Consider the following 65,326-nt stretch of genomic DNA (forward strand, 5'->3'; position numbering starts at 1 on the left):
GATTTTGTTTAGTAACCAGCTATTTTTAAAAATTATGGTAGAATGAAGCAAAAAAATAGCAGTGATTACAGAAAACTTACATTCCATCGGAGTTTTGGGGTTATGTGGATAGCACTTGATAAGGATTAATGTGTTTAATACTCCCTGGGATGTATAACTTCAAGCATACTGAATATTTACAGCTTTGTTGTACATTCCTCTACAAGCAAACCAGTGAGGAATGAACCCAGCATACTACCCTTCCCATCTCCTGCTCCCAGGGCCCAGAGGAGCCACAAACCAGTTCGCGTGAAGGGTTTTACTTTTCCTGTATACCAACAGGCTCTTCCACCCTCCTGGCCGCCAGCTGTCAGCAGCTGGTCCTCCTTTCAGGAAGGGAAGGAGCTCAAGCATGTGACATCAGGGACTCCCTCTGCTGTGCAAAGCAATTGGAAAAGCCTGCTGTTTCACAGTCCCAAATCACCAAACTGCCCAAAGGGAGAAAGAAGCAGTAAGAAAAGTCCTTCTTCGCATCCCTTCTTCTCTGTGCTGACAGGGGAGGCTCGGGAAGGAAGGCTGAGGATGTAGCTCAATTGGTAGAGTGCCTGCTTAGCGTGCACAAAATACCTGGGTCCAATCCCTAGGTTTGTATAAATGAGACATGACGATACATGCCTGCAATCCCAATATTTAAGGGGAAGAGATAGGGAGATCAAGAAATCAAGATCATCTTCTGCAACACAGTGAATTCAGGGCCAACTTGGGCTATGTGAAAACCTATCTCAAAACTTAGTTAACTAATGAAAGAGCTTCATGGTTTCTCAGTCACACACTTGACTCTCCTCCATCACAGGCTTGGAGTTCCCCCCAACTGCCACCCACGTCTGTGCTTTTTTATTTGGAAAGGGGCAGGGATGATAGAAGGGTCTGGATCAGGGAGCAGCGAGAAGGGGAAAGACAGGGACAAAGCGAGTCTTTGACAGGACAGTGTGTTTGTTCTGTGAACGTCCCAGCACTGTGACAGGAAAAACCTGCCCTCTCTTTCTACTGAAGCTGAAGGACTAGCACAGATCAGAACTGGTTCATGTGATAGCAGTGGCTTCGTAAGCCCAAAATCTGACCCAGAAGGCTGATGGCCAGGAGCCTGATAATAAGCCATAAAGTGTCAAGGATGAAGTCGAAGGTTTCTCCTGCTCAGGATCACTGAGCAGGATTCAACAGATAGAAGGCAGCCCATCCATATTATAGAGGAAACTCTGCTAGAGTAGAAGACGACCACGTGGATTTCAATGTCAGTGCCATCCAAATACAGTATCTTGGACAACTATGTGGGCATTGTAGCCCAGATAAGTTAAACAGCAGAATCAGCCCCTATAGGTGTGCATTGGTTACTTTTCTCTGACTATGGTTAAATCCCATGACCAAAAGAAACTTAAGGAGGAAAAGGATTTATTTTATCCTACAGCTCCAGAGAGAGTCCCGCATAGCAGAGAAGGAATTGCAAAAATCAGGAAAAATGTAGATGAAGGAGCAGGAAGGTGGCTGTTCACATTATCATCCACATGAGAAAGAGACACACACACACACACACACACAGAGAGAGAGAGAGAGAGAGAGAGAGAGAGAGAGAGAGAGAGAGAGAGAGAGAGAGCTGGAAGTCAGGCAAAGTTATAAACTCAGAGCCCAATGACATACTTCCTCCAAGAGGACTCTCTACTCTCCTGAAGGTAACACAACCTCCCCAAGCACCACCAGCTGAGGACCACATGTTCAAATACCTGTGCCCATGGGGGACATTCCTCACTCATGTCACAACAAATGGCAAATGGCAACATACTCTAGAGAACAACATAACTTCTTCTCCTTCACACCCCTTATTCTTTTTTTTTTATCAATTAGATAATGCATTTTTTATTTATTTTATCTCTGAACTGGTATGGCTTAAAATATTTTATGAAGTCTATATTGTTCAAAGCATAAGAAAAGGGAACTGTAACATGAGGGCCGGCTTACAGACAATTCTCCCACATCAGGGAACAAAATTATTTGAACAGAAATGTTAAAACAAATCCTATATTAGATTGGAACTGATTTTGTTTCTAGTTTTGTTTACTAGCAGCTTTTCTTGTTTGGCTGTGATCAAAACAATTAAAGCATCAGATCTCATTGTGTATGTCTGCCTGGATTACAATTTCAAAACCATAGCATGATTTTTAGACAATATTGAAGAAGTTAGTTACTATTTTTTTTCTTTCTAAGACCTTTGCTCTCAGGCCAAGAAGAAATTATGAATACTGTGTCCTCACTTTGGCCTGGAAAAGGCAATTAATGTTATAGATATGAAAACAAGTAACGACCCTGAAAGTCACTTACATGTGGGGAACTCTGGTCTCTTGTGCAATGTGCACTGAAAGTAAGGATCAGGATTACACATCATTTTAGCTGTTTGGTCAGCAAGAGGATTTGCTGAAACTTTGTGCTGAATCCCACAGGCATGTGAAAGTATCTTTCTCTTCATGTTTTACTGTATTTGCAGTGATGTATTTAAGGTAAACCAGAGTTTACCTGGCTGCCTCTTGAGATCTTACTGATCAGAAAGATAAGTAACTTCATTTTGTCTGCACACACCCCTTATTCTTGAATGATGCATTCATTCATCCAACTCCCTTAGTTTTTTCATCTCTCTTGGATCCTCTAGCCATCAAATGTCTCTGCACTGTTGAGTGAGGACACTATCCAGAACACTTACTTGTAGGATCTTCTGTGTATGCTTGGGAACTGTCACCTGATGCTTTCTTGGCGATTCTCCTTTTCTCCCGTCGTTTTTTTTTTCCCTTTAGGCCCCTAGAACTGCTGACCTAGGCACCCTACAAACATGTTCTCATACTCAAGGCCACTTGTTTTGGGTTCAAAGAAGTCCCTCCTTCCATGGAGTCTGTCCCTTCGCAAGAAATGAAAAATAATGACAAGATAATTATGAACAAGGAATAGCAAAGATTCAATTTAATTTCTCCCTGACAGTTTCCTGTTTCAAATATTCCTGAATTCTATTTTCTTTTATTTGGCTTCCTTAGATACAAAATCATATCACCCTCTGTGTTCTGTTCCCTTTGTTCTTCCTCCTTTGGCCATGTCGGGGGAGTTTATTTCGCAAAGTTCTTTAGGCATTTTTTTTTTCTTAGCAGACATGAAGCAAACAGAGATTCTAAATATGCCATAAGCAACCCCTGACTGACTAGCTCACCAGAAAAAAGGATTTGGGCAAAGCAAAGCAATGTTTTCTTTAAAGGATTAAAACATCTGTGTGTTCAGATTATTCTAAAAGACAAATGTGATGGCTATATTTATAAGTCACAGAACCAGAAAAAGTCCATTTCTTAGAAACCCAGTATCAGAACCCTATACTACAGCCTGGGGAGGCTCTGTAAAGATAAACATGATGCAAGGAACACAGATGCACACATAGAATAGTGTAGTGATATTTCATTTGCACTTTGATACGTGAAGCATGCCTGAAGATCAGAGAGTTAAACAGCCCCACTGGCCAGCCTTACAGACCATGCAGTGGTGGCACACACCTTTAAGCCCAGTAGCCACACTAGTTTGCCATAGAAACCAGGCAGTAGTGGTGCACGCCTTTAATCCCAGCCCTAGAGAGGAATATAAGACGGGAGGAGACAGCTCTCAGACACAGTCTCATCCTGAGGATTTCTGGAGGCTGGATGGCCATTTTGGACTGAGGTAGAGGTAAGAGCCAGTGGCTGGCTGTTTTGCTTTTCTGACCTTCAAGTTGAACACCAATTTCTTCTCTGGATTTTTATTAATTGTGCTATAGAAGAGAGCTTGAGAAAATGTAGACAACACCTTTAACTACCAAACAGTGTGTAAATGGAAGAGAATAAAGGGTAGTAAGTGGTACTACTCATACACATTAAGAAAGGTAGAGGAGGCCTTTTATTCTCTTATTTAGTCCAAACCCTTGTTAGTGTTAAAGATTTCTCCAAACTGTGGATCAGTGTCAACTCTTCTTTCTCTGTACTCTTAATAAGAAGAGTGTTGTCCAATGGAGTACTACACAGCAGTGAAAAATAATGACATCCTGACAATTGCAGGAAAATAGATGGATCTAGAAAAAAATGTATTGAGTGAGGTAACCCAGATATAGAAAAAGCAAATATAATATGTATCCACTTTAAGTGGCTTTTAGACATAAAGCAAAAACAAAAAACAAAAAACAGTCTACAGGCCACAATCCCAGAGAAACTAGACAGCAAAGAAGACCCAAAGAGAGACATACATGGATCTACATAGAAAGGTGAAAAAGACAAGATCTCCTAAGTAAATTGGGAGTGTGAAAGTTATGGGAGAAGGTAGAAGGAGAGAGGGGAGGAAGGGAGCAGAGTGGAGAAAAAGGTATAGCTCAATAAAAACAACAAAAACAGAAGTGTGCTGTCATGAATAGCAATTGGCACTGGGTTATGGCATCCGACAAGCTACTAAAGTTTTGCTTCATGGTTCATTGTTTTATGCAAACTTGTATGTCTCATTTTTCTCAAATATTGCAAGATTTCTTGACTTTCTTCTCCATGTCCCTCAGAGCATTGCACATTGCTTACAATGGACACTCAACATCTATGCATTTATTTGTTAAGTGTGATCCTACTTTAGTCACACTATTAGGAAATAACCCCAAGGCATGCTCCTGGTCACCCAGAAAAAAATGTACTACCAATGGAGTCTGGGGCAAAGCGCTTTGTTGCATTAGTGTGAGGACCTGATTTTAGATCCCTGGAACCCCCATAAAATGTGGGCAAGATGGTGCATATCTGTAACCCCAGCACTGGGGATGAAATGTGGGGCAGTCAACAGAGGCAGGCAGAATCCTGGAGTTCGGTAGTCAGCCATTCTAGATGAATCAGTGAGCTTCACGTTTAGCGAGAGACTCTGTCTCAAAAAATAAAATGTAGAGAGGTTGAGGAAGACACTTGACATTTCCCATGACCCTCTACATGCCTGTGCACACATGCACATTCACAAAAGAAACTGATTGGCAACAGCAATCTTACAAGCAGTTGGACTGTGCTGGATGCTTAGTTTGTACCAAGATCTAAGCCCTTGTATTTCAACCTAGTCAAGAAGCAACGAATCTATGAGACGTTGCTCGCTCAGTTCCTCTACTTAGGTGGTAAAACCGAAGCACAAATGATCCAGTTTTACAACTGATAAATGATAGGGTCAGAGTTGGCCGAATTCTTGCCTAGCATGCTTGGTGCCCTCAGTTCAATCCCGGGCATAACACGAGCCAGTCATGGTGAAGCACACCTGTAATCTCAGGGGGAGACAGAAGCAGGGGGATCAGAAGCTCAAGGTCGTCCTGGCCTACATGACAAATTGAGACCTGGACTAGAGACCCTTTCACCATAAAATGAATATGAATGAATGAATGAATGAATGAATAATGAATGAATAAATAAAACCGTTCTGAAGTTAGCTCATGTACTACGTTTAGAAACGATATTTAAAAGCCTTCAAGCATTGGAAAGATACACTCAGGAGTCATTTAGAATTATTCCATGTCTGGCATCTATAACTATTTGGTTGATGGGCTCAATCTGATTAACTTAGATGGGTCCCTGTTCTGTACAGAGAGCATCTAAGTAATACCATTTTTCATTTAGAGAAGAATTTTACTTGCCTAGTCTAGAAAACAGCTAAGCCCCACTTCTGTTTCTGATGCTGGGCAGCTCACAGAACATTTCCCACAGTGTCCCCCTTAGGCAGCTTGGCTCAAATCCTCTCAGTTCTGGCATGTCCTTACCTCCCAAAACCGTTTGTCAAAAGTCAAACCACTGTTAAAGACACAGCTTAAATCAGCCCTCTCCAAGAGCTCGACTCTCTTCTGGCGCTTTCCTCACCCTCTCTCCCAAGAAGCAGTGTCTGTAGTAATGTCACCATTAATGACAGCGCTTGTAGTCATCGTTCTGACCTTTATGGGAAAGGCACAGAGTCAGAACCAGGGAGCTGTGTGTCACCACCCCTCCCGTTCACATCTCAAATGAAGTGAAACAATCAGTTCCTCTAGAGGAACGTGGTGGTTCTGGGCAGGTACAACAACAACAGCAAAAAAAAAAAAAAAAAAAACAGTAGAAAACTATAGCTTCACTGCTCATAAAGCTAGAAAAATTCCAAAGGCCTACTATAAAAGGTCATTTTGAATCCACCCATATTTATGTTTTTTTTAAAAGACAACTCATCCTTTTTATTATTAGTAACAGATTACTGATGACACATCTCACAACTACCTAGACCCATTAGGATGTGTGAACTGCCCCAGTGGAAAGCTGATGAGAAATCTCCTTCTGCCTGCAAGGCACTGGGAGACATACATTGCCTTATTCTCTTGAAGGTCCTAACCCTACATTTCACTCATCACAGGGCCTTATTATTAGCTGTGAACAACATCAACCAGAACTGAAGGAGGGTTTAGTCAGACCTCCTTCACGGGTGCAAGGAGCAGCAAACTGGAGAACTCAACACTTTCTGAACAAGCAATTCTACACATTCCCCTAGAGATCTCAAGTCCTGTGAGGAGATACAGGTGATTTGAGGTGGAAAAAAAAAAAAGCCCATCCAGAGCTGGTACAGTGGCTCAGTAGTTAAAGACACTGGCTTCCATGGTTGGAAATTTGAGTTCAGTCCCTAGAACTCTCATGATGGAAGATAATCAACTTCCATGGGTTGTCCTCCAGTCTCCACATATGTACCATGGTGTGCGTGTGCACATGCAGTCATGTGTGCTCACACGCAGATACATAAATTAAAACGTGTGTCCATACCCTGTTGAGAAGATATAAGGGAGACAAGAGGCACAAATATGTAATCAGCATAAATACACAGAAAATGACAGTCAATCAGACATTAAGAGATGGCAAGGTGGGAGAGAGGAGATACTGTAATGATTTCAGCCACATAAGGCTGATACTTCCTGGTTCTCGGGGGTCATGCAGGTGCAGACAAGCCCTCAGGCAGAAGTGCCTAATGGTCCCTGCGGAGGTTAAAGGGCTCTGCTTGTATGACTCAGCTAAACCCTTGTGCGTATGCTTGGGTTACATCATCCACGTATGACTCAGCTAAGCCCTTGCGCACATGCGTGAGTTCCGTCATCTGCATATGATGTAGCCACGTCAACCCCTGCGCACATGCGCTAGGCAGCTTCTAAAAACTGGATGCACCGTCTTTCTCTCTCTCTGCACACTGACTTCCCAGGCATGTGCACGCCCCCTCTAATAAACTCCTAAGTGGGTTTGTTGCGTGTTCCGTATTTCCTTCTCACTCGCGCCAAGTAATTTCAGATACAAGATCACTGCGGGCAAAGAGACTGGTTGCTACGTTTCTGTTTCTCCTAGTCATCAGTACCCAGAGCAAAAAGTAGTCTGTAGGTGCCTCATCTTTCAGGCACTTCACTGGTGGGAGGGGCCAGGATCGTCAGAGCCCTGCTTTTAATTATTTTTGTAGAATGTGTGCAATAGTCTATATAATTCAACATGCAAGAGTGACCAGTCCTCATTGGAAATCTATGTTACTTTCCACCAGGGTGGTAATTTTTTATTGTTCGAGATAAAGCCTCACAAAGTAGCTCCTGGAACTCACTCCATAGACCAGGTTGGCCTCAAATTCGGAGATCTGCCTGCGTCTTCCTCCCAAGTGCTGGGATTAAAGATGTGCACCTCCACACTATTGGGGACCAGCCTTGACAAAAATACCACTCGCCAGGGTAGGGGCGTTGGGATTTAGAAATATAGTAAAGAATATGAAGACGCACTTAAAAATAATACAACAGAAACACATAGAGTAGTATCAGGAGGGAGTTCCAGTGAGTACTGGAATTGCCTGCGTTTAATTTCCAACTGCTTAAAATACCCCTGACCCCACAAGGTAGGAGTAAGACAAAAACTGCATTAACATGATACAAGGAAATGAACAGACCAGTTGAAGGACATGGGCTACATCCACAGTTAAACATTCTGTTAGGAGAACAAAATATCACACTCACACCCTAGGACAAAACATTCTGTAGGCAACCACTCCTTGGGTGGAATCCAATGCTATCTCCTTAAGGATACCGGAATTTAGTTGGATCCATAGACTTTTGTTTGAGGTAGAAACATCTGCTTCTCTGTTCCGGAAATAAAAGGTCTGGCTATTGGCCACACCTGTTGACAATAACCTTGAGAGAGCAGAACTCTCTGATCTAAATCTAGGTGGGACCTTTGTTTGAGGTAGAAACAAAATAACCTTGAAGGAATAGAGGTAAGTTCCAACTCTCTGACCTTTGCTCAACGCGGAAACAGGCTCACATTTTTGGGCCTCCACACCACCTCCCATTGGTTGATTCTCTCAGGAACCGCCATGTGAAAGCATACACCTGAGAAGGGGGGGTGGCGGTTATCTGAGCTGTGAATGGCTGCCAACCCCTGCATCTTCGTGCTCTCTCCAGTCTAATGGAGACAGAATGATGTAAAATGCAGGGACTCGGCTGATCCTCTTCTGCTTCAGGAAAAGACATCACATCCCTCTCAAGACAGCATCGAGTGAGGAGGAAACATAGAGTTCCAGGCTGGCTTCCCTCCAAGTTAGTGATGAGGTGAAAACAAAGTCTTTCTGTTAGTAGGCTGGCTTCCTCATAATTATTTACCCTTGCAATCTATACATAAATCTCATAAAATGCCATTTTATAAAGAGAACTCTTATTATCATCCCTTTCGATACTATTGTAAGAGACTGGGTAGACCATGAGACCTTGTGACCATCTAGTAATTCTCAGAGGCTACAATGTAGCAGTATTTCAGTGTGGCCCCAAAGCTGAACTGGCTGTTCTTCTTTATTATAGTTATTTACAGTTTAAGACAAATATACGATGTATAATGATTATATTCACCTGCATTAGTTAATCTCATCCTCCTCCCTCTCCTTGTGAATCTATTTCTTCCCAACTAGCCCTCCTTCTATTTCCTCCCCCTTCTGCCCCATGGAGTTTAATTAGGATTGCTCATGTGAGCATAGGTAGAGTGTTATTTACTAGAACATGGGCAACTTACCAGTAGCTGCACCACTGAAGAAAAATGACACTGATTATGATAACCACTAACTTCCAAAACTGCCAATAGTTCCTCAGGAAAAGGTGGAGTCTCATGTCCACCGCCCCATCATTGATGGAACATTAAAGGGCCTCATCTCCTGTAGAGCTATGGTGTGTTCATGATTCGATGGCCATGTTTTCTCTAGACCCAGCATTGAATAGCACTCACCTCCACCCTCAAATTCTTACATTCTTTCCACCTCCTCTTCAGCAATGTTCTGTGGAGCATGGGTTAGGGAAACTGTCACTCAACTCAAACAAAGTGACAGTCTACAGAATGGGATAAAAATTTTTGCTGATGGACATCTGTCCTAAAGGAAGTAAGCCGGTCAACTTTGTAAATGGTCAATTCCCTATGTTCTGGGGAGGGAGGGTGGACTGAGAGGCTTGTAAAAAATATTGTATGTGTATTATATCTGGAAAATATGGATTGGCAGTTGTATAGCAATTTCATGAGCTAATTTCCTCTGTGGCATGTCTTTGTAAACTTACCTATCCAGCATCATGCTATCTCTACTTTTGTGGGCATCAAATTTATTACTATAATTCGATTCTTTTTCTTCAGTCAGGAAAAATGTAGTGAGGTAAGTATGTTTAGTTATTCTTCTTGTTGCTGTGACAACCTATTTGACAGGACCAACTTAGGACAGCCAGTATTTATTCTGCCTCCTGGCTCTCAATCCACCACAGCAAGAAGGCAAGGCAGCCAGTGCAGCTCACTCCATGGTGTAAGTTCATGGCTCAACTTACTCACATCTCAGCAGATCAAGACACATAGCACTCAGGCTAGAACTCGGTTTGGATATAATCTTTAAAGACCAGCCTCCCGAGACCCAATTTCTCCATCAAGGCTCCATCTCCCAGAGGTTCCATGATCGCCCCAAACAGCACCAGTGATTGGGGTTTACATACATGATCCCAGAAGATACATTCCACATTCAAATCACAACAATGAGAATATTTCAAATGTCCTGGATTTACTAATAACCGGAAACATAATAGCAGATCGGTCTCAGGGTATCACTTGCCTTTAGTTTCTCCCATTTCTAGAATGCAGAAAATAGTCCTCATACAGGGTTGTTGAAGGGAAGATGTGTGTGACTTTTATAAATGAGGCTAGATGCTGATTGGAGCACTGCTGGCTGTAGGTGTGCCCTCACTGGCTGGACTGGTTAGTGGTCACCTTGCCACAAAGGAGAGTCATGGGGGGGGGGGACTTCAGTTGAGGAATTGCCTCCATCAGGTGCGTCTATGGGGCACTGTCTTGATTAATGATAGCTGTGGTGGGGTTCAGCCCACTGCGGGCTGTGACTGAGCAGGTAGGATCAAGTTCTGTAAGAAAGCAGGCTGAGCAAGCCACGGGAAGCGAGCCGGTAAGCCACCGTCCTCCAGGGTCTGTGCTTCAGTTCCTACCTCCAGGCTCCTGTCCTGCTTGAGTTCCTGCCTTGAGTTCACTTCTCCCAGTGATGGACTTTGATCAGGAGCTGTAAGCCAAATGCAGTATTTATTTCCCAATTTTCATTTGGTCGTGGTGTTTATCACAGCAACGGAAAGCAAGCTAGGCCCTGGGACCATGGGGAGATGGCTGCAAAACATCCTAAGCCGTTAAAAGACTTCTCTTAGTGGAAACGTCATAGTGTAGCCTTTAAATATCTAACTTCAAACCTCAGATATAATTCATCCAAACTGAAAGGGGTTGAAAGACCCTTCACTGATGTACATGCTGTCTGTCTTTAGAAAGATATAAATAGATTTGAGTGTTTTCTTCGAAGCCACACTAACTATCCCTCCCTTAATTCTCTTTCAAAAATAAGAAGGAGTTTCCATCCATTTCTGGGTTTATCTTTCTCCCCTTGGGCATTACATGAGACTTGACATTTTTTCTTGGGATGAGCTCAGAGCAGTCTGATTCAGAAAGAGTAAGAACACTGTGCCAGAAAAGAGGAAAATAAAGCCGGAACGTTCCTGTCATCCATATGATGGAGGCAGCCTGCGTAATCTGCCTGGCTCTAATTTTATTTCACTCTTGAGCTAATGAATTACAGTCAGCTGCGCTTCTCTCAGAACAAAGACGGTGCAAGATAATTACAGAGAATCTGCAGGAGAGTTCAAGATTTGCGAGCTTATGTGGGTTCCGAGGAAACGGGTCACATCCGCGCCCTGGATTCGTAGTCTGGAGTGAATGTGGAAACTTCTGCTACTGAGCGACAGGAGGTGCTGCTGATGGTGGGGGCGGGGCACCACCAGGCTTGGATTTGCTTCTCCAACTCTTTTATTTAAAGATTTATCTGTTTAAATATTTTGTGCGTATGAGTGTATGAGCGTGTCTATGTGTGAGTGTCACGTGCATACGGTGCCCATCAAGGCCAGGAAAGCCCCTGGATTTGGAATTAGAGCCAGCTGTGAGTTGCTGGGAACTGACTTCAGGTCATCTGCGAGAATAAGTGCTCTTAACTACTGAGCTGTGTCTCTCCAGGTCCAATTCTCTAACTCTTGATCCTACCAAAAAAAAAAAAAAAAAAAAAAATGGAGGTCCAGTGACATTCCAGAGAGTATTTCTCAGGCTTCATCTCCACCCTTCTAGGAAATCTAGCTCCCTTTCACCCCTTCCAGAAGGATCTTGGAATCTCCAGATAGCATTTTCCAGAGTAGCCCCAGCAAGTCCTCCTGATTTCTATGAAGGGCTCAGAAGCCCTCCTGCAAGAGAAGAGATCGACTGAGAAATGCACACGAGTTTTATCAATGATGAGGAGCAATGCCAGTTAGGATACTGCTGTTCGTATCTGAACCCTTAGTGTGTACATATAATCAGTCCAATTGCAAACAGATCAGCCTCAGCAACCCCAAAGAGCTCCTTTCAATCTTAGATAAAAATGTTATATTAGCTACAATAGGACCTGTTAGACTGTGGCACATCCCCATTTGGGGAAGCCTGGCACAGAAAATCAAACCTTGGTGGCTGAACAGACCTAAAAGCAAATAGCCACAACCAGGCCTCGTCTGTTGCACTGAATTTTGTGCCAAGTCTGGTGTCACTTACAGACAGTTGCAATTTGGGATCCCAAAGAGTTTTATTTTACCAAATACTTGTATGTAATTTTTAACTGCTTAGCAAATCTCAACTCATTTAATTCTTGGTTAGGCCTGATAGGGGAGTTCAGCCAATCATATTCTGTTTTGGGGGCGTGCCGCCCTCAGGCAAAAGCCTGCCTATAAACCTAGCAAACGCGCTCCACTAGCTCTCTTTTCGCCTGGCTCCTGCATCGGGACGGATCGGTTGGATTCTGGTGTAAGCTGTTGTAAGTCTTACTTCTGTTTATTAAAGCTGTATATTTTGTACCAAGATAGTCTGGGGACTTTTCTTTACCAATCGCCCTGCAGCTTCATAGGCCCATGAAATAGATGCTGGGCCGTGGTTGAGGACATGAAGGCTCAGAGAGGTCGTCCTGTTTATTAGAAATCATGCTGCAGTCGTGTGTGTTCTGGCTACCAAATCCTTGTTAACTTCTGTCTTAGCTCATCCCGAATAATCAGTCAAGGAAGGGGTGTGTGTGTGTGTGTGTGTGTGTGTGTGTGTGTGTGTGTGTGTGTGATATGCCAGAGATCTCAACTGTCATTCTTCAAAGGACATTTACCATTGGTTGGTTGGTTGGGTTGGTTTTGATTTTAGCCTTCTTTGGTTTTGTTTTGAGACAAGGTCTCTTACTGGCCTGGAACCTAATTCAGTCAGGTGGGGGGTGGCAGGGCTCACCAGGAAACCCCAGAGTTCCACTTGTGTCTACTCCCCAAACCCAGGATTAGAAGGACACACCACCACATTCCACTTTCTTAGCTCAGGTCCTTATTCTAAGAAGACAAGCAGGTTAATGACTAAGCCATCTCCTCAGTCCACAAAGCAGTTTTTTGTTTGGTTGGGTTTGAATTATAAAGTAGTATTTTTTAAAAAGCAACTATCTGTAAAACTTCGTTATGAAAATTTCCAAGCACACAAAAGTAACAGGCCTTCACTGTCTTAGTCTGCTTTAGTTTTCTTACGCAATCGCAGAACTGGTGATGATAAATCCTTGTATCATGTACAAGGCTTTTATGGTACTGTTTTGCTCATCTTTTCAGACAGTTCACACAAGGCATTTAGCTTGTCTCACTGACTTTCCCAGCAAGCCTTTAAGGTAGGCAGTGAGCTTTAAAGTAGGCAGTGTCTGCAAATGGGCACATGAGCAGAAAAGATTTAAGGACTTTGCCAAAAGTTACACATGAGCTGAGGATATAGCTCTAAAGAGTTTGTCTACCATGTGCAAGGTCCTGAGTTCAATCCCCAGTACACCAAACACACACACACACACACACACACACACACACACACACACACATACACACACACACAGCAAAGACATGATGGAATATATGGAAATACCAAAGGATTCCTAAAATAACCTCAGTTGATTTATTCTGAGACATCAATAGATAGTTAGAAAATAGAGGATTTTCTCAGTAATATAATAGACTTCAGTATAAATCTTTACTCTTCCTCCTACGGACAATCTTGGGAAAATAACCCTCTAAGCCTCAGACACTTGATCCTTAAAATGATCAAAGAATACTTATCACAAGGGGTTGGAAAAATCCACACTTTAAATTATCATTTAATACAAAATATTATATATGTACATATGGTCTATATGAATGAAACCTATGCATATATAAATATAAGTATGTGTGTATAGAATATAATCCAATGTGATGACTGTTCCAGATGCCCATTAATATGAGTCCCTGCCTTCCCTTTCCGAAGTTGTATTAATGAGAGTCTATGGTTTACTCTTTTTTCACCAGCTATTTTCCCAATCTCCAAACTTGGTTGACATTAAGATAGTCACCAAAACCTGGCTTAGTGACCCAGACCTGTGGTCCCAAATACCAAGGAAGCTAAGGCAGGCAGATTGCAAGTTCAAGGCCTGGACTACAGAGTAACTTAGACGCTAGCCTAGACAATTTAATGAGGCTGTCTCAAAAATAAAAGGTAGAAGGTAGTCTGGTGTCGTGTCTCAGAGGTAGAGTTCCTGCCTCAGATGTATAAGGCTCTAAGTTCAATCCTTAGCACTACAAAAGTCAGAAAATATGTCCACCAAAGGTTCCTGAATACTTTTATACTTTCCCCAAATGATTTCCTTCTCCGGAGTTCAGTTGCTCAATTAAACTGAAAATGTTTCTGCCATATCAATTATGCTCTTCTTTTCTTTGGAAAACCTCAGCAAAATCTTATTTTGTCTGAACCCTGTTCTTCTTGAGGGGTGAGTTAGAAGTTACTCAACAGACTTTTAAAAACCAAGCATCACAAGCCAGGCAGTGGTGGCGCACGCCTTTAATCCCAGCATTCAGGAGGCAGAGGTAGGCAGATCTCTGTGAGTTCGAGGCCAGCCTGGTCTACAAAGTAAGTTTCAGGACAGGCTCCAAAGCTACAGAGAAACCCTGCCTCAAAAAAAAAACCAAATAAATAAATAAATACATCCTGAGCATCACTCAACCCTCATCAGAGAAACTGCTTCCTGTAGTAGATGGGAATTAACATAGAGACCCACACTTGGACAATGTGCAGAGCAGGAGAGACTTTGGTGCTCTCAGCCCTAAACAGAATGTCTTTTTCAAGATCCTCCCCTTAAGGCTCAGGGATCTATGTAGAAGAGGAGGGTGGAAAGATTGTGAGAGCCAAAGATGGCAGATGACTCCAAGGAAGCAGCATCTTCCAGACACAATGGAACCGGTGCACACATGAACTCACAGAGACTGTGCCACTATGCCCAAGAACTGTACCCATTCAAACCAAACAGAACCCCAGCACCGAGGAGGGGAAGTACACACAAAGTCACACACCTAACTGAGAAGCTATTTTTAGTCAACACCTACTGGGAGAAAGAAACTCAGTTTTCTCCAACAAAGGAGTGCCACTGGGTCTCTCTCTCTCTCTCTCTCTCTCTCTCTCTCTCTCTCTCTCTTTCTCTCTCTCTGGTAATTTTTTTGTCTTATTGGTTTTTATTTTTTAATATTTGCTTTGTTTTTTGGTGGTGTTTTATTTGTACATTTATTTTGTTGGGGTTTTTGAGAGAGGGAGAGATAGAGAAAGAGAGACCATGAACTTGGATGAGTAGGGAGGTGGGATAAACCTGGGAGGAGTTGGGAAAGGGAAACAATACAATTAAAATATTATTATATGAAATACAGTAACAAATAATTTGTGGTTCTGGGCTCAGTCATTAAAGTGTTTGTCATACAAGAACAAAGGTCCTTGGTACAAGAACAAAGGTCCTTGGTACCCATGTAAAGAGTCAGATATGGCCTCACACACCTGTAATCTCAGGGCTGGGGAGGCAGAGACAAGAGGATCTCTTCAGCGTCTAGGCCAGCCAGGATAACATAACTGGTGAGCTTTTGATTTAGTAAGGGACTAGCCTTTAGTCTCAAAGAGAAGGTGGAGAAGTATGGTGGTTTGATTGACAAACGTCTCCCTTGGTCTTTGACATTAGAATGCTTGATCTTCCATTGGTGGCCCTGTTTGGGGAGGCTTAGGAAGTGTGGCCTTACTGTAGGAGGTGGGAGATGAGCGTTTAAAAGCTTGCACCAATTCCAGTTTGCTCTCTCAGTTTGGAGCTTTGAGATGTGAGCTCTCAGCTTCCAGCTCTGTCCTCCATGCTTTCTACTTGCTGTCCCTACCATTATGGGCTCTCTCCTGCTTGAATTGAAAGCCCTAAGTAAACTTTTTTCTTGATGTTCCTTTTGGTCATGGTGTCTGACATAGCAATAGGAAACTAGCTAGGACAAGAAGTGCTTGAGGACCACACCTGGCCTGCACACACACACAGGTTCGTACCCAGACACAAACATGCATGGACACAACAACAACCAAATAAATCATAATAATTTGTGCATAATCATTTAAAAACGAGTGCCCACAAAAGATAAAGGAGATGATGAGTTTGGAATCAAGAGACTAAAATTCTGGGTTTGTTTTTATTATTAACTAGGAGATTCTGCTCTTCTTTAGTTGAAAAGAAATTATAAGGAACTCAGTGCTCTGTGTGGCCTCAAATGACATCCAGTCTGACTCAAAGGAAATTGCTGTGTCCTAGAGCAATAAGCTTTGGTTTCTTGGGTTGAAATCTGTTGTTTTCATATCCTATTGCAAACATTTAGGAATGGAAATGAAGTCATCCAACCTTATTGTTATTCACTTCTCGGAGCCTGCAACTAAAGGGCACGTCTTGACCCTGGTCATCTCCGAAAAATTGAGATTCAGGATGGGAAGTCTCAAAGGATGACTGCTTCCACTCCTGGGGCTCTCATTCTTTTTATGGGGCTGGAGCCATTCATTATTAACAATTGTGGGAAGCCAGTGCCAATCCCACGGTTAACACAGAGGCTCTTATCATCCACCCCGCTCCTGTTAAACCAAAGCGACTTTCAACAGAGTCACAGAAGCCAGCGGAAGGACTGGCAATCCAGGGTTCTGAGGGGCTGGGAGAGCAGTGTGTGCAAATTCCCGGAACATTTGTTTGCAGGACAAGGAACTTGCAATAGCTGGCTTACAAAAATGGGAACTGAAGTTGTAGGGGGGTGTAGGTACTGCTCGGAGCCTGTCACATCAACACTAGCCCCATATAGACTGGCCCTGCAAACGTGTATGCCATCCAGAACCCAGGCAGCTTTTCTCTGTACCTCTCTCTCACATTTTCTTGTCTCTCCTGCATGACTCCCACATCAATCTCATTTTTCCAGTGGCTGCCTCTCCTCACTGGTTCACTTGTGAGTCCCCAAGCCTTGTTCAGATGACCCTCAGTTCCTCTACACAATAGCTAATTGCTCCTCTGTGGAGTGTTAGGAGTGAGTGTGTGCCTATGTATATGTTTGGATGTGTGCATGTGTGTGTGTGTGTGTGTGTGTGTGTGTGTGTGAGTCTCTGTGCTTGCCTGTGTGTATACAGCAGAGGTCAATGTTGGGGGTCCTCTTCAATTGCTTTACACCTTAATTTGTTGTTGATTTTTATATAATCTTTTATTTGTTTGAAATTTTCATATAGGTATACATTGATCATATCCATAACCAAATTTCCCTCTCAAATCTCCTGTGAGGGTTAAATTTGTCAACTAGGATCACCTGAAAAGAGAATTTTAATGACATTGGCATAGACTTTGGGCATGTTTGTGGGGAATTGTCTTAAATCAGTTATGGGAAGACCCAGTCCACAGTAGACAATCCCGTTCGCTTGAGAGGGGAAGGTCTTGAGCTGTATAAGAATGGAGGAATCATGCTGATCACAACCAAGCAAGCCAGCAAGCCTGCATTCTCGGTTCTCTCTGCTTTTGACCATGGGTGTGACTAGCTGAAGTTCCTGCCTTCACTTCCCTTTGATGGACTATTACCTGGAATTGTGAGCTGAAATCAATCCTCGCTCCGCTAAGCTGCATCTTGTCAGGCTATGTTTTACCACCGCGACAGAAAGGAAGCTAGAACATCCCCCTCAAAACATTTCCTTCCAGCCGTCACGGCTTTTCATTTACGTTTTCAATAACGCACTGAGTCGGATTGGTGTCGCCTGCTGGAATACTGACTGGTCTTGTGTAGACCTTCTGGTCGGAGACAGGTAACCACACTTTCAGCGAGTTCATGAATGAAAGCCGGGTCACATCCAGGAGACAACATTTCCCAGCACTCTTCCCTACCCTCCGCTCTTCCGTTCTTGCCACCCCTTCTTCTGCAACATTGCCTGAGCCTTGTGAGACAGATTGGTTCAACATAGGGGTGCCATTTAGGGCTGAGCATGCAACAGTAGCTTGTTCTCAGCGCTCTGACCAGTTCCCTACGGCTCAATTTCTCCAGCTGAAATTGAAAGCAGCGCCCACTTACGGAGTGAACCACCGCCGTGGCTGTGCCGAGTTGAAAGGCGAAGATCTCAGGTCCCTCTGGGTCTAGCAGGCACCACCAGGGGCTTTGTGCAGAAAGGGTGATTGGAAGCCATTTATCTCTGCAGCCTCAGTGTTCTTGGACCTCCGATGTGTGGAAGGAAGTTGTAAGTCCCTTCCTGGTAGTTTCCTGCCACACCCCCTTTCTGGCACTGCATATTGGAAGTGTGAGAGAACCAGCGTTCCTTCTGCAGTGTCTCTACCTTAATTTTTGGGACAAGTCCTTTCTCCGGACCTGAACCACTCCAGCAAAACCAGCTGACTCTGTTTCAGTGTTATTTTTGTTATTTTTTCATTGGCTCTTTAAGAATTTCATACAATGTGTTTTCATCCTCGTCACCCCTCCCCCAGCTCCTTCAAGACCCACCTTTGCCTTCTTCCTTCCTACCCTACTTTGTGTCCTCCTTTTTTTCCATCCAAGTCCAATTTGTGCTGCACGCACATCTTTGGGTGTGTGGTCTTCCAGCCAGCAGCTGTCCATTGCCAATAGCTCCTCTTCTAGGAACAGCGATTGAGTCCCCCCCACTCCACGCTGGGATTTGGTCCGGCTTGAGCTAGTTCAGAGCTTGTGCATGTTGTCATGGTCACTGGGAGCTCACATGGGCCGCTGCCCTGTCCTGAAAACAGCATCTCCTTACAGTCTTCTGCCACCCCTAGTTCTTACTGTCTCCTCTTCTGCTCTGACCTCTGAGTCTGGGGAGGAGGGGTTATGATAGAGAAGACCCACTTAGGGATGAGCACCCCACAGTTATTCTCTGCCCTGCAACCAGTTGTGGGTCTCTGTGTTAATCACCATCTGCTGCAAATAGAAGCTTCCGTGAGGAGAGCTGAGAGAATGAACACGGGTATAACGATAAGCCACTAAGAGTCGGTTTGATATCGTTTCTTCCTTCGGCATTTCTGTCTCAGTGCACAGTTGTTACACCAACCCGGCTTAGGTCTGGCATGTCATTGAAGTTTCTAACCCACCAGTCGTCAGAGTCACAGGTGACTTCTAAAGACATCCCTTAGGACTGCTTTCTCCAGCATGAAGTGCTTTTGAAAATAAGGCAAACGGAGAGAAATAATTACAACCAAGACAGATCAGTGGCTTCTCAGGAAACCTGAGATGTTTGCTTCCACTGAAATGGGAAGAACACTTTTGTTTCTTGGGTTTTGGTTTTTGGTTTTTTTTTTAATGTCAAGAAAAGTTTTTTTTTTGTTTGTTTGTTTGTTTTGTTTTGAAGTAGATGGTGAAGCAAAGGTGTTTGGGGTACCCTATGCTGTTAGGTAGAGTTTCTGGTTTCAACTTCCTGTGGACACTCTGATCTAACTCTCCTTTTGTTCCCCAGTAAATAGAATGCAAAATACAGTTTGTTCCCTAAGGGCCTTGGGTTCAAATGGTGTGGTTCTCTCTGAAGAAATACCCTGGGTGTCGTTGAGAACCGTGAAGTCCTTTCTAAGCATCACAGTATTCCCAGAAAGGTTTTCTGTTAGGCAGAGGCTACCTGTCTGCTTGGCTTCCTATCAACAATGTGAAGCCAGAAAGATGACCAGCATCAACTGCAGACTCTCTCAAGTGTAGCCCAATCGTTTGAATCCACACACAGAAAGCACACAAGTAGCTCTACTCCAGAGTATCTTTAAACACAAGCATTGCAGTCATTTTGGAAAAATCAGCAATAAAGATATAATAATCCATAAACTAAGAAAATCTACACACCTTTTTGTAGATAATATTTTAACTAAATTGTATTGTATTTCCTGGTTTGTCTTTCCACCTATCCTTTCAGACTAACAAATCTGACCCTGGAAGAGTAACGAGTGGTTATTAAACCATCTGGTTTGTAGTTTTCTGGGTCCCTGAGTTTATTTCACCTTCATGGTCACTTCTTGAGGAGGAAACATCATGAAAATGAAGATACTAAAGCCCAAAGAGGCTGAGTGGGACACGGAAATAGAAATAGAAACACCTCGCCCACGCTGGCTGTTGTATCTCCCCACTTGCGCTTGTATCTGAGCTTCGCTCTTTCCCTCCACGGAGGCTTGAAGGCAGGGAAGGGGCAGGCGCACCCCAGGGAGAGAAGACGCTAAGCGAACAGGGCGATCCTGTGTATTCTTTGTAGCCTGGGGAGATGTGACTAAAGTTAGAGGCATGGCCTTCAGGAGGATTTTAGCTTTCAGTATTTTGATTCTTTGATTACTATTTAAGCCTGAGTGCCTACGGTTAATTATGTTTATATTCATCTTCCTTAATGTTTGCTGAGTAATGAAGACCATTGCGTTTGGTAATAGAATTTCACAAACGGGGCTCTATGAAATGACCAATCTTCCACAAGTTTTATTCTCCCCCCACCCCCCCACCAAAAGATAATGCCTTATTTTGCTTATTGGCCCTTTTCTCCAGTATCTTGTTCACTATTCAGTATTGGAATGCAGCTGTCGCTATGAGATCTAGCCCAGCCTGTGTTACACAATGAGACCTACCTATTGGCTAAAAACAATAACATATCACAGGACACATAATAGGTGACATATTCCAAAGGAATATATTGTTAACTGTCTGAATGTAAGTGCAATAATATATAAAAATAAAATGTGTATTACAGTGGCTTAGTGTTTGCATGGAGTTTTTCTTAATAAACAAACATGTAAAGTAGGAAAGAATATGTTACAAGCTCAAAGGGTTCTTAATCTTTTTGGCCTGACTCCATTAAGGTGCTCTTGGCTTGAGAAATTTCACATTCTTCAACACTTATCTCGGATATTTATGAGGCCGATGGAACATTCTTTTCACAATTCTGTGTGATTTTGTTTACGAACTGGGTTGCAAGCAGAGGGAAAGTAAAAATGAGTTCCAGAAATGCACTTCTAAGAAGTTAAATACACGGGTGTTCCAGTTTGCTCTCTGTTGGTGTGATGAACGCCATGACCTCAGGCAGCTAGAGGAGGAAGGGGTTGATAGCCCGCTTCGAGGTTACAGTCTAAGATCGAGACGAGAGGCAAGCCAGGGCAAGAAGCTCAAAGCAGGAACTTAGATCAGAAACCACAGAGGATCACTGCTTAGTAGATTGCTTCCTCTGGCTTCCTCAGCTACCTTAAACAGCCCAGGCCCACCTGCCTAGAAATGGCAGCCCTCACAGTGAGCTGGGCCCTCCCACATCAATCAACAACCAAGAAAATGCTGCCCCCAGTCATGACCGCAGGGCAATTAGATGGAGGCAATTCCTCAACTAGCGTTTCCTTTACTCAGGTGCGTCTAGGTTTGTGTCAGATCAGCAAAACTGAACTCTGACAATGGTTATGACTAGCAACGGTAATCACTTGAGGGAGGAAAATTAAACTAAGTAGAAATTGACTCAATTGAAGTTCTTCCTTGCCATTAAAGTGTTCAAAATTTAGGTTCCCAATAAACCTGAGGAGAGAGCTGGGGTGAAGTTTAGGTGGTAAGGTGCTTGCTTAGCGTGTTAGAGTAAGCTGCACATTGAAATCCTTGTTAAACAGAGAAAGTAATTTGTGAAAGAACAGTGAGAGAGAGGAAATACACTGGGGAAAATTGGCTTCATCTAAAGGATGATGGGAATAAAGAATTGAAGCAAAGCACAGAAAAGTAGAAAAACAAAAATAGCAATCCAAACAAATGTAATCAGAACAAAGAAACATAAATTATATTTTTAAAATACTAATGAAAATTAAGAGACTTTAATCATAGAATTTTATATTAAATAAACTCCAAACTATAATATCATTTAGTGAGATGGAAAGCTATTATGTAATATACCAGAAAACTGACAAAGTTGAGCCAGAAAATATCAGTAGCATAGGTTTAAAATTGGTTTGAAACATGTCCAAGACAGTGTTTGACTTTAGGTGTAGTGTGTTTGGTTTTGTGTGTGTGTGTGTGTGTGTGTGTGTTGTCTCTATAACAGCAATGTGTTGAAAGTGAAAGCCAACAGAAGTATAAAACCATGAATGTTTTCAGGTGAGATTTTAATATTAAATTATTGCAAATTAAGTCATCAGAAAGTTAATAATGACGTTGGAAGTTAAACATACAACACTGGGTCATGATCACCTCTGTGAACTTTCTGTCGACTCTTAGATAATCTTCACTCTTTCCAATTATTCAGGGAATGTTTTCAAAGACAGCACATTCCAGGCAGGCCATAAAAGGACATTTCAATGAGTAATTTTTAAAGCCACATAGATTATAATAGCTGACCATAATACAGCAAGGTAGGAACTGAATTCCAGAAAGGGAGAAGAGACAGTAGAGAGAAGAAGAGAAAGAGGAAGAAGAAAGAGGCCTAGTCTTCTAAAAGAGAAGGTGTTGGGAGACGAGGGAAGATGAAGAGGGAAGAGGGGAGGGGAAGGGAGGGGAGAAGAAGGGGCAGAGACACAGAGAAACTGAGAAATACACTAACATAGTCTTGCATGTCTGGAAATTTAAAAATGGTTTGAAATTCTTTATGGGTCAGAAAGGAAACTGTGGTGGAAATTATGAACAATGCACATTTGATTTGATTCTCGTGGCCATGTCTGGTAGCACAGTGAAAGCCATGTAGTGGTTTCCACAACCACGATTGCAGCTCTGATAGTCACTGCTGCTGACACGGGGACCTCCCCTGCTCTCGGATGTGGGCAAAGGTCTACGTTAAAGGAAGCACACAATCAAGCAATCTTTATACATCAGATGCTTCTGAATCAGAACAAGACAAACAAAAGCAGGAGTGTATGTTTGCAGCCCGTCTGGTCTTCAGTCAACCAAGGAAAACTCTTCCTCCAAAAGTCATGGGCTGTAGAACACAGGGAGGAAAATGTGCAGAGGTTTCACAGAGCTAACATCTGTCCTATTGTGTCGGCTCTGCGGAATCCTTGGGATGGCATTGCCAACACGCTTTCCATAACATCATAATGTCAACATTCCAAAGGAGTCCCGAGCCTCTCAGGGTCTAGGATGCCAGAGAAAGGATGGAGAGCCATTCCCACAAATCCTGGGGTTTTGTATAAAGGCAACGGCTAAGACATAGGAAATAGCAAAACTCTGCCGACACTGTTGAGTCTGGATACGATCTTAAGAATGCCCCATTTCAATACTTGGAAGAGCACCCAAATGAGCCAAAGCTTGATGTCCCATGACAGCATCAGGTAATTACTCCTCTCTCTCCTTTGCTTTGTGTGGACAGGGCTGAGCAAAGGATGTGGGTAGCACAGACTTCCTGTGGCAGATTTGCTCAGTCAGCCAACCAAAATTTTATATATATTATTATATATAACATATATATTATATTATTATATATAATATATTTATGTATATTATATAATATATTATATATGTGTCTGTTATATATTTTTATATATTATAAATATATATTTTATATAATTTTTTCTTCTCTCATATACTACATCCCAACCACAGTTTTCCCCCTTCCCTCCACTCCTACCAGTTCTCCCCAGCCTCATCTCTCCCCACCAGATATTTTTGACACAGGCAAAGACAACACATTATTAAAGGGATACCTTTGTAGATAGGTATTTTCTCTTCATATTGATTTCCTTTAATGTGATTACATGAAGATGACTTACTAAGTAAATTGGTGACAACGTTAAACAAAAGCTACCTGCCACACTTACTCTCTGATTCCGCAGCTCAAAGTGAAAGTTCAAGAAAGGATTAACCTTGTGAGTGAACCCCAAAACATGGGTCAACATTTACACAAAACGCTCAGACCTTTTTCTAAGAAGATGAAATTCATTAAAATGGTTTCTCAGACAAGGTTTCACTATGTAGACCAGGCTGGCCTAGAACCAGCAGAGATTCTCCTGCCTTTGTCTCATGAGCATTGGTATTAAAAGCCCACACCACAACAGCTGGATCCTTGTTTTCTTTTGAAATCATACTCGTTTCCTCTGGAGCCTCCATCCATCCATCCCAACGGCAGAGAAGAATGGAAATTGTCAATGGAGTATTCCTTCTGCTGTCCCTGTTAGAAACGAGTCACTCTGAGATGAACTTAACTTCACTGAGAAAATAGCCACTATATTCAAGGAACACAACTTCCCCTCTGAGAAGTCCCTTTGGCCTTTCCTTCTTTCCAAATACAGACAAAGAAATTTCCAGAAGATGGGAGAAGGAACTGGAAAGCATTGTTTATGGAGGAAGGCAGGAGAGTGATTCTGGGCAGGCCCAGTCACTGAGAAGACTGCAAGCTCCCCACATTACCAAGTGGAAAAGAAAATAAAAGTGTCCTGTGGCAAAGGTCCTTGGAGCCGTTGGTGACCCAGGCTATAAGACTGCCCTTGTTCCTAAGCTTCTGACGAATGTTTGCTGGAGTTTAGCTAATCCCACTGTCCGTTGTGGAGTGTCCTGTTGGCATCTGCTACTGATGCCCAACATCACTCAGACCTCTGCTCCTCACATCACTCAGACCCGTGCTCTCTGTGTCCTTTTGAATCCTTGCCCTGGTCCCAAGCCTGGAATAGGGCAGTGTTGTCCTCAGCATGTTGGTGACCTCTTACTGAGGTAGAAAGAGATCCAGACCACGAGGAACCCTTCTTGGCCATGGTGGACACAGTGGGGATGCTGGGAAGGGTTGGATCTCCAACACACTGTCTAAGGGTCCTTGAGTTTCTAAAGTGTCAACAACCCCTGCCCTAAGTTTGCTTAAGCCTGGTAGAGTGGGGAAGCGCAGAGTGATTCTGCAGTGATCGGCTGTACCCTTTCAGAGTCTTTTGGCTTCCTCCCTCTTTGCTCCTCTTCTGTCCTTCCTCCTTTGTCAATGGTTTCCATTTCTTCTTCCTTTCTACCAGGAATTTCCACTTTCTCTGCTTGCTCTATCGGGTGACATTGATCTTCCATGATCTAGCTGGAGTCTGCTTTCCCAGCATTAGGATTGCCTGCTTATGCCATCATGTCTAACTTTAAGAAAAACAAAAAGCATGGATTCTGAGGATCAAACCCAGGTCCTCAGTCCTGCAAGGCAAGTATTTTATCAACTAAGTTACCTTCCTAGCCCTCCACCTCTCTCTGATAGTTTCTTACTATGGAGCCCAGGCTAGACTCAAACTCAGGATATTCCTGCCTTAGCCTCCTGATTCTCCCGGATGCTGGTATCACAAGGACACCTCATCCATGCCTGTAATCTACCTGTCTATCCATGCCCATCGACCCTTCATTGTTTAATTTTCACAGCACACCAGAATATTCCAGTGTAACCCATTGCTGGACAAGAGTAGACTCACCCATCTCTTCAACACCCTCCACTCATGACAGCAGGGCTACCAATAGACCTTCCAGGGTTCCAAACACAGACTGTATTTTCTGTCAAACTGACAGCCATATTTGCAAGTCCAATATTTATAATATGATGAATAAAATAAACATGGGGGTTCCCAGCATGAATTAAGTGGCATGCTAAGTGCTTTACATGAGTTATAGCAGTTACCTTTCCCAACAACCCAGCAATTTGCATATCTATAATTATCCATACTTTACTGATGACAACATGGGGTTCAAAGACGTGAAGTTAAAAAGTAGAAGACAGCAGAGCTAAGCACTGAACAGCTCAGGCTTCTCTATCCCTGCAGAACTTGTGTGTTATACCAACTGCAGAGAACTGAGCCCTGTCCTGCAGTGAAATTCTAGACCCGCAAACCAGAAGTCCCTTGTAACAATCCATTCTTTCAAGTCAGGTGCCTTGCCCTCTGTGGTCCCCAGAATTATGCATTCTGCTCCACCGATTGCTAACCAACCACCCAAATGTTATACTTCCTAGAAGCACCACCATCACTGTCAGAACAGCAAACAGAAGCAGAGATAAGCGGTGCGAAGCGCAGGACAGTGTGTCCTCGGATGTGGGCAGCCTGGCAGCAAAGCAAACAGGCCTGGGAAATTTAATAGCAAGGCAACTCTGCTGGAGAATGCTATGGGGGGCTCCAGGGCCTTTGGCTTTTGTTTAAAATACTTGGTTCAGGAAGAAAAAGACTATCTGGGAGAGTAGATTTTAGAAAGCTGAGCTATACTCCTGAAATGCCACACTGCCCATGCTAAATGGGGAGACTATACCATCTTAGAGTATCAAGCACTCTCTGCCTTTTTTGCTTATCTATTTGGTGGGGGGGGGGAGAGAGAGAGAGAGAGAGAGAGAGAGAGAGAGAGAGAGAGAGAGAGAGAGACTGTTCTCTCTTCCCGCCCATATGACTCCCAGAGATCAAACTCAGGTCCTTACATCTGGCAGCAAGCACTGACTTTGACCTACTGAGCCCTTACTAGCTCACTTTCTTCTCCACCATTCTCATCCTTTCTAGATGTCCTGGCCAACCCTTCACTCTCCCTGTACGTGCATGCCCTCTAGCACGTCTGGTTCAAAAGCAGTAGCAAGATCTGGCCAGACAATCTGCAAGGAAAGGAAACCTATGATTACACACTTCCTTCTGCTGTCATTTGCAGAACGTATTGTCGATCCTTGACCCACCTCGAATGCCCCAGACTGGGTGTCTCAAGCTCTGTGATCTGTTCTTCAAGTCTTTCTAGCATGGCTTTCAGAGTTACAGCAACAAACGGCAAGGCTTTTGTTTGTGTGTTGCCAAAAGACTTCATTCCTTCATAACACTAGTAACAGGTTTCCCCAACTTAGGGGCTCCTAAGCTTCATCTCCAACCTTCCTATGAAAATCCTTCTCTTTAAGAGTTCTCCAGCATCCAGCAACACCAACAACCCACCTTGAACAACTGTTCAATTCCAAACACTAGCAATGGGGCCAGGGAGGTGACTCAGTGGGTAAAATGTTTGCCTTGCAAGCCTGAAGACCAGAGTTTGGCCACCAGAACTCACATAAAAATGCTGGGCATGGTGACAATCTCCAGCAATCCCAACATTGGGGAATTCAAAACAGGAGGATCCCTGGAACTCACTGGTCAGCCAGTCTAGATTAACTAGTGAGTTTCTAGCCAATGAGAGAGGCTATCTCAAAGGAAGTGGTTACATTCCAGAGGATGGCACCGAAGCTTGTCCTCTGGCCTTCACATATATACATGCATATGAGAGACTTGTGTACCAGAACATACACATGAACACGTCCATATGTAAAGAAATACACTGGCCTCTCCCTTGAGTCCTTCTTTCCTCAATCTCCTCAACTCAATGTGTCAGCAAGTCTCATCAGCACTGCTTCCAAAACCATCATCCATCGGGCCTCCCTAAGCCACCTCGTGTGACTCTGGTCCTGGGCACTCTATCAACTCCCCACTCCCTTCCTCCCTTCCTCTCTCCCTGTTCCATCCTTTTTCTCTTCAACCTATTCTTCAAAGGTCATCCAGATTAGTTTTCATAAAATGCAAATTCCAGCATGACACTCTCCCCTTTTTCCCATCACGTTCAGAATAAGATCTAAAATCATACTTATTACCCATGGGGCTGTGTGGCTGGGCTCGAGGTTTCTCCTTAGCCTCATCCACTTCCCACCTCAGCCACTCTGCCCACAGTGCTTCTCTCTGCTCCTCAACTATTCTTAAATTCTGCTTCAAAGACTCCCCCGCCCCACCCCATGTGCACTGTGCAATTCCCAGTCTCCATCTGAGTGGCTGCCCTGAGCCTCAGGGTCTCTGCTCTAACTCCTGTTGCCAAAGAGCCTTTTCCAACCATCTCATTTGAGCATCTCTCTTCCACTGTAGCGCCTGGATTTCTTTCTGGCAGCTTCCATAAATTCAGTTACCTTACTGATTTATTTACTGACTCTGTCCTGTTGTGGCTCTAATGTCCGGCATAGATCCTGGAGGGAAAAAGAGATAACAACAAACAAACAGATGACAGACAGACAGACAGACAGATAGATGTTACTACATTTGCCAGTGGACTACCTATTCCACCTTCAATAAAGCATATATTAGAAACAAAAACCAAAAAGGAAGAAATACCACTACTTCTAAAAAAGAAAAACTTGTTAAGGTTGCAGAAGACATTTTCTGATTACATTGAGGGGAATGGTAATAAATATGTTCACTTTCAGAGAGATAGAAATCTGGCCACACTCTCTTAGTTACTGAATTTGGGGCCTTTTGAAAATTATTATTTTCTCATCAATTGGTGCGGGAGAATTATCTGTATTCTGTCAATCATGTATTTTAATAAAACGCTGATTGGCCAGGCAGGAAGTATAGGCGGGAAAACCAGACAGGAAGTAGAGGTGATGCAGTGAGAACAGGAGAATTCTGGGAAGCAGGAAGCTTCCTCTGCCATTCCCTGCCCAGATCACAGAAGAGGCAACATGTGAGCTGCCACGCTGAGAAAGGTACTGAGCCATGTGGCTAACATAAATAATGATAATGGGTTAATATAAGTTACAAGGACTAATAAGAAGCCTGACGTAATGGGCCAATCAGCTTTATAACTTATAGAGATCTCTGTGTGATTGATTTTCTCTTTGGGGCATGCCGGCTGTGGGGTACCAGGTGGGACAGATACCCCAACAAGCCGGCCCACATGTTACAATCAATATTTTATAAGTAGAATTTTTGACCATCAGTAGCTGTCCTCTGGAACAACATCCCAACTCTCAGGAAGCCCCTGAATGACTCCATTCCTCTTGACAAGGCCTGGCTTAATTGAGTCCTATGGGCTCAGATAGATTTGCACATGTGTCTAATAAGGTAGCTGGCCAATGCCTCGCTGCAGCTTTGTAAACAAAAATCCCAAGGCATGTGGAGCTCTTTCAGAATGGGCCGCTGGAGAAATGCATAATCACTTATTTATTGAGTGTAGATTTCCTTAACGTTCCAAACTATGCCTCAGGGTTGTCAGTTCAAATGTCACAGCTTGCCAGAAATGTGGAGGAATCAAATGAGCAAGACATAGAACAGATGTTTTTCTAAGCTTAACAATTCTGTTTTCCTTTGAAAAAAAAAATGCCCAGCTCCCCACCGCCGTGTTTACAGGAATTGCTGAAGTTGAATTTTGGAGAGGAACAAGGGTATCAGAAGGGAGCAAAGCTTTGGAAACTACAATGCCGGAAACCAAGCTCAAACCCATAAAAGGCAACTGGTAGAGCTTCTCACATCTGGATGCAAGAGGAAAACATCGGGTCCCTGTACAGTAGTGTGTAGTCCAGAGGCTGATGAGGACAGAAGGGGCCATCTAGAAGTCTGATATTTCTAAATCCCAGTAACCACAGACGGAATAATAGGGCTTGAACTTAGTTTCTTTGGTTTGGACAGAAAAAATAATAATAAACACAAGAGACATATTATCATTTAGTAATCCTGCAGATGGATGGACTAAGCTCAAAATACCAAAGAAAAATTATGTCCTGCCTTCTGAGCCTTGACCCAATTACTGGACACCCTGATGCAATCCTAAAATTCCTTTAATAAATCTCAGGCTAGCCTGACCCTACCCAAGCACACCCTTAACCAATCCCAAAACCGCCTGATTCATTCAATCCCAGGACACCTTGACCCAATCCTAGGACAGCCTATCCAACCCCAGGACACCTTTAGCCAGGGCTAAGACATCTGACTCAACCCCAGGGTACCCGTAATCAAGCCCAGACATAATCTTCTCAGATAAAAGTGCATTCTTTCGATTTTTCTGGTCATGATTGTGGATTTTGGGTTTCTCAAAAAGGGAGAATACAAGTCAGGCCTGGTGGTACAGACCTGTTGTCTCAGTTACTTGGGAGCCTAAAGGAAGATTATCCCAAGTGCAGTTGGCTGCATGTTAGCAAGAACCTGTCTAAAAAGGGGAAACAATGAATTTCTTAAAGCTAGTTGGGGTTGGGAACGTGGCTCCATTAGTAGAAGGTTTGCCTAGTACACACACACACACACACACACACACACACACACACGAGAGAAAGAGAGAGAGAGAGAGAGAGAGAGAGAGAGAGAGAGAGAGAGAGAGAGAAGAGAGAGCCGGGTTTAGTGCCCAGAATCGCTTAAAAGAACATAATGGCACACATGCAATCCTAGCACTCCAGAGGTTAAGTTAGGATTTGAAATCCAAGGGAATATAGTTAATCAGAAGCAGAGAAATTGCCTATTATACTCCAAATCCTAAATTTAGTTTTCTCTCTTTCCTCTCTCTATCTCTGTCTCTCTGTCTCTTTCTCTCTCTCTCTCTCTCTCTCTCTCTCTCTCACACACACACACACACACACACACACACACATGCACACCCCTCAATTCTCCCTTTCCTGTAGTTAATATTTTCAATCACTTGTTTTTGTTTCTCTCTACCCTAACCCACCCAATATGCTCCCATCTGCCCATCAAATATAGATTGCCTAGCTCATGCCAAGGACAGCACTATGTGACCGAGAAACAGTTGCTCGGAGTAGGCAGAAACTGGGACCTCGTGGTGTCAAGAATCTCACAAAGGAGTAGACATGTGACCTGAGCATTAAACTGTGGCTGGCTATTATATAACTGGATTTACTCAAGAGGCATTAGTGACCAGAGAAAAGGTAGATCTGCCCCCTGGAAATCTAAGAATGGGAGGTGTTGTGGACAGCATACAAAGGAAGTGACTCTAGGTCTTCCCAGGAGAATGGAGACAGGATTAGAGTTGGAGAGTTGGCAGAAGGAGGGAAACTGCTGCATTCTGGGTGGAGGGAGAAACTTGGGCCAAGTTACAATGATGTTCAGGAGTCTGGAACATCCTTAGCAAATACAGCAAGGACAGAGACATGAGCAGACCTGAATCAGGAAGAACAGTGGGGCTCTTGCAGAGAGAGATGGGTGCTTGGGAGTCCTGGAAGATCCATGTTTGAAGATCCTAAAAGACACACAATGGCCGGGCGGTAGTGGCCCATGCCTTTAATAGCAGCACTTGGGAGGTAGAGACAAATGGATCTCTGTGAGTCTGAGGCCAGCCTGGTCAGTCTATAAAACAAGTTCTAGGACAGGGTCCAAAGCTACAAAGAAACCCTGAAAAAAAAAAACAAAAGACAAAAAATTGATTTAATGTGGAAGAAAAAGTCGACAAATAACATCCTCAGTCAACAAAAATGAAACAAGTTAATGTGTTAACTTTCTATGGATGTGACAAAGTTCCTGCAGAAATCGGTGGAAAAGAGAGATGGAGTGATATTTCATTTGTATTTTAATAAGCAACGCTTGCCTGAAGTTCAGAGAGTAAAAAAAAAACCACACTGCTGAGCCTTACAGACCAGGCAGTGGTGACACACATCTTTAACCCCAGCACTTGAGAGGAATATAAGATGGGAGGAGACAGCTCTCACACACAGTCTCATTCTGAGATTCCTGGAGGCAGGATTGCCACTTCAGACTGAGGTAGAGGTAAGAGCCAGTGACTGGTCATTTTGCTTTTCTGGCCTTCAGGTTGAACCCCAATTTCTGTCTCTGGATTTTTATTAATTGTGTTACAGAGGAAGATTTGCTTTTGTTCATGAGCTCAGTGTTGGGTGGGTTGGCTTCATTATCTCTGAGTCTGAGTGCCAGAGTATCAAAGCATCTCAGTGAGATAGTCCTCATGGTGAGGAGGGAGCGGGCCGTAACTCTGCTCACCACATCATCAGGAGGCAGAAAGAGAAGGGGAGAAGAATACCACAAGTTTTTGGTACCTTCAACATGTGTGCTTTTGAGGGAGCATACCAGATCTGTCTCCGCATAGAACTCATGAGTTTAAATGGTTGGTCCCCAGCTGGAGGCTCTTTGGGAAGGCTGTGGAACCTTCAGCAGGCGGAGCCTCACTGGAGGAAGCTGGTCACTGGGGTGGGCATGGGGATTTATAAACAGCCCTGCCTGGCATTCCTGTTCATTTTCTGCTTCCTGATGACTGGTATGATGTGACCTGCCAGCCTTGCCAGCCTCCCATTCCTGCTATCAAGGCTTCCCCACCGTAATGGACTGTCTCCTCTCAAACTGTGAGTCAAAATAAATCCTTCCTCCTTCCTTCCTATAACATTGCTTTTGTAAAGTATTTGGTTATAGCAATAAGAAAAGTAGCTAAAAGTAACTAAAAGTTGCAAGGACTGGCGTCACCATTCCTCGAGACTGTGTGTTTACCCTCTCCCAGCAATGTCTTCTTCAATAATCAGTTGACATTACCAATTTCTTTTCTGTCCACATTAAATCACTCTTCATGAAGTTAGCTGGGGCGGGGGAGTGGTAAGTGGGCCCAACTCAATCTCTACCTCACTTGGCCATATACTGGGTGAGTTATTTGTAGGTCAGTGGGTCATTCTGAAATTATTTTATGGTGGACTTTATATTTTTCTCCACATGCAGGGTTTCTCATGAGAGGAAAAAGGAGAACAAAAAGCATGAAGACCTTTCAGAAGACCACCACTCCCCCCATGGTCAGATGCTACAGGACATGGAGGCTGTCTCGAGTACTGGGAGCAAAACTAAGGAGGCGGAAGAAGATGGAGCTGCAGAGGAAGGACCTTTACTTAGTAAAATAGAACCACGAAAAGATGTGAAAGGTGGGAGCCCATCCCTGGTACCCTCATAAGCACAGGGAGAGGGCTTAAAATCAAGATTCTGGAGCTGTGGGCCCTGCCCAGGACAAGGGGAAAGCTAGTGTCACAAGAAAACACTAATACATATATTATGTTTAGTATATTATACATATATAATGTGTAGCATATTATATATAATATGTAATATATATTGTTATAAAGCAAGTCTGCCAAGCTACTACCATCCATGGTGAAACTTTTTGGCTCAAAAACTCTACTTTCCATATTACTTGCTTTTTTCATTGTTATGAAACAATACCTGAAATAGGAATGGAGAGGTTATTTTCATGCACTTATCTTTTAAAATATTTTTGTTAATCCTTTGTGAATTTTACATAAATCTTTACTATATTCACCTCAATGATAATACTATAATAATAATACTATATTCACCTCAACTGCTCTCCCTAACTCCTCCCAGATCTACCTCTTCCAAATTTGTGTCCTTTTTTAAAAAAACAAAATCCATTGAGTTCAATTTGCGCAGTCTAATAACTCTTGGGTCACCACTGGAGCATGGTCAACCTTCCAGGGGCCACATCCTTCAAGAGAAATAACTTTCCCAGAAACTATCAATTGCCAATAGCTCCTCAGCAAGGGGCGGGACTTTGTTGGCACACACCCCCCATTCCATGCAGAGATTTATATATGTTTTGTACTTGCACAGTTATTATGCATACTGTGAGTTCATATGCAAAACTGTCTTGTTGTGTCTGGAAGACACTCTTTCAATCTAGCCATTCAATGCCTGACACTCTTGCATCCTTCTTATCCTCTCCTCCATGGCAATCCTTGAGCTTTGGGAGGAGGGGCATAATATAGAGGTCCCAGTTAGGGCTAAACTGTGAACACTGAACAGGTATGGGTCTCTCTGTTAATCAGTATCTGCTACAAAAAAAAAGCTTCTCTGATGAGGATTGATAGATGCGGTATAGTGACAAGTCATTAGGAGTTGCTTTAATATTATGTCCATTTAGTAGAATAATAGCAGTATGTTCTCTTCTAGGGCCAATGGCCTCTCTAGATACATGTTCTTGATTTGATAATGGTGCCCAGGTATAAGTTTCATCTTGTAGAGTGGGATTTAAAGCCAATTATAAAGTGAGTGGCTACTCCCATGATGTCCATACCACTATTGCACCAGTAGACATGTCTTAGCAGATCAGGTCTTATAGCTCACAGAGTTCACAGCTTGGTAAGACTTATGGTTACTTTTCTCCTCAAAGTATAGCATGTATAGCGCCTTTTAGTACAAAAAAAAAAACCAACTTGTCAATAGGTATGGAACTTCTTTATATCTTAACTGTACCAATAACAGCGCCAGACTTTTGTGGAGCAGGCCTTTGATCTTATCATGTTGTTTGAAAGCATTGTGACTCAGATGGAAGGGGATTCTGGCAGTAGGGAACCAAGGAATGCTAAGTGCTTCAGCTTGGGTAGAAAAGCATTCTGACAATCAGGGGCCAGGGAATAATGAGTGTTACAGCTCAGATGGGAAAATCTTCTGGCAATCGGGAGCCAAGGAATTGCATAGGTAACACTTTATCATAGCAGCTTGCAACCCTGCTTTAGGGAAAGAGTTCCCCAATGTAACAGCCCTGCTCTTGTAGGGGGAGGGCTTTCCCAGTGAAGTTGTTACAGTTCGGCTCTGGGTTCCCTGTCCCCCACCACACAGACTGTAACAACTCTGCTCTTCTAGGGGAAGTTTTCCCCAGCAAAAGTGTAGCAATCCTGCTCTACCATGCTCTGCTCTGCTTTGCTCCAACTCCTGAAAAAGGTTACTTCTCTCCTCTGTTCCATTCTGACAAAGGTCTCACCCAAACCTTATTCAAGAGATTAATTGGGGAGGGGGGGGGAATAATCCAAGAGAGTGGCTGCCTCTGCCAGGGTGAGAGAAGGCAGCAGCAGACTGAACAGGTGCAGGACTTAAACAGGGCTTCTTGGGGGAAGAGTTTTTCCAGGGAGAAGATTTTTAGGGTGGGAATTGACCTGATTTCAGTCCCTTGAGCTCAGAATGGCTAGAGCTCTGCTCAGGCATTAGTTGGTTTTCCACACAGGGATTGGTTCATTTCCTGCTCAGGAATTTGTTAGTTTTCTGCTTAGTTGGTCAGGGACAGATTTGACTCTGGCTTCAGGGCCAAAGTGTGTTGAGGGAGGCTGCCTGTTTGTTCCCAGCCACTTAGACCTGAAATGATCACTCAGAAGCTATATTATTTGCAATACTGTTTGACCAATAGCTTAAGCATATTGCTAGCTAGTTCTCATATTCTAAACTAACCTATCTCCATTAATCTGTGCGTCACGAGGTCATGGCCTACCGGCAAAGTTTCAGGGGACTCCCGTAGAAGAGTCCCCAGTGGCAGTTCATGGTGTCTCCCTGACTCTGCCTACTCTCTCTATATATCTCTTTCAACCTGGCTTTACTCTGTTAAGCCATTGGCCAAAACAGTTTCTTTATTAACAAATAAAAGCAACATATATACAGAAGGACTTCCCACACCAAAAGTGTGTTTCTTCCACTGGCCCTATCTAACCTTTTGGGTCTAATTTTAGGACCAAGTCATATTTATTTCACTGTCTCTGATCCTAGAATCCTTTGAAACTGGTTTCAGGGTCAGGGTATATTTCTTTGGTTCTGGGCTCAGGACTAAAGTATTTCTTTCACTGGCTTGGGTCTCAGAACCAGAATAAGTTTCTTTCACTGGCTCAGGTCTCAGAGCCAAGGTGTGTTTCCTTCACTGGCTCTGGTTTCAGGGCCAGGGTGAGTTTCTTGGACTGGCCCTTTTTCCCTACATTGGTGCTACTATTGTACCTGTGAGCATATCTTGTCAGGCTGTTTGCTAATCAGTGATACACTGCCTTTGGCAAGAGGTCCGCAACTCTTTGTCCCTTATTTTGCTTTTGGATGTTTATAATTGCGTTCCTCCATGCTGAGTGGAGCTTCTAAACCTAGTGAGGTTCAGATCTGAATCCCAGAGACTTTCCCATTAGGAGAATAGTTACTAGCCAATGAGAGTTCTCTACAAGACTGAAGAACAAATCTTGCCTCGTGCCAACGTAAGTGCCTTCTAAGTCATGGTAACGGTGCTGTACCTGATACGCATAATATCAGCGGAGATGGAGACAGGTCACAGCACCTTCTTCTTCTACTCTTGCAAATGATATTTTTTAATGAAGTGAGTTTTTATTAGTTTATTTTCAAGACAATGGTTTCTACTTATTCATTTGTGTATGTCTAGACCCAGTTTCAGGTATCACAGGCTGGCCTCTTATTCCCTCTATAACAAAAGATGTCCTTGAACTCCAGGTCCTCCTGCTTCCACAGAGTGCTGGATGACAGCTATGGAGCAGTGATCAAGTTTGCACTGGGGGTCAAACCTGGGGCTCTCTGGATCCTGGGCAAGCACTCTGGCCACTAAAGTATCAAGTGAGCTACACCCCCATTCTCCTAGCAGATTCTCCTTCCTCCCCCTTTTTGTCCCTTCCTTTCATTCCCTCCTGTTATCTACCCACAGAATTACTTTAGCACCGAAGACAAGGACTTTCTACCCCGGTGTTATTCACGTTGCCTGAGCTGAGAGAACTTGAGAGAGGCAAGCTGTCTTTACATTTTTATGTCTTCCTCTAGCTAAAGGCATCAAACTCTTTGCAAATGCATAATGGTTCTGCTAAGTGGGCCTCAATGACTGAGGGACAAACCAAGAAGTGTTTGACCCTCATTTACAATCTGAAAGACAGGAGTCTCCTGGTCATGAACATGGAGCTAACAGTGCTAAAGAGATTGACAAAATGCCTTTGCCAAATTCTCCCAATGACCTCCGGTGCCCAGGCACACAGAGTCCAAATACAATTTGTGAAGACACGGCGTACTTTTTGAAAACTTACAGTTTGATCCCCAGAAAAAAATCCTCATTGCAGTGACATTTCAGAGCTATGACCACACAACCCTGATAATGTAGAGCTTAGAGAATGGATTGCCTGCAAAGCCTACTGTGCTCCTTAGTCCTCAAGGAGAACTTTGGGGGAAACAAAGAAGAGAAATGACTGACAGGCAACAAAGAGAGCAGGAAAAGGAGGGGAGTCCCTTTGCTTTGGGATAAAAGCTTTGGCTTTAAATCAGCAGAAGTGCCATCAGTAGAGCTTTGAAGGTGATCCTCGCATCGAAGGCTCTACCCTTCTCCTGTTAGTCACCTCCTAAGGGTCTCTGGTGAGCCCTCCACTTTTCCAGATACCACACGCATCCATATTGACTCTCTCCCAGATTTCTCACATTCCCAGTGCATCTTTCTCTCCAATTCTGTTTGGAGACCAAGGTCCATCTAGCTTTCTCACCTCAGCTATAGGTGCCATTATGCCATCAGCTGGGGGACAGGAACTTCAGAGTTCCCAATGGAAGCCACATTCTGTTGTCGGTCACTCAGCAAATACTTGCTGTGCATCAGGCCCTTCCCAAGAACTGAAAGCATTCTGGAGAATAAAACCAATTTAAAAAAATGTATTACCCAGTCTCCTAGCCATCCCTGTCTTTCAGAGAACAGTTCTGTGGGTGGTGGTTCTGAGCATCCTTCCCATCCACGGGTGGTCCCATCTGGGCGAGTAAATCGTCTCAGATGGTTGGCATGCACTCCCTCCATACGTAGTGTTTGGGGAACGTTTATCCTTGAGCCTGAGTTCAGAATCTGATTGCTGCACCCCTTTGAAGGCTGTGTGTTTCTTATTTTCCTCCCACGTGTAAGTGATTAGACTTTTCTTCCATCTGGGGGTGTCCTCCCACTTCTGACCCTAAACGCTCAGGAAATTACAAAGCAAGTTTCCAATGGATGCTTTTGCCAGAGCCAGGCAGGTTTCCACATCTGCCAACTCATGTTCCCTTCATCCTGCAAGGCTGACACGGTACCAAAGGAGAAGTGGAGGCCGGGTGTCCCTGCTGACTGTAGGGCTGATGAGGGGCAGAAGCAAGACTGGCTTTCCTTACCTGATGAAACACCTAGAGAAATGTTAGCTTTTCAAATGGAATTGCGTGTGTGTTGTGTGTGTGTGTGTGTGTGTGTGTGTGTGTGTGTGTGTGTGTGTGTGTGTGAAAGAGAGAGAGAGAGAAAGAGAGAGAGAGACAAACAGAGAGACAGAGAGAGACAGAGACAGAAACAGAGACAGAGTCAAGCATGTTTGAAAAAGAAATGGGTTTGCTTTCAAATGCACAGTGATTTTTGGAATCAAAGTGTAGGCAATGAACACAGATGATAGACTGACGAATCCTAGGTACTTCTTCATCCAAGAGCTGTGTATTGGATGCAGCTGAAACCACAACACTTGCTTATGATCTGTTTCTGTTCAAGGGTATCAAGGAAAACTCCGGAGACTGTAGATCAAAAGAGCCTGCTCCAATTTATCCAGACTTGGGGAAAATTCATCTTTCAGACCAATATTGCGTAATTGCACATCCTGTCCAAACATGCTCACTAAGGCTGGGTCGTTTAGCAGATCTTGACTGTTTTTCTGAAAGGAGCAGATCACTGTAAGAAAAAAAAAAAGAGGATGAGAGGCAGTAGATAGATCCAAGATTCGGAGAGAATAAAGGAGCCTCCACAAGCACACTGTGTAGTGATGGATAATTTGCCTTTGATCTTGGGGACTTGTCTTCTGTGGTACAAACTGGAGTATGCTGTGTACTAATTTCTCTGTTTCCTGGTCCCCTGAGATCTGAGGAGTGCCAGCCACACGTTCCTGAAGCCAAGAACTCCACCGTGCCTTCCCTGCTATGGTGGACTGTACACTGAGAACTGTGAGCCCAAATAAGTCCTTCCTGTTGTCTGAGACTGGTTGTTCGTTCCTGGCTGCTTAGACCCAAAATAATCATAGAAACTGTATTAACAAAAACACTGTTAGGCCAATCATTTAAGCGTATTACTAGCTAGCTCTTATATCTTTTTTCTTTTTCTTTTTAAAATATTTATTTAGTTAAAACATTTTTCTTTTTCTTTTTTAATTGATTTTATTGAGCTATACATTTTTCTTTGTTCCCCTCCCTTTTTCTCCCCTCCCTGTCAACCCTCTCCCATAGTCCCCATGCTCCCAATTTACTCAGGAGATCTTGACTTTTTCTACTTCCCATGTAGATTATACCCATGTATGTCTCTCTTAGGGTCCTCATTGTTGTCTAGATTCTCTGGGATTGTGATTTGTAGGCTGATTTTCCTTGCTTTATGTTTACAACTACTTATAAGTGAGTACATATGATAATTGTCTTTCTGGCTCTGGGTAACCTCACATAATATGATGGTTTTTAGCTCCATCCATTTGTCGGCAAAATTCAAGAGGTCATTATTTTTTTCTGTTGTGTAGTACTCCATTGTATAAATGTACCACATTTTCCTTATTCATTCATCAGTTGAAGGTCATTAAGGTTGTTTCCAGGTTCTGGCTATGACAAACAATGCTGTTATGAACATAGTTGAGCACATGTCCTTGTGGTACAATTGAGCATCCTCTGGATATATACCCAAAAGTGGTATTGCTGGGTCTTAAGAAAGTTTGTTTCCTAATTTTCTGAGAAATCACCATACTGATATCCAAAGGGGCTGTACCAGCTTGCTTTCCTACCAGCAATGCAGGAGTGTTCCTTTTACTCCACAACCTCTCCAGCATAAGTTGTCATCAGTGGTTTTGATCTTGGTCATTCTTACAGGTGTAAAATAGAATCTCAGAGTTGTTATGATTTGCATTTCTCTGATGAATAAGGATGTTGAGCATTTCCTTAAGTATCATTCAGTCATTTTACATTTCTCTGTTGAGAGTTCTCTGTTTAGGTCTGTACTCCATTTTTTTATTGGATTGTATGATCTTTTGGTGTCCAATTTCTTGAGTTCTTTGTATATTTTGGAGATCAGACCTCTGTCTGATGTGGGGTTAGTGAAGATCTTTTCCCATTCAGTAGGCTGCTGTTTTGTCTTGTTGACCATGTCCTTTGCTTTACAGAAGCTTCTCAGTTTCAAGAGGTCCCATTTATTAATTGTTTCTCTCAATGTCTGTGCTACTGGGGTTATATTTGGGAAGTGGTCTCCTGTGCCGATGTGTTCAAGTGTACTTCTCACTTTCTCTTCTTTGAGGTTCAGTGTGGTTGGCTTTATGTTGAGGTTTTTAATCTATTTGGACTTGAATTGTGTTCATGGCAATAGATATGGGTCTATTTTCATTCTTCTACATGTTGATATCCAGTTATGCCAGCACCATTTGTTAAATATGCTTTCATTTTCCATTTTATATTTTTTGCTTCTTTGTTAAAAGTCATGTGTTTGTATGTATGTAGATTAATATTCAGGTCTTCAGTTTGGTTCTGTTGGTCCTCCTGTTTGCTTTTATGCCAATACCAGGCTCTTTTCAGTACTGTAGCTCTGTAGTAGAGTTTGAAGTCAGGGATTGTCCTTGAGAATTGTATATATGTTTGAGGTGCATTAAGATCATATCCACCTACCCTGTTTTCTCTTTTTACCTCCCTTTCCTCCCTCCAACCCACAGGCTTCTCAGTATAATGTCTCTGTCCCAGCAGTCACCCACTTCAGCTCTTACATCTTAAACTAACCCATTTCTATTAATCTGTGTATTGCTACATGATTGTGGCCTACCGGTAAGGTTCTGTCTGGTGTCCAGCATCTGTCACCTGCAGCAGCTACATGCCTTCTCTCTGACTCTGCCTTCTTTCCTCCTCTATCTGATTGGAATTCCTGCCTTGCTCTAGTCTGCTAAGCCAGTGACCAAAACAGCTTCTTTATTAGCCAATGAAAATAAAATATATTCATAGGATACAGAGGGGAATCCCACATCACCTCCCATTTTCTATCTAAATAAAAGGGAAGATTTTAACTTTAATATAGCAAGATTACATGCAACAAAACATTTATCAAGCAAGAATTACAGTTACACTATTTATATCTATTTTTTATTATAACTAAGGAAAACTATAATTGCCAATTCTTCAACTCCATCAATGACTGCAGAAGTATATATTATTACCTAATTAAACAGAAAGTGCATTGTAAGCAACTTTTAAAACTTTAGAATTGACAGAGACATCCCACTGCCTGAACAGTCACCCAAAGTTTTTCTGTAACATTGGGGCATCCATCTTCAGCCTACAGGCCCAATAGACTTTTTCACAAAGCAGGAAATTTTAAATACAGTTCCACCTATATTGGCAGTCACTTTCTTCTGTGCCCTGTAGAATATCTTGCAGACTCGTTAATGAAGCAGGAACCCTAAAGGACTGTCTCACCTTTAGGCAAGTTCAGCAGTCATTTTTCTGTGGGTTTTGCATGTCCAATTCATACAGCACAACATTAAACAGTTCAGGCAAGAGCAGTTTCTCGCCCAAATGGTTAACAAACTCCATAAGGATTCTTTTCAATGCCCATTTCCTCCTGAAGTAATTGATGCTGCCAGGAGCAGATATATCTCATTGTCATGAAAAGTCCTAAGTTCTTAAAACATTTTAAGTGCCATATTTTATTAAGTCTTTGGAGGTTTGAAGAATAATTATCCATCTGAAATATATCTCTATACATCTAGAAAACCTAACTAACATGACTACAAGCTTAACTATTATAGATGATTATCTATTAACCCACATTTCTTAAGTTTACATTACATTTTTAAATGGGCTGCACAAACACACTACCTTAATCAAGATCAGAAACATACATATAACAAAATTGACCTAAATTTGTATCAGTAAACTAAGTTCCATACCAATGCAAAGTATTGATCTCTATATTATATCCCACTTTAAATGTAAGCAAACATTTATAAACATTATTTGGGAATTTGAGTATAGTTCTTTCCAAACTGCTTCCTGCTTTTTGTTGGATGAAGTATTTGGGGGTGTTCACTATGACCTTCCAGGGGGCCTTGGTCCATAAAACCACAATAGTCTGGAAGGAATCCATAGGTTCTTATCCTCTGTGGAAACAAAAGAAGAACCTTTTTTTCAAAGCAACATATCTTTCGACTCAAATTTTGAAGTCAAGATGCCTTTAAAATAAATATGTTGGTTTAGCAGCCTGCACAATAAAATGTCTCTCTGTACTTAGCTCCTTCACAGTCAAAAACTTCAAAGAAAACACAATAATATACATAATCCAGACTCTGGTTTTTATGTGGATATAGCTACCCATGTTGGTGCAAATTTGTTGTTGGAGACTGCTTGTTTGTCCCCAGCCACTCAGACACAAAATAATCACAGAAACTATGTTAATTAAGATAATGTTTAGCCAGTCACTTAAGTATATTGCTAGTTAGCTCTTATATCTTTAATTAACCCATTTCTATTAATCTGTGTATCACTACATGGTTGTGGCCTACTGGTAAGGTTCCATCCGGCATCCAGCATCTGTCACCTGCAGTGGCTACATGGCTTCTCTCTGACTCTACCTTCTTTCCTCTTCTACCTGCTTGGAATTTCTGCTTTGCTCTACTCTGCTAAGCCACTGGCTGAAACAGCTTCTTTATTAACCAATGGCATTAAAACATATTCAGAGCATACAGAGGAAAATCCCACATCACCTCCCTTAAGTTCTGTTAGGTTCTGTCAGAGAGGCAAGAGAGGCAGTTAATACATTATTTAGGGGAAGATGCTGAAATAAGGTTTTCTGTAAACACAAATTCAAGCACACCAAAAGTTTAATCATTAGTGCCATGTGCCACTAATGCGGAACCAAATCAGTGTTTCTCACAGTCCATGAGATCTTAAAACAGCTGCCTGTCTCCTCCTGGGGACAGTTGATGAAGGCCCTAAATGACAGGTGAGGTTTTGTTTTCCTCTACCATCTTCCCATACTCCACTAATGAGTCACATCTGCTCAGGTGCCTCCTGCAGTCCAACCGTGGAGTGGAATTCAGAGGCTCTGATGTGGCTGGAATAGAAGAGAACGGTCCCATCTCCTTCTTGTTCCAGCTCTTCTCGGGTCTCTTGATTTAGGTCATGGTTTTTCTGGCAGACAGGATGTTACTGTCTAAATTCTTTATAGTTTTTAGATTTTAGTGTTCAAAATACAAAAGGCAACACATTATTGGGTTTGTTGTGGCTCTGATAAAGCCATGTTTGTTAGGATTGTACTTGGTTAAACTCCATTTGGGCCACACGTTGATCTACCCTGTGTTGTATTGAGAGTCTGTATGCAGAACGAGGGGTTTTTGTCCCTTTCTTATATCCATTATATCTCTAGAGAGGCTCACTGAACTATCACGATAGTGTTGAATTATTATGTGCACTTTATTATTTTTAAAATTCTTTACAAATAACCTGTCATAAACAAAAAGAGGAAACCTATTCCCAGTTTTGACAAGGTAGCCGGGAGAATGTATACAAGGCTGGCAGGTGCCTCCATGCCGCCATCAAGATACCCAAGCTTTCCACAGCCTTCTACTACCCCTTAGTGTCACATCCACAATATGACCACTCACCCCTAATGTACGTCACATACACATTCCAGGCAGGAAAGGGACAGACAAATCCTGGAAAACCAAGCAGGACCATTCTAGCTATATACTAGAAAAAGCTAAGACTCTCTCCCCAACACCAGACTTTCCCTGCTATATGACCAGAACTGGGTATATCACGGGGTCTTTCCAGCTAAAGCAATGAAATGTAAAACACTCACTTTATGACACAGTCAAGATAAATCATGATGGGAGAACAGATGGTGAGGGTCAGGGCTCACCCAAGCATCATTATGCCTGATTCACGCAAAAAGAAAATCCCATTAAGTCACGGGCAACTAGAACACAGCACCTCACAGCTTCCAAGGACCCCTAGTGTCTGCTGTATGGGACACCCAGGGTCTTGCATGGGCAGCATTTAGAATGAATCACTGAAACACATCTATGCACAAACATTGCCTTCCATCTCCTGGCACAGCCAGCTTCCTGCAGAGAAAGCTCAAGTGGTAACCAAACCCTTTAATTCGCTCCACACTCTTGTTGCTCTGTGTGTGTTTGTGTGTGTTTGAGTGTACGTGATGTATATGAGTGTGTTGATGTGTGTGTGATGTGTATGAGTGTCTGGATGTGTGTGTCTGATGTGTGCAAGTGTACAAGTGTTTGCATGGTGCATGAGTATGTGGATAGGGGTGTGTGTGTGTGTGTGTGTGTGTGTGTGTGAATGAGTGGATGTGTGCAAGAGTGTGCGAATATGTATGTATATGTGAGTGTGTGGATGAGTGTGTGTGATGTGTGAGTGTGTGAGATGTGTGTGAGTATATGAAAGTATGGATGTGTGTGTGTATCAGTGTGTGGATGTGTGTGTATGAATGTGTGGGTGTGGGCGTGAGTGTGTGGATATGTATGTATGTATGAGTGTGTGGATATGTATGTATATGTGAGTGTGTGGATGTGGATGAGTGTGTGTGATGTGTGAGTGTGTGAGATGTGTGTGAGTATATAAAAGTGTGGATGTGTGTGTGTATCAGTGTGTGGATGTGTGTGTATGAATGTGTGGGTGTGGGCGAGTGTGTGGATATGTATGTATGTATGAGTGTGTGGATATGTATGTGTATGTGAGTGTGTGGATGTGGATGAGTGTGTGTGATGTGTGAGTGTGTGTGTGACAGAGAGATGTGAGATCTGTGTTGTGCTCTCAATTCTTTCCTCTGATTCCACCTCATTTAACAAAGCATCAGAGGGCTGGTGCCAGTGGGCCTTTCTGTAAACTGGTGGTGGAGCAGTGGCCGACAGCACACTGTAGGAAATGTCAAGGCTTGATTGCCAGCTCCATCAGTTTCTACTGTGCGTCCCTGGCCAAGTCCGTTAGCCTCTCTCTGTTATTACCTCTCCACCACTGTATCAGAGTCCTCGTGCCACAAAGAAAATGGCCACACATTGGTGGATTAAAACATCTGCTAATTATGTCCATCTGGAGTCGCAGATGGTTCCTAGCTACCACACAGGTTCTAGGAAACAAATGTGTGTCCTCTGGAAAAGCAACAATTGGTCTTAGGCCGTGAGCCATTTCTCCAGTCCCATAAGCTCCTCCTTGATCACGTTAGAGACAACTGCTTAGGGTCTTTAACTACAAAACTCCTTCATCTTTTCCATGTAGTGCCATAGCCATGCAGATGCTGACTCATCATATTCACCAGTCCGGATCACATCCAAGGAGAGGGTTCATCTAGGATGTGCACCATAGTGTGTCAGAATCACAGGCGCCTTAGAATTCTGCCTATCATACCCTATACAAACCTATGCAATGAAGATTCAGGTCGTCCCACCTCATATGGTTATTCTAAAATACTCAATTCACATGGTAGGCCCCGTGCTAGGAGCTAGGGAATTCAAACAATAGTAACTTAAACCTCATTTTAAGAGAAATCACAAGCCAGGCATGGCTATGTCTACATGTCATCCACCACTTGGGAGGTAGATAAAAGAGGATCAGATGGCAAGGCCAATCTTGGTTACATAGAAAGTTTGAGGACAGCCTGGGTTACATGAAACAGCAGGGAAAGTAACAACAACAAAATTAAATTAAAACAGCGTTTCTCTGTCATTAACAGCTTTCCCATGGTGCAAAAGTTGGCAAGGAGCATGGAAGCTTTAATATAACCAAATGACTTTTTGATATAAAAAAAAACCCGATGTTTTCTTGGCATATGGAAGCCACTGTCAGAAATAAGAAGTGCTGACACCAGTCAAACTCTGTTATCCACAGAGTTATTATTTCCACTCTCAAAGCCCCTGGTTTGGCTTCTAGCTTTCAGTCAGAAGCAGCTATTTGACTGCTAGAGTCTGCATTGGACAAGTCGATTCTATCCTGGTGGTGTACAAGCCCCTGCCTGGGTTGAAACACTAGGAAACTTGTCCAAAGCACCCCTCAGCAAAACTCAGCAGCAATGGGCACCCGTGCACCCTCTCCTCGACTGAAAGCTCCTTGGGAGGCTCCACCACACTTCCAGGACTGAGAGTTGCTACTCTAGCCAGTGGGCATTCATTGCCCCATCCTGAACACTAAAGTCCCCTTTAAAATAGCTCCAAAGGGTTGTGGAGATGGTTCAGTCCATAAAGGGCTTGCCTTGAAAAAAGGAAAACCTGACTTCAGTCCCCTGGAACTCATAAAACTGCAGGAGGCACTAGGTGTGATGGTACACACTTGGACTCCCAGCACTGGGGTGGTCCAGACAGGAGGGTCCCTACAGCTTGCTGACCAGCCGGCCTGGTGAGCTTCAAGCAAATGAAAGACCATGTCTCAATGGTGATGGAGGGCCAAAGATGGCACCTAGGGTTGTCCTCCGATCTCCACAGACATGGGCATGGTGGCTCACGCAGGCAAGATAAGGTGCATTTACATAGGCTGTGCTACATAGTGAGGCCCTTTCTCAAAAACAAAATACAAAACAAAAAGACACACGCAGAGTGTGTGCAGTTCAGTGGTAGAGTATGTGGTATGTGCCACGCAGGCATGGGGGCCTGGGTTCAATCTCCAGCAGTGTTTGTCTTTCTTTTTAAGAGGGAAAGAATTGTTCAATAGTAGGGCTGTTTTTTGCTCTAAAGGGCTCAGAGTTAAGTAGAAAGGTGCTTTTTTCTTTGCCCAAAGAGAAGTATTTTCAGCATCAAGGACATGGGATCAATTTTGAGGTTATAAGCACATATTTTTAATTTTTTCCCCAGTTTTCTATAAGTATGTGTTATCTCCAGGGCTTAATCCCTTCCAGAGGTGACCTTCCTACATCTTCCCCTTCTCCTTACTCCACCCTGACCCCGTAAGAATCATTAATGAGAAAGGAATTTTAAAATTACCCAAATGTCCTGGTTATCTCGATAAAACAAAGAACAACATGGAGTCAGTCACCTCCTCCACTTCCCTGTGCCCCCTCTAATCTCCAGGGCTTCCATCTCCACTCGAGAGTACATCCTGATCTGGGTGGGGCCGCCTCCGTTGCCTGCTAAATGGACACTCCCTGAGTCCAGCAGTATGAGTCAAAAAAGCAGACACGTATTGGCTAAGGAGGCTTCAGCAAAACCCCAAGAAGCTGGATTCTACTTCTAAGATAACGCTGGGCTAGTGGAGACCATTCGAGATGAGAAGCCATGTGTGGTCTGGTGCCTGGCAGCTAAAGGGGAAGCCCCTCCTTTCATATCACACATATCTGAAAAAGTCCTGAGAGGCATTCCAGGGGCCAGAGCAGCTGGAAGAAAAACACAGTGTCTGCTCAGACAGCCATCTTCACTGTCCTCTGCCCATGCGCGTGTCCCCAAGCAATTATCAAGAATCTGTTAACTATCAGATACCCCGTGAACCATGGTAGCCCACCACCACCTTACTCCACCAATAAATGTTCAGAACTGGAGGGAGGGCTGTCATTTAAATGTTTGCTCTGTAAGCATGAGGACCTGAGTTTGATACTTAGCACCTTCGTGATAAATCTAGCATGGAAGCACACATCAGACATCCCTATAGAAAGAGAAAGATGGGTTTCTGAAGTTCATAGCCCAGACAGTCTAGCCTAACAGGTAAGTTCCAAGCCAATGAGAGACCCCCATCTAGACAGAAGGTGGACAGTGCATGAGAAACAACACCTAAGAGTGACCTCCACCCTCCACATGCACCTGCAGTAACCACCACCCTCTGCACGCACCTTCAGTGACCTCCACCCTCTGCACGCACCTGCAGTGACCACCACCCTCCACACACGCCTGCAGTGACCTCCACCCTCCGCACGCGCCTGCAGTGACCTCCACCCTCCGCACGCGCCTGCAGTGACCTCCACCCTCTGCACGCACCTGCAGTGACCTCCACCCTCCACACACGCCTGCAGTGACCTCCACCCTCCACACACCCTGCAGTGACCTCCACCCTCCACACACCCTGCAGTGACCTCCACCCTCCACACACCCTGCAGTGACCTCCACCCTCCACGTGCTCCTGCAGTGACCTCCATTCTCCGCACACGCCTGCAGTGACCTCCACCCTCTGCATGCACCTGTAGTAACCACCACCCTCTGCACGCGCCTGCAGTGACCTCCACCCTCCGCACGTGCCTGCAGTGACCTCCACCCTCTGCACGCGCCTGCAGTGACCTCCACCCTCTGCACGTGCCTGCAGTGACCTCCACCCTCCGCATGCGTCTGCAGACATGTGCACACCCAGGAACACAAACACAAAGGGGAAAGAAAAGAAAAAAGAATGCTTCCAACTTACTAGAACTGACCACAGCCTCAAAATTAAGTGTTTCAGCAGTCTCAGAAAGAGCGATTCTGAGTCATGTTTTCATATCTAATTTGTGTTTCTAGGGGGAGTTGTTTGGTAAAATTTATTCTTTCTCTGATTTTAGGTGGGGTTTTTTTTGGTTTGTTTTGTTGTTGTTGTTTGCTGTTGTTGTTTTTTGAGACAGGGTTTCTCTGTGTAGCTTTGGAGCCTATCCTGGAACTGGCTCTGTAGACCAGGCTGGCCTTGAACTCACAGAGATCCGCCTGCCTCTGCCTCCTGAATGCTGGCATTAAACATGAGCACCACCTTCCAGCTCTTTCTCTGGTTTTAATCCTTGGAGAAATTCAAGTCTTCCACTCAGCCTCCAGGCAGTGTTAGAGAAACACACAGCACACAGCACCCCTGGATGAAGAAGCACACAGCACACAACAACCCAGACCCTCCGCAACAGCAGCTCCTTCTTGGAGGGAAAGAAAATGCATGATCAATAGCTAAGAGCAGGGCTGGCCCTTAGAGGAAACCTTCAGAGAAAATCTAAAGGACCCGATGCCCTAACTTATTCCCCAGGGTTCATGTGTGGGAGAATGAATAACCCTTCCCTGCATCCTTGGGAGACAGAATGCACCTAGGAAACGCATAAATCCTGAGCTGACCAGTAGGAAAAGTGGTGGTTAACAAAATTGTTTGCTCTAGGATTTAGAGTCCTTTATTATGTTTTCAATATAAGGGAGCCTCAGGGCTAGAGAGGTGGCCCAGAAGGTAAAGTGTTTGCTTCCAAACCATGAGGACTTAAATCTGGATTCCCAGCACTTGGATAAAAGTCAGACGTAGCAACAAGCAGCTGTTATAATCCCAGCAACGCAGAGGCGGAGACCAGTAGATTCCTGGAGGCTGCTGGCCAGCCAGCCTAGCTGAACTGACGGATAGCAACTGAGGAACGACAGGCAAGGTTTTCTCTACATATACCCACACACATATACACCTGCACGTACAAACACACACACAATCATTTTAAGAACAAATTTTAGCATCTGCAAGGTAAGTTTTATTGAAACACAACTATGTACGTGTATGTGTGCGTGTGTGCACGTGCGCACGCATTCATGTGGACATCAGGCATCTTCCTCAGTCACTCAACCTTACTTTCGGATAGAGCCTCTCACTGAACCTAGAGCTTACCCATATACCCAGACTAGCTGGCCAGCAAGCCCCAGGGATCCTCCTGTCTCTGCCTCCCAAGCACTGGGTCACAGGCATGGACCACTACACCTGGCTTTTTAAAAAATATTTATTTATTTATTGTGTGTACAATATTCTGTCTGTGTGTATGCCTGCAGGCCAGAAGAGGGCAGCAGATTGCTCATTACAGATGGTTGTGAGCCACCATGTGGTTGCCGGGAATTGAACTCAGGACCTTTGGAAAAGCGGGCAGTGCTCTTAACCACTGAGCCATCTCTCCAGCCCCACACCTGGCTTTTATAATGAAGGTTCTGGGGATTAAACTTGGATCCTCACAATTGCACAGCGAGCACTTTGCTGAAAGAACTCCCTCCCCAGCCCCAACCGAAGCGACTTCTGCACTCATTAGCCATGCTGTCTAGCTGGGGGGAGAAAACTACGTGGTCAACAAATCCTCCAGTATTTACCATCTGGCCTCTGAGGGGAAAGTTTGCCAAGCTCTGCGAGAAGCTAGAAGTCTGCATCCGTGCAGCCAAAGGAAGGGTTTACACAACTGACTCCTTAATTGGTCTGATTAAACAGTCATGCTGGGGCCCTAATGATATTCTCTACTCGGTTAAATCCCCACAATGAGAACCCGCTCATCTCACAGAGCTCAGCAGAACAGCTTCCTGATGGTGCACCTGGCCGGGGGGAATTACCCAGGCTCCTCATCACACTCTCGGGACTTCCACAAAGGCAGAGCCAAGCATCACCTAGGAGTCGTCTGGCACCCTTTAATAGCTAGGGTCCTCTAAAGAAACAGAGCTGACAGAAAAAGATACGTTTATTAAGGGAGGATTCATTGACTTGGCTAAAGGACGTGGTCCTTTTAGTCCGACAATGGCTGTCTCATGGTGGGCATTCTAAGAATACAGTAGTTATTCAGTCCAAGAGGCTGAATGCCTCAGCAGTCCCAACAGGGCACTGAAGGCCTGGGGGGGGTGGGTTCCTGGAGAGCTGCTGGTCTTCAGTCTGTCAGAATCCCAAAGAAGCTGGGGTGAACTTGCTGGTGACTGTGCAAGCAAGCAGGTGTGATGTGGGATTCCCCCTCTGTGTGCTGTGAATACCATTGGTTAATAAAGGAACTGTCTTAGGCCTGCGCAGGGAATAGAGGTAGGTGGGGTAAACTAAGCTGAATGCTGGGAGAAAGGAGGTGGAATCAGAGAAGCCATGTATCCCTGCCGGAGAGACTCGCCAGAACCTCGTGGCGATACACAGATTACTAGAAATGGGTTAATGTGTAAGAGTCAGCCAATAAGAAGCTAGAGCTAATGGGTCAAGCAATGATTTAAACAATATAGATTCTGTGTGATTATTTCAGGGCTGAGCAGCCGGGAACCAAACAAGCGGTCCTCCTCCTACATGGGTAGAAAGCAGTTGCTGTCTGCCGTGTCCATCTGGACTGCCACCAGAGGGTGTCACTCACATTGAGAGTCAATCTTCCTGCTTAAAATAATCTAACCAAGAAAACCCCTCACAGCTGTGCCAAGTGGCTTGAGATTAGCCACCACACATCCCCACCACGGTTTCCATTCCATTTTTGGTGTCTTGGCGGAGGGTGTGTTGTCATCTCTTGTCATGCTCTGTGGTCAGACTCCTCAAAATTAACCCCGTTCATGCTAGTATAAAAACAAACAGATCAGAGATCCTGAAATACAGCCTTTCTCTTCTTGCTTGTTTGAAACAGATTGGAGGTTGCCAACCCCTCTGGGGGCTATGAATCCACCTCTCATCTCCTCAGGTCTGACTGACAGCAAGGCTGCAGGACGGAGCTGTGAATTATCCCCTCCAACAACAAAGAGCTTCCGGATCTACAATGTGAGTCCTCTTTCTTCTCCTAACCTGTTGCAGACGGAGAAGATGTATCCCCACAGAAGGGTGAGCTGAGAAAATGAGGAGCAGTGGCTGGGTGGGGTAGGGGGACCAGCAGGACAGGAGAAAGTGGTTTTGACTCACCAGGATTCTCACCTTGACCCTGTCACCGGCCTGCCACTCTATCAGATTAGAAAGAAATGAAACCCAAGTATGAGAATGGTACTGCAACACTTCACCTGGGGATCTTTCAAAAGAAGAAACACGTGGGCATTTAGTTCCTCTTTAAGTCACTAATAAGTTCATACCCATTGCCTGATAAGATAATGTTTTGAATGTGTTGGATTAAATACAAATATCATTATTACTCTAAAATATTTATTTTGATATTCCCATGTGTATGTATGTGTATGTCTGTGTGAGTGTATGCCTGTATGTAGGTTCCCACAGAGGTCAGAAGAGGGTGCTAGATCCCAAGGAGCAGGAGTTACAGGCAGTTGTGACCATCCCAACATGGATTCTGGGGCCTAAATCTCAGATCTCTGCAAGAGTAGTAGATGCTTTTAACCATTGAGCTATCTATCTACATCTCCAGCCCCTACTATTACTTTGTAATGTGACCAATAAAACATGTCAAATTACAAGGAGGATAAGGAGGAGGAGGAGGAGGAGGAGGAGGAGGAGGAGGAGGAGGAGGAGAAGAAGAAGAAGAAGAAGAAGAAGAAGAAGAAGAAGAAGAAGAAGAAGAAGAAGAAGAAGAAGAAGAAGAAGAAGAAGCTCATAGTCACAGTTCTCTGAGGTTGAGGTTCCTGGTACATTTTCTACTCCAGGACACCTCTGTTTTGCCTCATTGCCCTGAGTTTCTGCTGGGTGTGTGTGTCCACGGCAGAAGGTGTTACGGGTCTGATCTTTGCCTCTTGATGCCCTGAAGGCCCTTTTGTCTTTCCTACCACTAACAGGTTAACTGATTTCCCCAAAGGTTCATTTCACTTTGCAAGAAATCTGTTTCCCCAAAACTTTAGACTTATTCTGAATCTTTAATCCCTAATACATATCTATCCAGAAAATCCAAATCCAATTGCTCACTTGGGTGACAAATGTCTGTAGGGAACTTCTTACACAGTATGTGATCCGTGTAGGTGGCTAAAACACAGGTCCTGTTCACAAGACCCTTAGGGTCTAATTGGAATAGGTTCAGATAGAGAGACATTAGCAGTAAGTCACATAGGGACAGAGACCCTTTGAGAGGATGCCGTGAGAATCCTGAGGGAGACTAACTCTGAGAAGACATTAGAACGGTCTCCAGCAGAGGTGATAAGTTAGTGGAAGCCAAAATCAGAGTCTTAGAAGATGAACGGAAGTGAAGGGGAGAGAAGGCAAGAGAGCAATGGAAGCTGGGGAGGGTAGGATGCAAGCAGAAGAGAGGCAAACTTAGGTCCTGTACTGGTAGAATGATGGAGAACGATGGTGGTGAAGAGGAAGATGATGGTGACGGTGACGGTGGCAATGAGTCATCTAAAGAAAGTCTGCACGGTGGATTGGGGTAGCCAGCAGAGCTGGCAGGGCTGAGAGGTGAAAAGCTCACAAGCTCACTCATCTTTCACTGCAGAGAGAGCTCCACATAAGGTCAGCTCTGGTCAGAGAGGATGAGGTTGTCTTTTTCCATCTGAGGTCCATTGTCAACAAGCTGTGGCTCTTCAGGGTGAACCCTGAAAACAGCCTTTTGTTGAAGGAGCCGCTGCACTCAAGCTACGTAGAGACATTTAACTCTACTGCCAGAGAAGGTGGCAAAGCCGAGAAAAGCCCGCCTTTCACCTCGCCGAGTCTCAACCTTCCGTCTGGGAAGGCAGAGGCTTGATTCTTGAGGTCATGCTGGCCTCTAATGTCAGCCAGCTCCTCCATCCTGCTTCAGGACAGCTATCTCTCTCCCTGTCTGGTATCTTTCTGGTCAGTCCTGGAAGATGCTGAAAGAAACAAAACATGGTCCTATTTCCTGCTATGTGGGAGACAGGATGTGGTTTAATTCCTTCACTGGGACCAAGTTCCTGTGGTAAGTCCAGCCTCCCATTCCCCAGTATGCCCTCACCCTGCCAGATGCCTACTTAGAAGGAGCGAGGACCCGCAGCTCTCAGTAGCCCAAAGCCATCAGCCACCAGTCTCGGCTACTGGCCGCATTCCCAGCTCTGTGGAAACAAAGAAATCAAGATGTGGCTAGAGACAGCAATTGCTGGGGCTCCTCCACTACCAAGGAAGCCAAGACGTCCTGAGAAAAGTCCTCTGGTGAGGCATCAGGGATGCTATTCCACGGGTCACACATGGGCAAGAGGATGCACTAACTGCACAAGAGAAACTGGTGTTGTCCAGGAAGAGCTTGGGATCTGTCGGCAGCCCAAGGGGACAAGGCAAGAAGAGAGTGATGAGATGAGGGTGATATGGTCTGAAACGGGGACAACCATGGAGACAATGACAATTATCATTTTTCTGGTGACTGGGTCAAAACGCCCGATGGAAGCACCCTGTGGAAGGAAGACCATGATGGGAACACCCGCTGAAACAGCTTCCCTGAGCTAATGGGAGCCCGCCAACTCTGGCTGGTCAGGGAAGGAACCAGCATAGGACCAAAGTAGGCCCTCAGAATGTGGGTGACAGTTGTATGGTTGGGACAGACCTCGAGACCACTGGCATTTGTTACTCAGCATTATTGGGGCCAGAACTGACAAATACACTCTTTTTTTTTTTTTTTTGGTTTTTTTCAAGACATGATTTCTCTATAGCTTTGGAGCCTGTCCTGGAACTAGCTCTTGTAGACCATGCTGGCCTCGAACTCGCAGAGATCCACCTGCCTCTGCCTCAGCAGGATTTATCCCTAGTGCTTGTGTTGACTTTTTGGAACTCATTCTCTTTGGAGGGATGCCGTGTTCAGTCTAGATATAGTAGGGAGGGCCTTGGTCCTTCCTCAAAGCAATGTGCCTTACCCTCTCTGAGGTGTGAATAGGGGGTAGTGGGGGGGATAAGAGCGAATGGGAGGAGGGAAGAGAGTGGGAACTGGGATTGGCAGGTAAAACAAAAAAAAAAGATAGCTTTTTAATAAAATAAAATAGAAAAAGTGTGAAGAAAGATAGAATGTAAAAGTCATTGAAAGTCACTCTCATCGATGAGAGGCATGAACAAGAGCCACCTGCTATAGGATACAGTTTGTCTTATGGTGTGTCCATGGTAACTGGTCCCTTTGCAGGCACGTATGACCCGTCTGCCCCAGCAGGGCCCTTTCCGGCACCTTATGGACATGAAGGCAGAGAAAAGATTGGCAGGCTGGAAGGAACGCCGCAGCCGCTTTGGTGACGTCAGCACGCACAAGTGTTATCAGTTTGGACAGGTCTTCTCCCCTTTCCAGGCTCTGGCCACCACGGTGAGTTTCCAACTAAGTCTTGGGGGTGGGGCACTAATGCCAGACCTCAGCTCTCTGTCCTTTTCAAGAGTGTATTTGTCAGCCAGGCAGGCGGTGGTGGCGTGCACCTTTAATCTCAGCACTCGGGAGGCAGAGGCAGGTGTATCTCTGCGAGTTCAAGGCCAGCATGGTCTATAAGAGCTAGTTCCAGGACAGGCACCAAAGTTACAGAGAAACCCTGTCTCGAAAAAACCAAAATAATAATAATAATAATAATAGAGTGTATTTGTCAGTTCTGGCACCAATAATGCTGAGTAACAAAGAATTAAAGCTAAACTCCAAACTCGGTATCTTAGAACGGCAGGCATCTAATCTCCTGACTCATCTGTAGAAAAATAGACTCCCGCCTTTGCTTACAGAACAGGAAGGGATGAGTTGGGAATCATCTTCCCATGTGCTATTATACATGGTCTCTTTCCAGGGGAAGATTAGAGGCAGTGGCTCCAGCTTTGATGTTCAGAAACGAGAGGATATCCAGGGACGATGTAGACTGGGAAGAAGGTGCAATTATCATATAGTCCTATGGTCTGAAAACACTTGATTAAAATGTAGATCCCAGGGACTGAAGGAGATGATGTAATAGGCTGTGCAAGCATGAGGGTCTGAGCTCAAACTCCCAAGCATCTGTAGAAAAAGCTCAGCATGGCCCCATTCATGCCTGTGATTCTAGCACTGCGGGTGGGGTGGGGTAGAAACGGGAGGATCCCTGGGATGTAGTGGATGCCAGCCTAGCTATAGGTTCAGCGAGAGAGACCATATCTCAAGAGAATAAGGAAGAGTATGATAGAGCAGGTCATCTACCATCTTCTTCTGACCTCCATGTAACCATGGATGCACGCACACAACACACACACACACACACACACACACACACACACACACACACACATATACACGCGCGCATGATGGATCCCAGACTTTCATGATTTCAGTTATGCATTCTGAACATGTGGGAGCTTGTAATTGCCTTATTAAGTGATTCCATACCTATTGCCTTTGTATGTTATTGCTGAGTTGGCATACCCCAACCTTGTTCCTGCCGTGGCACACATCAAAAATTATGTACACCTTGGAAGGCACAATGGGCAAACTTAGGAGGCCACTAATGGGGTTAAACAACCAGAACCCAAACATGGAAGAGACAGGATATCAACTACAACTAGTCAGAGCCCACCAGGGTATGCTGGCAACAACAACACATGCTAATCTGAACATCAGAATCAGCCAGGCTCTCAGAAGTGTTAGCATCCAAGTCTTTCTCAGAACAGCTAAAGAAGAAGCTTGGGGTTGGATCCCAGACATCACATCAACAGGTCTCGAAGCCCCGTGAATGAAGTGGCCGACTCATTCTGGTTTTCTCAAGAATGGCATACTTGCCCTCAACTTTTAGCATGTGAAGCCATGAGCCTCAGAAAACCCATAGGCCCCTGTTCTACAAGCAAATATCCCAGCTCCCTGAGACCAGAGTAAACCAGATGGTTGTCACGTTAACCGCCAGTGACTCCCATGGGAAGCTGAACTTGAAAACTATTATTCTCCAAACTTTCTAGAAACTGGCCAGATTCTTCTTCTGTCCACTGGCCAATATTCTTCAGACACTGTGCTTCTGTCAGGACCCAAACCCGGGAATGAAATACAAACCCCCAACCCCAAGGAGCTTGTGTGCTTCCAGGGAAACATTGCCACCAACCAAAAGAACGTTTGCAGATGCAATCGTGGTAAGTAGCTAATGAGAATAGGCATAAACTGGTTATTCAGAAGGAGCTAAGAGTCGTCCATATTAGCACTGATTTCTGCCAAATGTGTGTGTGTGCGCGCGCACACACACACACACACACACACACAGTTTCCTGCAGAACAAGTCCCAAGAAGTGGGTGTGGTTGGGTTGCCTTCTCCGTGAGACGAAACTATCTCCCATGTGCTAGAAGGCACAGTGCCCAGTTGTTGAGTTCTTAACACATGTCATGTTGTAATAGTGACCTTTCTGTTGTGTGATAAAACCCTTTGACTGAAAACAAATAAGGAAAGAAAGGGTTTATCTGGGCTTATGACTCCAGAGAAATAGAGCCCACAATAGCAGTGATACTTGCAGCATGATGGCATCAGGAAGATGGCTGATGATATTATTCCACAAACAGGAAGCAGAAAGAGAGAACAGGACGTGGAGCAAGGCCATAAGCCTTCAAAGCTAACCCACAATGATGTATTTCCTCCAGCAAGGCCCCGCCTCCTAAAGGTCCACGACCTCCCCAAACAGCACCCCTCGGGGATGAGTTCTCAAATATATGAACCCACAGGGGCCCTTTCTCACTCAAGCATCTCCTGGGTACAGCACTGAAGACTTCACGAACACTTAATCCTCGTGCACTCTTCCAAATGATCACCATGCTCACTCTCCACGTGGTATCAAGAGCTAGAAAAAAAACAGTTATTTATCTGTAACTGTTGGTACTCCAGAGCAAAGCCTGGGTTTGAACCTGGGGAGGTTCAGCAGGTTGCTCCCATTGGCAGCTTCCTTCGATGATGTCAACAGGTATTCTCAACCCCCATGATTCTCACCGTGATTCTGCTCTGCCTTGTAGGAGATGCGAAGGCTGGTGCTACCCCGAGACTTGCCCGTAAGATCTCGAATGCAGAGAATAAGCACCTCATCCCTCAGTGACATGAATCTCCAGGATTTACCCCTGTCTCCCACAGAGCTGAGCTTGGGAAAGGATGATAGCCACCACGAGAAAGAGAAACCAGTGAGCCACATGAAAACGCCTTTATTCCCCCCGATAGTTAAAGCAACAAAATATAACGACATGAAATAAAATTGCAAAACTGCCTTGTGATCCCTTGCTGCACGATTGTACATGAAAGCAGGTAATATCCAGGCATAATAGTCAGCCTCACAGATGACAATGCTCAGATCGTCTAAGAGATGGCCGCATCGTGCCCTGTGTGAATTCTCTGGGGTAAGAAATGGCCATACCGTGCCCTGTATGGATGCTTTGGGGAGGGCTGAACCATTAGGAAGTGTCAAAGGCACAGCCAGACCCAGCGCCTCTTTCCTCAGAAGCCTGAAAACTTACAAACTTAGGGAAGGATAAGGCTGCAACCCCATGCACCAGGAGTCCTGCTCTTTTCGCAATTGCTCATTGGCTATCCCCAGGATATCAGAGGGTCATCAGTGTGGCTGATCACAGAGCATGCCAAATACAGAGCTAAGGCTACAGGGGGGGAGTGAGGAGAGAGAGCGGTGAGGAAGAGAGAGAGAGAGAGAGAGAGAGAGAGAGAGAGAGAGAGAGAGAAGGGAAATTCTGCCTGTGCCTCTCCTGGGTTCACAGATAGTTCCTCTTTGGCTGGAATGGGGTGGCTCATCTCTACCGCAACTTCAAAGGGAGCTAATAAAGGTCTTGTTGGGAGCATACTGAGAGAGAAGATCGAGTATCAAGAAAAGATACACGGCTGATGGGAAAGCAATTAAGATCTGGGTCACTTGGTGGTTTATAAGCCAGACCGTTACAAGGAGAAATGTCTACTTACGTGTGGGCATCGCCTGCGAAGTCTGCATCACCACCCTCCCGGTATGGACCATAACTCCATACCACCATGTGCTTGAGGCAAGGTCCCTAGAGGTTAAACACAAGACGTACACACACATAGAGAGTTTGGGTCATCCGCCAAGAGGTGAATGCCAAATTTTATTCAGTATATGTCAGGTTAAATACCCTTTCCCAGAGGAGAGAAGGAGCCCCTCCCAGCCAGGTGTGAGATCACGGTGTTGAGCACCTGGCGCCAAGTGGCAGGAGTTTCCAGGCAAGGGGTATCTAGCTGGGAACCCTGACAGACAGATAGGAGAACCCTCCTTAGCAGGTGAAATTACCATACCAAAAACGGAAACAAGGTTCTGAACTAATCCCCTCTGGCTGGCAGAATGGAGCAGAGGAAGCTAGGCTGGTTAGTGTAAACAGTTCTCGCATCCTGTGCTTGGCCTCCAGGAACAGGGAAGACAGGGCCTTATACTTAGGCTCAATGAAAAGAAGCATTTTTGTTTGTTTGTTTTTTGTTTTGTTTTGTTTTGTTTTTCAAGACAAGGCTTCTCTGTAGCTTTGAAGCCTGTCCTGGAACTAGCTTTTGTAGACCAGACTGGCCTCGACCTCGAGATCTGCCTGCCTCTGTCTCCCGAGTGCTGGGATTATGTAGCTGCTCCCCCAAATGGACTCTTCCACCCTAAACAGCTTCCATTTTCTTTGGATGTTTAAAAACAATATATACTCATAATAAAAACTGTTCAAAAGTATTTTTAAAAATAATTACCGCAGATCTCAGTATTTGAAGACAATATGTGTTTGCATCTGGAACTTTTGGATCATCTGTCAATGCCTTACCCTCACTGACTATGGCTGTACTTGGGTCAAGGTCTGTTTCCAGTGGTTGGTATTAAGTTGTCTCATGGCACCACTGCCCAACATCTCTCAAAGGGTCAACTGCTTCCGGGTCATCAGTTTCACTTCCAGGTCATCAATAAAACTACTAGACCATATGGACGCATAATACATATCTCAATTAGATTAGAGATAGTTTATTCTAGAACCCAAAATGAGTAACCATAGCCAAGAAACACAGACTCGGGTTACTCCAAATCCCATACTCCTATCGGTAACAATGTAATGAAGTTTTAATTGTAACAAAACAAAGAAAATCATAAGACAAGACTTTTTCAAATACCTTTTTGGGGAGATCAGGTAGGCAGCTTAAAGCACAAAGGGGAGTTCTCTGCTGTAGGCCTCAGATCCCATTGTCAGTCTCAGTTGGGTGAAGCTTAGGGTCTGTTATTCTATCCCAACACGCTTAATTTTCCAGTCACACAGATGTGAGGTCAGAGAGGTGGGAAAGGAATTGCTATCAAAGGACTAAAGATAGTCCAAGATGATTATATTTAGGCTCTAGACCGGCAACATCCCAACCCCTCCATATCACTGAAGTTCTGATCGGCTAATGAGACATCCCAACCCCTCCATATTGCTGAAGTTCTGATCAGCTAATGAGACATCCCAACCCCTCCATATTGCTGAAGTTCTGATCAACTAATGAGACATCCCAACCCCTCCATATTGCTGAAGTTCTGGATCAGCGAATGAGCCTTGCAGAAGTGTCTGTGGAATGTGTGGTTCTTAAAGAGGCCTTGGAGTGGGCACAGAACACATCCAGACATCAAATTCTCAGCACAAAGGTTTTATTACCCAGGAGGGATGGGGTCAGGGCTGCCTTAGGAGCAAAGACTGCAGCAGGTATTTCTGCAGGAGAGGGTTTCTAAGGAGAAAGGGAAAGTCTGTTAGGAGGAGTTAGGAGGAGGAGGAAGAGGAAGAAAAAGAAAAGGAGGAGAAAAGAAGGAGGAGAGGGAGGAGGAAAAGAGGAGGAGAGAAAAGCATACCACAAAACTATTCCTCTCTCTTTCCTCAGTCAACCTTTTCCAGAGATTCATGGACCCTTTCATCTGTAAAAGACACACACACACACACACACACACACACACACACACACACACACCACTATGATGTTGGTTTCTGAACTACATGAGGTAGAGGACATCAGTTTCCCTTCTTTTCGTCCCCTCCCCCACCCCCGCCAATGAAGTAAGCAGTTCCTTTGAAGCTCTGTGAATTCATTTGTCTTCTTGCTTCTCTTCTTCCAAGCATCAACAGGCACATATTGTGTGTGTGTGTGTGTGTGTGTGTGTGTGTGTGTGTGTGTGTGTGTTTCTCATCCCTTTTGGCCCAAGGGTTTACAAGTGAGAATTTACAAATCTTTTTTAAATAAAGCTTTATTAGACCACAGACCTGTTCATTTGTTAACACATTGTGTAGTGATGTGAGAGAGCGATTCCTCACAGTTAACTAGTTGCCAGGAAGACCTCCACAGCTCATAGCCAAAAATATTGACTAGCTCACCCTTTCTAGAAAAGGGTGTCACACTCTCCTAAGCCAAATTCCTCTCTACAGTTTCTATATCTCTTAGCTCTGAATTTTTAAAGTAGAATCAATTATAATATCTTATTTACACTCAAATTAATTAATTCTTATCTCTGAGACTATGCTCATCTACACTTCCTACCTCCAAGTATCAAGTCAATTGCCACCAATACCAACATTCACTGAGTAATGTCCCTGATACTCAGTATATTGATTTGTTTAATTTTGTAACCATGTTGTGAACCAGGGAGTCATATTGTTCCCATTTTACAGAGGAGATAATGAAGGTATAGCAACATAAATGCACATAGCTAGGAAGTAGCAGACGTCACTGCTGGCTCTAGGAGATGTGGGTCTCAGCCCCTGTACACTCAGCCCTGAGCAATCTTGCATTCTCTGCGATGGTATCTTTCCCTGCTGCACCCCCAACCTTTGTGTTCCCAAACCCTTCCTCCTTCCTGACTGCAGCCTCAAAGAGAAGGCTCCTATGTGCTCTCCTCTGCCCGCTAAGAGATCACACTGTCAGCAAAGGAAGCCAAAAATTTATCCAGGTCTTTTCCTAGAATGACCCACAGTGGGCATCGGCCTAATTTACCTGCCTGTGGACCATTTAACTTGGTCTCTGTTAGAAAGAAACCATCCTGCACATTCAGTGTGAGACCTGGTCGCCTGTGTGGAGACTCTCCCATTGGCACGAGCCACCCCTCTCTCTGCTTACACTCCTGAGAGAAGAAAGATTTCCCACACATGGTTCTGCCCCATATAGGAGTCGGGGGTGGGGGAGTTAACCTCAGTGGGCTTCACCTGGGTGATTTCTTTTAACCAAAATGTAGCCTTCTACCCAGAACTTGAACTGACTTGAAGCTCTGTGCAATTCTAATGGATTGAAACAAGAACTTGAGAGACACAGGATAGATTTCCAACACTTTGACCGTACGCCCAAGGCTGGAAAGAACTGTCAATTTCCTTCACAACTGCCAACAAATCTATTTTATACATAACTATGTGGGAGCTCATTAAATTATACAGAGCAAAATCTGCATGGGGAAATCACTGTCTTCTTATAGAACTTGACTGACATGGTGCTCAGAGTGAGAGGTGGCAATACATACCCACACCGTCCTGTCTTGAGTCTCGTTTTCTTGTTCCAGGCAGTGTGTTAAGGACTTTAGGAAGTTTGCCTCACTCGGTCCACACTATTGCTCAACTGAAATGTACCATTACAATGAAGGTTAAAAAAAAATGGAAATTCCAAGAGTTTATCACAGCTGATTTAAACAATTGGTGTCTTATTCATAATTTAACTGAAAATAAACCTTTTAGCTCTTTTATCTACCACCTGAAAATGCAGTGTAGCACACTAACCTTTCCCTTCTAGAATCCTCTGGTAATTGAATTCCTTTCTTAACTAATTTTCTCCATTGAGGAGTTCACCAGACGTGTGTTAGCAACACCCACCTTTGAGCTGACAGACACGGATCTCTCTCTGTCTCTCTCTCTCTCTCTGTCTCTCTCTCTCTCTCTCTCTCTCTCTGTGTGTGTGTGTGTGTGTGTGTGTGTGTGTGTGTGAACTCTTCCTCAGATTTTTTTATGGGGGCAAAAGAATTGTGGCCATGGAACCTGCTAGGGCTGGGAAATTGTTGGTTTAAAGAGTATATATGACTGGGAATGCTTGTAACACGGAGAACTGATAGAAATGAGAAAGAAGAACAAAGAAATATGGATAGACGGAACCTACTGTGAGTAGACTTCCTAATCCTCGGATTTTTAACCCCTATTGTTGGCATCTTTAATTGAACCCTGAAAGGAAATCTTAAAGGTTGGAACGTTAAGAGTGCCCCCCTCCCCATGCTTCCTTCCCCCTCTCTAAGGACATTGGACCAAGCAGCACCCTTAGCCTGGACCCATTCTCCCACAATGCTTACCAGATGCAAAACAGGTCCAGACAGCACTGGCTTTGCTGGTTCCTACCCCAGCCTGCCCTGAAGTTTGCTGGTCCCCACGCTCAGTCCCCTTGGTGAAATAACTCGGGCATTTGTGGCAGTCTACAGTTCCATTTTCTGGAATTTCAACTACCTAAATCCAACCTTGGTTCAAACACATGGAATAACAAAAAACAATTCTAGAAATAAACAATTCATAAATTTCAATTTATGCATCATCCATAAGAGTGTGGAGAAACCTCACACTGTGGGTCCCTTTCCCTCTTGGGGTACAAATCTCCCATTTACACCTCCACTCTATGTGGTACCTGCTTTCCAGCTGTCTCGGTTTGAATATCTGTCCTCTTGAAAACATAGCACTTGCGTTCAAGTAACATTTATTTTACTTAATGTCCTCATAGTACAGGAGCAGTAAAGCCAGTGATTTTATCATAAAGTATTATGATTATTGGTGAAAGTCCCCTGTCATGCTTGATTTATAAATTAAACTTTATCATAGATGTGTATGTATAGGAAAAGACAGTACATATACAGTTCAGTAAATCTGTCTCAGATAGTCACTAAAAGTTTTAGAACATAACCCTTCCAGACGAAGGGACATTGTACAACAAATACTAATGACTTCATCCGCCACTGCTTCCCACCAGTGTCCTCTGATTGGAACTGCTGCCTTCCAGAGCTAGACATAAAAATGAGAACACTGACCTCCTGACAGTTGAGTGGGACAGGCAGGCTGTGGGGGAAGCTTTGAAAGCTGCCCGGTCATTTTAAGAGAGGCATGGTGGGATTGTGTCTATTAGCAAAAGGTCACTAATTTAACTCTCCAACCTAATGTCCATTAGCAATGGAATGGATGAAAATAATGAGTTGCTACACACATAACAGAATTGTTTTTCAGCCATAAAGAAAAGGGCTGTTGCAAAGAGGGGCTGCTTGTTTGTCCCGGCCACCTGGCTAGCTTAGCCCTGAAATAACCACACAGAAACTGTATTAATTAAATCACTGCTTAGCCCGTTAGCTCTAGTTTCTTATTGACTAATTCTTACATCTTAATTTAGTTCATTTCTATTAATCTGTGTATCGCCACGTGACAGTGGCTTACTGGGTAGAATTCCCAGCGTCTGACTCTGGCAGATCCATGGTGTCTCTCTGACTCTGCCTTCTTCCTCCAAGAATTCTGTTCTGTCTTCTCTGCCTACATAAGTTCTGCTCTATCAACAGGCCGAAGCAGTTTCTTTATTAACCAATAAAAGCAACACAAAGACAGAAGGACCTCCTACACCAAAGGGCTATAACTGTAGATGAGTATGTGAATTAAGTCAGTCTCCAGAATACTAGTATCACATGTTTTCTCCTGTTTGTGTGTCCTAGACTTAACAGATACACGAAATCATGAGAGAGAGAGATGACATGAAAGCAGAAACAAGCCTGTTGGGGAATAAAGGGGACTAAGAAAGACGGAAAGGGGAAGGGCATGGGCTCGAAGTACAGTTGCATACTTGGCAGATAATGGTCTCGTGTAACCCTGGATGTTGAAGTGAAGAATGACCCGAATACATCATGTGTAATGTGAGAGCATTGGAGATGAGAGATGCCAGTGTCATGGAGACAAGATGAGAGAGACAGGTTTCAGCAGACTAGCTCTATCTGGTGATGTTGAGTGGGTAGCATGGGTAGCACTGAAAGGTTTCTGAATTATCTCCCGGTGTCTGGTTTAAGCAACTGAGTGGATGATGGTGGTGCTTCCTGGAATCTCAGCCCTGCACACACACACACACACACACACACACCACAACACATAGGACCCAAACTCTGTGTGAAACTGAATTCCAAGATTCAAATCACAGATTCAACCCTCAACGTTCAAAACCAAAGCCCAGACAGAAGGTGCAGTAAGCCTGAACTTTTACCATTTAATTAATACAGGTGTTTTCAAGCGAAGTTTGATGCTTATAACAGAGCCCGGCTTTCAGGCAGCCACATAATCTAGAAAAACAGAGAGGAAGAAGCAGCCTCATTCACAGTTGGGACTTTGTTTAGTTTTGTTCCTATTTCTTGCTGACTAGAGCTAAACGCTGCCATATGTTCAGAAAATGTCCAGCGTTTGCATGTTTGAGGACTGTTTTTCTCTGTGTTTTTTTCTAGATATTAGTTTTATCTGGTTGAGTCTCAGAGTCTTCAGCTGTTCAGAGATTCAACTCTTTAATCTGAACTTTATACAAATAAAATAAATAAATAAAGCATGCAGTTGAGCAATTGCGGTAAACACCATGAAAACAGTGAGGTTTGGGAAGTTTTTCCAAAACAAGTTCTGTCATGTTTTTATTTTTGTTTTTGTTTTTGTTTTCCTGGGATGCCAGGAAAGTGAACACATGTTAAATCGAGGAACCCAGCATCCTTTGAGCTTTGCTTTAGAGATACTGAAGGTGAGGAAGGAAGGTATTGTGCCTGCAACAGGCCTGGAATATTCTGCTTAGGGCGGTTGGTTTAGCTGCTTCAACTTGAAAACCTTAGGAGCAGCTCAGTCTGCCCAAAGCCAGCATGAACGCTTACAATGTCGTCAGATCTGCAGTCAACACAGGACAAAGTCAGCATGTTGATAAAAGAACATGACGGAACTGTTACCTAACCTGCCTAATATTGAAACTCATGAAGATAATGATTCCCATTTTGCATCAAAATTTTTGGTCTACAAGCAAAACAAAGGGTCACATCCTAAAACTTTGAACTGATACTGCTTCTGTCTCCAGTCTTCTCCCTGGAGTTCTAGACATGCCTGGTTGTTTCATGTGCCAAATTGTCATTTTCGTTATGATGTTTCCACCTTCCCATCTTCACCATCTCATCTATGAGAATCTGTTATCGTCTATGAAGTCTGTTACCTAGCTGTTGTAAATGGACATCTTGAGTCATCCTTAATGGTCCTGCCCCTCTGTACCTGAGCCTGTTGCTTCTACCCTTCTTCTAAGCATCTAACCGTTCAAGTTAATCGGATCCTTTACCTCTACATCCCTGCAGTACCTCAGTTTTGAGCTTATCACCTTTTCTCTTCATTTGCAGTAGCCTGGTGACAATTCTCACTGACTGAACTTTCTGAACCACTGCCTCAATGGCCCCATGTTTTTACAGTAACCCCAAATCACTGGTATGTCTCAAAGGGCTCTTTTCCACTGGCTCCAGCCTCTTCTCTTTCTTCTCACTATATACTTTAGCTCACCAGTTC

The 65,326-nt window shown here is 44.0% G+C and overlaps 1 protein-coding gene across 5 annotated transcripts; it reads left to right on the plus strand.

Annotated features, from left to right (window-relative positions):
- Positions 1 to 22,975: 22,975 nt before the first annotated feature.
- On the plus strand, positions 22,976 to 57,029 carry LOC125407849 (uncharacterized). 5 transcript variants are annotated; one of them, XM_048445683.3, is made up of 6 exons: positions 22,976 to 23,199; positions 32,296 to 32,492; positions 50,630 to 50,820; positions 53,990 to 54,163; positions 54,624 to 54,703; positions 56,786 to 57,029. In XM_048445683.3, exons 1-6 carry the CDS (start codon positions 23,132 to 23,134, stop codon positions 56,823 to 56,825), a joined length of 750 nt encoding a protein of 249 aa, XP_048301640.3. In that variant the 5' UTR covers positions 22,976 to 23,131; the 3' UTR covers positions 56,826 to 57,029. The 5 variants fall into 5 exon arrangements, with proteins under 5 accessions (XP_048301640.3, XP_048301637.3, XP_048301639.3 ...); XM_048445680.3 differs by lacking the exon at positions 54,624 to 54,703; XM_048445682.3 differs by lacking the exon at positions 54,624 to 54,703 and having other exon boundaries at positions 50,630 to 50,760.
- The last annotated feature ends 8,297 nt before the right edge of the window (positions 57,030 to 65,326 follow it).

The sequence above is a fragment of the Myodes glareolus genome, chromosome 9, assembly GCF_982192425.1.
Source record: "Myodes glareolus chromosome 9, mMyoGla1.1, whole genome shotgun sequence".
NCBI lineage: Eukaryota > Metazoa > Chordata > Mammalia > Rodentia > Cricetidae > Myodes > Myodes glareolus.

Coding starts and splice junctions, on each gene's coding strand:
- LOC125407849 (XM_048445680.3), top strand. CDS start 23,132: ATGCCCCATTTCAATACTTGGAAGAGCACCCAAATGAGCCAAAGCTTG. Junction 23,200..32,295: donor ATGTCCCATGACAGCATCAG/GTAATTACTCCT, acceptor CTCCACATGCAG/GGTTTCTCATGAGAGGAAAA. Junction 54,164..56,785: donor TCCAGGCTCTGGCCACCACG/GTGAGTTTCCAA, acceptor TCTGCCTTGTAG/GAGATGCGAAGGCTGGTGCT.